Source organism: Panicum hallii, chromosome 2 (assembly GCF_002211085.1).
Source record: "Panicum hallii strain FIL2 chromosome 2, PHallii_v3.1, whole genome shotgun sequence".
Lineage (NCBI taxonomy): Eukaryota > Viridiplantae > Streptophyta > Magnoliopsida > Poales > Poaceae > Panicum > Panicum hallii.
The window spans coordinates 37,112,567-37,174,720 of record NC_038043.1 but is presented as its reverse complement, the minus strand read 5'-3'; the positions used below and the strand labels follow the sequence as shown (position 1 = coordinate 37,174,720).

General features: G+C 44.1%; 2 protein-coding genes across 2 annotated transcripts; one reads left to right on the top strand and one right to left on the bottom strand.

Annotated features, from left to right (window-relative positions):
- Nucleotides 1–2,178: 2,178 nt before the first annotated feature.
- On the bottom strand, nucleotides 2,179–2,580 carry LOC112883323. Its single transcript, XM_025948603.1, has one exon. It carries the CDS (start codon nucleotides 2,394–2,396, stop codon nucleotides 2,277–2,279), a length of 120 nt encoding a protein of 39 aa, XP_025804388.1. The 5' UTR covers nucleotides 2,397–2,580; the 3' UTR covers nucleotides 2,179–2,276.
- Nucleotides 2,581–5,189: 2,609 nt separating this feature from the next.
- LOC112883195 lies at nucleotides 5,190–5,522 on the top strand. The gene has a single exon (XM_025948458.1). The coding sequence runs from the start codon at nucleotides 5,272–5,274 to the stop codon at nucleotides 5,389–5,391; it is 120 nt and encodes a 39-aa protein (XP_025804243.1). The 5' UTR covers nucleotides 5,190–5,271; the 3' UTR covers nucleotides 5,392–5,522.
- The last annotated feature ends 56,632 nt before the right edge of the window (nucleotides 5,523–62,154 follow it).

Genomic DNA, 62,154 nt, shown 5'->3' with positions numbered 1-62,154 from the left:
TTGGAGGACAAGGGAGGCAGATGGGGAGGCTCAACAGAGCCTTCAGGGAGAAGAGGGCTAGATTTTACATTTTCCGCCGCTGCGTAGTCATGTTGCTCCGCTGGAGTGATTAGATGTTGATCTCCACGGGATGTTTTTTGGGCACTGCCATTTTGGTAGGGTTTAGAGTTTAGGCATAGTTGCCCTGTATAGCTGGCCATGTACTGGTTCTAGTGGAATTTTTTTTTTCTTGCTTGCCTGTTGTTTCAGGCAAGGGTGAGAGATCCAGCTCTGTAGTCTGAGATTGCCATATTTTGTACAACTGGAAGAAGGTGGATATGGCAGTTTTTTATTAAGGCGATGATAATTATCAATCTCTCTTCAAAAGTTGTATTATTTGAGAATGAATGATGAACTTTAGCTATGAAGCTATACTTCTTAACAGTTTGAACTGACTCATATCAGATGCTTTGTGCTTTGAACATTTTACATAAAGTCGAGATCAGTTTGTGTGGTCATATATGCCCGTTTCCCTTCCTCCATGCTTCCAGGCCGTTGCTATTGATTCATATTTTGAATAATACCTTAGTGAAGATAGTTAAGATCTTGTGCATATAGAAAGGAGAAATGAACTTTTTCCCTGTTTTTCATTTATTCCCCTGTATTTTCTCTTATTATGTGCAAATGGTGTTGACTAGGCACTAATTGAAGAACGAAAACTGTGTAAATTTGGATTGCTTGATCTAGCACGCACACATATATGGAATCCACTAAAAACGCATTACAATCTTTTTTAGTGGAAGCTGATTAAAACACTGCGTCTTTCTAAGTGGGAGCTGACTAAAACACAACAATGTCTTTTTTTTTGAGTGGGAGCCTAATCAGAGCAGAGATATTGGCTGAATCGTGTCAGATGTCAATTCAAATTCTTACTCACTGCAAGTGTGTTTGCTGCCAATTCTTGGTCACATGAAACTGCCCGGCTTCAGTGTGAGTGTGTGACATGGGGAATAAAGGGACTCATGGCCTGCACGTGCCTGATCGCCTTGGTACATGCGTGCGCGTGTGCGTGCGGTTTGTCCTCTTGTTAACTCGTTTGCTTCTGCTTGGTCACATCCGCTGCAGCTCTGCATATATCCTGTGTTGTTTTCTTCTGTTTCTGGCTCCTTAAGAAATGCAGGAGCAGCTGCTCTTCCCGGAAGACAAGGGCCCTGTATTCCTGATGAGTAATATTTTGCTCTCCATCTCAGGCTGCAGCAGGTTGATTACAAACTTTGTCCTATCTGTGGCTGCAATATCTTACTGTTTTGTGGCTGCTTAGGTATTTGTTAGAGCTGTGATGCGTACAATGCCCGCGTACATAAGGACAATCAAGGAGTGCTAATAGGCTTTGGTAGGCTGCAGCCTTTCTGCTAAGACATATATAGCCAGTGCAGATTCCATTTAGCAAGTACCAGTAGTATGCTTAGGCACTTGACTAATAATTGCCTTTTGGAAATTAATCTCTCTGACAGCCAAGTAAATTAGTTATTTTTCCTTACTAATGTAAATATGTAATGACAGGCAGCTGTCATGCTGTTTTGAGAAAAAAGTAATTAATTAGTTCCTTTGTGGACCTCCTGTCCATCCTTTGATATTGTGCAACCTTGAGCCTACTGCTTTATGATGGTTCAATCAAGTTAAAGTAATTTTAGTTTTCCATTTTCACAATTTTAGTTTTCCATTTTCCTGTCTGCTGGGCCAATGTTTATGTCTGTTTGTAGGAAAAATAGTGGTAGTACCAAGCATGATGGAAGAGCTACCGTATTAGCTTCCATTAACTTATTAGGGTTCGCTTTTCTAGGTGGCTGCAGTTCTTTTGTTCATAACTGAAAAATACAGAGTTATAATATTCATAAGCCATAAAAAGCCCCTTGAATATTAGAGAAAAAATGCAAGAGTTCCAGTGCACTGAAGAACAATTTGATTAACTCTGTTTGAATTCACCGAACCATTTCTAAGTACACATCTAGCTACAATACATAGCATGTACAAAAAATGGTAAACCACCATATCCCACTGCTATCTGGATAGCAGAAGGTAAAAAGTGTGGAGAAAAAAGAGAACAGAAGTTGCAAGTAATGAAACAAATGATAGAATGTCTCAGCCTGCCGAGCTTTGCTTAGTGCAAACTGGCACAGCCTTGAGAGTGCCTTCCTAGTTCTACTCCTGAGTCCTGACTAACAGTTGCCTAGCTATAAGTGTAACCTCCCCATGGACCCTTGACAGATTCCAAGGAGGGAAACACTGGACGGAGTTCAGTCGTGCCAGCAGAGGAGCATGACGATGCACCGGCGGATGATGTAGAGCCTGGCTCTGTGCTCTTTCAGCGCTCTGGCCACCTTCCCCTTCTGCTTGCTCTGGCTCACAGTCCTCATGGCTACAAGTTAACTTGATGAACTGGTGAGCAGTGATCAGAGCAGGCGGACACTTTGCTCTCTGATGATTTTGGCTAGAGCTTGCTGTGGTGCAGAACTGGGAAGGACGCTGGGGCTTTATAGAGAGGAGGCAAGCATGTAGCTCCCCTCCTCCCATGCATGCAACCTTGCTAATATTTCTTTTGCCTCCTTTATCTAATCTCAGGGGACAAATCTCTGAACCTGAATGTAGCTTATTATTCTTGTCGGCGACAAAAAGCTTGATCTCATTGACAGATAGGATTGTTTCAGATAACAGACAGCTCATCGTGCCTCTGCTCCCAGCATACGTGTCCAAATCTGCAGATTCAGCGGTTAAGCATGGTTGCAATGAAGGTTCAAGGTATCCGTCAGTGCTTCATGCGGCTGGTATCTAAATTTATCCCCTTAGTGTCTTGCTTTTCTTCTCCATGTTACACTTGGAAGGCTCACACCACTGTAAACTGTCTGCTTGATCTACTTGTGAGAGTAGTCGTGATCTTCTTGCATTTCCCATATCTTCTTGGAGTTGGCAGTAGTAACTAGTAACAATGCATACTACTGTACTTTATCCTGTTGTTGGTAGATTGTGCCGGCAAGGAGTTGGGAAACGTTCTTAGAGATGTAATATTCGAGTATCTTTGAGATTTCCTCATGTCGTCTCGATCCGTTCGGAAGCTGCTAGGAAGGATGGAATGAGTATCCGGATCATCCGTGCCGCCGGCGTATCTTTTGACTGGAAAGTACTTTTGAGTGTACTTGTTTTGGATGATTAATTAAGCCATAATCTTTTGTGGGTCTTGGGTTTAGGGTGCTTGTCTGTGGAGTCGTGGGCATTTTAGCCGTTTGATGTTGTATTATTTATTAGTGTATTTTCATGCCTTTTGCGTAATTGCCAGTCAAAAGCAAGACATGTACTTGATATATGTATTGGGTTTTCCTGCCTCTTGCCACTTGATAAGTTCTCCATATGTTAATTTTTGTGATTATCTTTGTTAAGGTCCTACCATGAATGATAATATTCTGGTTATGATTTTTTTTGTTTAGCATATGGATGTATTATGTTTGCTGGGCTTCAATACAGAACTTGATTCTATGGATTATGATTGGTGACAATAGGTGCATGCAACACTGGCTGACTTTGTGTTGAATCTTTTGGCTGAATGCTAGTCAAGCATGTGACATACCATGTCTCAATGCTGGTCATGTAGCACACAAGCACTGTCTCATGTTAACCAGCATTTAGGTCCTGGTCAATGGGTTGAATCTTAACCATGTGAGCATCTTTGGTTGCTTTCCTTATTTTCCCATCACTTGGCCTCCGGATTAAGATAATTGTGCATATTCAACACATGCTAAGTAAGCTTTTATGTATCATGGCGAGCTTATTTGCAAAAGGGAAGGAAAAGCATATGACCTGTAATTATCTGATTTCTGTTACCTGTACTTCCAGGTATGTACAATTGTATTACTCCTTGATTTACCTGTAGCTGTTAATAACATGTCCTAATTGACTCTTCCATTTTGTACACCATTTTGCTTTGTGCCAGTGTTGAAGATCTGCAAATGCTGTACTGGATCACGGTTACCGTTTGGTCTTGGACTTGCAGTTCAGTGCTTTTGATTCGTTGCCTAGTGCACCACTAGCGCTTTGGTTAATAATGTTCACTTTGTTAGTTTTGCTCTGTCTGCAGTGGCCCAATGCTAAGCTGTTGCTAGTCTAGTTTAGGGGCCTCTAATATGCCGTTTCAACCTGTTGAAAGGTTACGCTGATTAGATTAATTGATGAAGTTACTTTAGCTCTCTCTGCAATCAGTTCATCAATATCGCCTAGCGCCAACCAAAATGTTGTTGTTCTTGTGGAATGAGAACATGCAGTGCCAAGAGTCGGCTAAATCTGATAATGGCAATTTTCTATAGTGGATGTGATGTCCATGTTTACCATTTTATGTTACCTGGTTGACAGATGCATGCACTAGTATTCCTTGAATTGTGTTGACATGGATGATGCATCTCTGAATTCCTAACTAAGTGTTGTCTCCTCACAATTCCCCAATCTGTTGTTTTCAACATATGAAAATATGAAATGGAAATACAAACTCGCTCTACCTCTGCCTGGGGTGTGGGAGAAATTCTATTATATTCGTCAGGAACGTCCAAGCATGGATCTGATTGGAGTTGTTGTAGCCGATATGAACAATGCACATGACATATCTGCAGGTAAGGAGCAGAAACAAATTCTGTTATCGAGTCCATTCTCCAGTTGTTTTTCCATCTTCCAGCCTACTCCTACAGCCTGTCAATGAGTGCCCGTTTAGCAGTGTAAAGGGTTAACTGCATCCCTGAGCAACCCCAGCAGCAGCTTTTCAGGTAACCTTGAATGCTTGAGGGCCATGAACAGACCGCCTTGGTTCCATTAAACAATCCGTGAATCAATCTTGCTGCAGGCAAGCATGGATGGCCACTTGATCCTGTCCGCGGCGCGGCGCACGGTCCTCAATCATGGCGCGCTGCTCCTCAGCACCCATCAAGGGTCCATCCATGACCACATTACAATGCATGTAAGTATCCTATCTGCCCCTAAACCCTTATCCTAAGCAATAGAAAAAGAGCTGGAGCATGCACTTAGACTCAGAAGTGTCCCCTCTAAGGCACAAAAGTGTTGACTGCATGTGGGGTGGCTGGTGGGTGTATGTGGAAGTCTTGAGATCCCTGGCACTGTCTATATAAAGAAGCGCTGAATCACTGCCCAGCATCTCCACCCCATCACTAGCATCATCCCAAGGAGAGCACAGCTCAGCTCAGGAACTTAAACCTTTGCACAATTGCTTCGCTGAACCCCTAGGTGTTGGCAAACATGGAGAAAGGGAAGAAGCAGCAGCAGAGGGGGAAGCTGCAGAGGGTGCTGAGGGAGCAGAAGGCCAGGCTCTACATCATCCGCCGATGCGTCGTCATGCTCCTCTGCTGGAGTGACTGATCTTAAGGCTGAAGGCGCAATGCGACTTTCTGATCTTCTTTTTTCATCTTTTCCACCTTGCCATGTTTGTTGGGTGGATCTCATGATATGAAGGCTCTTTGTTTTCTTGCCTCTTGTGGAAGGCAAGGCTACGTGCATAGTGTTGTAAAGATGGAGAATGCTAGATGTTAATACAGACTAACAGATTCTTTTTTTTCTCTGGAATTTGAATCTGTCTGGCTTCTGAACTTTGAGATTACTTCAAACAATGATTCAGAAATCAGAATCGGTATATCCATTTAGCAACAATTTGTGTGCTTCTTCTGTATGCTACTTCTGATGTACAAAGCAAACATGGTGGACTGCATTGGTTCATTAAAAAAGAAGTGCACCTAAGGTTGCTTCAGATTGAATAATTAAAGTGCTGGCTTGCTTTACTACGGTTAACTGGGACAGACCACACAACCATAGTTTGATACACCACTTCCAAATTTTTCCAGTAAAGGACAACTGTTGCCTGTATTGAGTACTGTCAGTACAAGTACCGATAACTATTATATGCCAATTCCAATGTAGGAATTTGTCGTTTTGTTATTCATCAGTGAATGTATTTCCATTCATCAGCTCACCTGTCTAATTTCGAATATTTTTATAATTTCGCATATTGAGAGTTTGCATGTGAAAACTACAGAGTAGTTTATCGTGAAAAGTATTATTGCAGATTACAGGATTGCTATATCTTATTTGTATCATACAAACAAAGTTATGTTATAGGGTTGCCTCCGGGAGAGCTCTTGATTTTTTTTCTTTTGGGTAATAACTCCTAAATTTTGGGGCTTTCAAACATTAGCTCTAACCGTATATTTACATTTTGAAATATTTTTGACACCTTCTACACTCTTAGAAGCATTTGCCTTCAAATTTACTGCATTTTTCCTTATAGAGTATAAATAGTTCTTATATTAACATTCCTATAAGATTTTGCTACTCATAGCATTATTCATGTTTTTGTTACTGCTTTATCAGTGGAAGCTAGCGAGGTGAAAATTCCTTGGGAAGCTAGCATTAGGTAGCCGGTAGGCACCCCTCTGTAAGTTGACTTTACATTGAAGGTATTTCTCCTTTTGGGGCAGGTGTAATTTCTCTTCGTCTTGCGTATTTCTGTTCTCCGTGAAATGAAGTAGTGTTCATGCAGTTCTTTTTCTTAAAGCTAAAAGACCTTGTTCGTTGAAAAATATTCAGATTTTTTTTACAAAAAAAAAACAGATTTTAATATAAGTGTAGAACACCTCAGCAGATGAGGGATACATTCTAGATTCACTTTCATAGTATTCAGCGGTTGCATGTTCAAGGAATCGTCAATTTTGATCTTCGATGTGCATGTTGCACCTACCATATCTCCATGCCATGATGCTCCCACCACGCGCTATTTAAAACACAGACTGTTTTGAACTTGATAGATCAATAGAAGAATATGAGTTGCACTGATATATATTTTTTGAATGGTATGGGCTTCAGTGAACCCTTTGTACAATGTTGTAGCTAAGATCCTTTCTGAAATACCCTATAATATTAAGTAATACCATGTAAATATTAAGTAATGGAAAATAGTACAATAGTTTGCTTTATGTATCAAGCGCATATCAGGACCACTGCTTTTTTCTCTTTTTTAGAAAACAGACATATGCTGATATATAGCTTGCCGTGCATTTTGAAATTTTAAGTAGCTTTTGGTAAACGTGAATACAGCAAATCATGTTTCCTCTGAACTTTGTTCGAGATATTCCAACTTGATCCTCCCAATCTATATTTTTCACCGATACTCCATCCAAACACTTCCCACTCTGGGAGAGTGGACCATTGGACACTCGTAAATTGCACCTGATCCCCAATTAGAAACCAAGTTCCTGTTACAAGAAAACCTTTGACATTGATCCAGTCCAATGATCAGCCTGAAAACATTGTATCCACTGTTTAGTGCTTCATTAATCGCCTCTGGCTACAAACCAAACCAACCAGTTCCCAATGCATGCAAGATTAAGAGACCAGCACCGTGGGCTCAGTGCTCCTTGTCACCTCCATATCCCCATTGTTGTTGCCTTGCTGTGCAGCTAGCAGCATTCTTGCATGAACCATGTATGTGGTCCATGCATGCACTGGGCATGAATTCTGCTCCATTTTTTTAGCTTTTAACCCTCTGAAGAACTCTGAAAACATAGCAGCTGCAGAATCAGAAACATATGCCACATCTTGTGTATTCTTGTGTCTGGTATAGCAGTAGCATCTGTCATTCTTCATTCCTGGGTTCTGTCCCATCTTCTTTGTCTTTATCGTTTCCTCTGTCTTACAGACAGCTGAATGCAAAATCCTCTTACCGGTGCCTCAATTTTCACATTTTAGAGTCTTTTTGTCTCTTTCGTCACCAAGAATGTGCTTTATTTAATGAATGCGAAATCTTCTTACTGGTGCTTCAATTATTCATTTATTTGTGCTATTTTTTGTCAGACCCTTTTATACCAATAATGTGCTTTTACTTTCAAAAAGAACTCTAACATTAAATATTGGTTTATACGTCGAGGAGGCAAAATTCCTAATGATCACTGATTATAAGATCATTCTGCTGCACCCTTGCAACTGTACATCCTGTGGCAACTGAACATGCAAGCCCTGAAAACACTACATTCTTTTCTTTTGAGGAGAATACATCTTTTGTTTTCTTTCACTTCTTTGATCAAACAATATAGTTTATCTTTTCATAAGTCCCACAGATGCGTTTGATGTCTGAATATGGGGTAACTAGCTGCATCCTTGAAGCAGCACATGACATCCTGAGGACAAGCAAACAGTTACTTTTGTGTCTGGTTGATAACAGGAGAGCTACAAAAGGCAGTCAAATGATTCCGTGTTGGTACAGGCAGACTAAGCACTTGTTAAGCACCGGTTTTGGGAACGATGAATATGCTTTATTGGATATCTAAACAAAGTCATTTTGTGAACATCTCTGAAGAACATGGCTAGGTTCATGCTTTTTTGTCTGACAAATCTATATTTGCAAGTGGAACTGAAGTAACAATAAATGTATGCCAACTTTGCTTACAGCTTTGGCAGACAATGTGATTACCTCTTGTCGGTTAAGCATAACTGCATTGGGTAGTGATGCAAAGTTCTACTTTCTGTACTGCAATCTTTTTTTTTGCCTTTTATAGTGTTGTTGGTTTTAGCTCATAATCCACTAGTAGATCGGCGATAAGTCTGGGTCGTATCTCATACTACACCAAACAATTGCAATTTCATACTAGCATTATTGAATAATAGTATACAAGTATCAGAGTCATTTGTGGTGGTTGACCTGACAAATATGTACATTTGTCATGCACTTTTACTGAGCATCATTGGTCACCACCTATTAATGACCGGAATCGTACAATCAATTATCGAATGCGATGAGCCTGACTTTCTTTTCTTTTCTTTCTTCAGAACTTCTATATTCAGGATCGCCCTTGCTCTGACGTACTTTCTTTTTGGAAGGGTGTCTTTTCTTTTTACTCCCCTTTTTTACTTCACGAAATGACCAACCGCATAAGCATCTTACTCATACATTTAGGTAGCCATCATGATTAATTTCTTATATGCTTTCGTTCTCCATATCTCATACGAACAGCAGCTGCTCTCCTAGATTGTGTTTAAGATTCGTTTCATCAATCCAATCATACATCAGAACCAAAAAGGTGAGCAGGATCTAACCATTCCTTCAACGGAGGTTCATTTCTCATTTTTTTTCAAATGCTTTTGTTTAGAGCTTGCCTTTGCTTGTCTGCTTGGTTGCAGCTGATGTCAGCTTGAAATAGTGATAGTTAACATAATGCTCTGACTTTCTATACATACTTGTTTATTACGCATTGTCTTAGCTTCAGATCTTAGCTCTTACCCACCGTATTGACTTTGCAACAAATATTCACTTACCCACAAACATTTACAATCTCGCATTGCTTGGATCACCTGGGATAACATGTGGCGAGAGGCAAGTGACGCTCTGAATTAGTTTATGGCACTCTGCATTTCTATCAGAACATTAGGTTCTCAACTAGATTGCTGTTAAGATTCTTTTCATCAATCCAAACGTACAACAGAACCAAAAAAGATGAGAAGCAGCACGCATCCAAGCATTCCTTCGAAATAAAGTCCAAATGCAGGTCCATTGCACACATATCCATAGTTTATCAAGGTCATATGGTCAAATGATCTTGTTTGAAGCTTACATGTCTGCCGGGCAAACCTTTTGGGAGCAGGGTTTGAGTTGACATCAACTGGAGTGCAATTAATAATTGCTGACTTCGCATAACAAAGTGCGCAATGTTTAACTTCACCTGTTTGATCGGTCACTTAACAGTTTGTTTGGACATTTTTCTCAAAAAAAAACAGTTTGTTTGGACATAAAGTAGTCTCATTTCCTGTATCTCCTACTCACATCTTCGTCAATGATATGCACATTAGTATTTACTAGCTTATCAACCCGTGCTCCCGCACGGCCTAGTTAGAAATAGCAAATAATTATAATTATCTATCTTACGCTCTCTTTCAACTATTAAATACTCTAACACAATACTCTAAAGATACACATTTATCATTATCTAATTGTAATAATTGTGATAGGTTTAGTTAGTAGCTATTTTTTTTTTCATTTTTGCATCACACCTCCATATGTCTTTGATATGTATTTAATTGAACACTTTGTTTGAGCCATGTGAACAACATGAAAATTGATATTCTTATCTCTTCCCTCTTACATGAATATGTGGTAACACACATTATGGGTAGTATTTTTATATAAATAATAATATAAATAATATATTAATAATGATAGAAATAGTAATTTAGAATTTTATATCGATGCACTTTAAGATTTTGTTATAATTATATAATTTAGATTCAGATTTAAGGGTTACTTTAACTTTTAATAATGATATTATTGATAATTTATATGCAAATTTAGAGCGTTATTTGATAATATTTTTATAATGATATAGGTGGGTAGTTTATATGAAGATTAGGGGGTTACTTTAGATTATTTTTTATAATGGTAGAGGTGGGTAATTTAGATACAAGTTTAGGAGGTTACTTTAGTCTATTTTTATAATAGCAGAGGTGGGTAATTTATTAGGAAAGATAACAGATCCGATGGATATTATGGTTTGAGTTGCCGAATTGATGGCCGGATGTTTCTGATTTTTATGAGAATTTATAGAATTTTTCTATTCTTTTAACTGTTCACTTAGGATTCTAGGTAGCTTCACTTGGAGTCAAGTAATAGTAAGATAAGCCACGGTGAGAGGCTGTGGCAACGCAACGACAGCGAGGCCATGGGTGCATTGGTGGCCACAGAGTGCCACGTGCTTGAGGGGACGCGGTGTGAAGTTGATGATGCTGGTGTTGCAATGGAACAAGGGTGGCGCAAAGCTACTACGAGATCATGGCGAGATGCATGGTGATGATCCAAGGTGTCACGTGAACAGGTGCATCGGCAAAATTCCTTATGATCATTGAGTAAAAGACCATTCTTCTGCACCACTGAAGCAATACACCCTGGGGACAGGCACAAAGCAAGCACCAAACATGCAACATGTTACATGTCGATGATGCCACCGAACATGCAACATCTTAAACAAAATCTAGGAGAATGGTGAAACGTATAGCTAATCCGTTGCTCATTTTTGTCAAACGCCTTTATTTAGAGTTTGGTTGTCTGCCGGGCCTGCGTTTTGGGAGAAGGGTTTCAGTTGACTTTTACAAGAACTCGTAGTAATTAATAACAAACGCTCTGACTTTCTACAGACATTCTGTTTAGCGTTCAATGTCTTTACTTCATTCTAGTTCTTAACCTCTGTATTGACTTGGGAACCAAAATTTTACATATCTACATCTGCTAGTAAGTATATAATGTTTGCGTTTGCTAACTTGCCAGTAGAAAAATTCCATTCCACATGAGCATAACAATTAAAGAATAGTCGCTATAGTTGCATGATCGATTAATAAAAATATATGCATTCACCATGAATTTTAACTGAATATCAATACATTGCACTACGGGTTGTGAAATGCGATATGCTTGGTGATCAGTTATCAGTTGCTGACTGTATATTACCATTCCACAATCAGTTTTAGTTTAAAACCGATTGTTCAAATTTGTACATATATCTTTTATGTGTATATAAAAAATTATTTTTAAATTTGAATGATGTTAGCATACACGGTTTTAGCTTTAAACCTACTATACAAGTGTGATTGCTACCAACTGTAGGTAGCTATAACCAAGAACCAACAGTGCTAACATATAATTACAATCGATCGCCAACAGTGGTGATCCTATTTATGCCTTCAATCCAGCACCATCGGTTTGAGAACCGACGTGGCATGAAGATGCTTTAGAACCGTTCACTAGCACACTGAATGTCCATTGTATATGCAACTGATGAACTGAACCTATATTCTCAGCATCATATATTCTGTTGTGCTTTACTTTTCTTTATGAATATCTACATTTCTTCGATTTATCTTTCCAGGTTGAAGTATACTGTCTTAAGCACCTGTGATGACCAACCCCCATGAGCACTTTGCATACATTTAGGCATTACTTGGAAGACCTGGGATGTCATGTGGGGAGTGCCGCCATGGATTAGTTTATCAATATATTACAACACTCTGCATTTCTATCAGAACATTAACTTCTCTAGTAGATTGTGTTTAAGATTCTTTTCATCAATCCAAATGTACAACGGAACCAAAAAAGATGAGCACTTGCACACATCCAACTATTCCTTCAAAATGTTCAAATGCAGGTTCATTGCACATATACTTCGTATACCTATCTCATTTAGTCAACTAGTTTTGTTAAGAACTTGCTTGTCTGCTGGGAGTAGGATCGGAGTTGAGTTGACATAAAAAAGGAGTGGCAATTAACAATTGCTCTGAGTTTACAATATGCAATGTTTAATTTTAGCCTCATTTCTTAGTTGTTAGCCTTCTTGTTTGATCAACAGGGTAGCTTATTTGATCCAACACGTTGTTTAGAGTTTTCTTGTCTGTGTTTGCTTGCCTAGCCTGTCTATGGGGAGGATGGGTTCAGTAGCTTATTTAGTCAAATGGCTGACTTTGCTTGGTACATCACAAAACAAAACTGTAGCCTTTGACTTGGCTCTATTGACATTGGCTTACTTGAGTACCTTGCATTGGAGACTGAGAATTCTATTTTACACATGAAAAACAAAATTATTGCCCATATTAGCTTTGAACTTTATATCAGTGCCGTTGACACCAATAATATGATAATTCAATTTACATGACACAAGATGAGATTTTCTTTCTGTACAAACCAATGATACAATAGTTATCAGACATCAACCTCTAGGTTTGTGGGACCCCTTATCTCTCATTGTGGGCAGCCCCTGAACCTATATAAAGGGAGCTGAGCGTTCTTTCTATCTCTCTCTCAACTCTCGCAAATTCACACGTTGCACCTACACTCTTGCACTTGCAAGTGCCCCATTGTAAGCACTTGAGCATTCGAAAGCAAGGAACACGAGCTCGATCCTAGACTGGACGTAGGGCATTTGCCCAAAATAGTATAAACCCCTGTTTTTGAGTGCTAGCCACCGAGCTCCGAAGAAGCGTGGTGTATATTCACTAGCCGGTGTACGAAACACTGACAGTTGGCGCGCTAGGTAGGGAAAGTCACACATTCTCATCACTACGTGATCGTTTGATGTCATGTCCAGTGGCGGCGCTCTCGGTGGTTCCATCCGTTTCAGGAGCCTCGAGTTCGCTGATGCTGGAGGGGGTGAGCTCAAGCTCATCCCAAGATTTCGCCCCCCCCCCCCCCCCCCCCGCCCCCCACCACCAGGTTTTCCGCTTCGGAAGCCTAGACTTCGTGACCGATCGCCTCGGCCACCTGCAGCTCCATGGCGGGGACTCCACTCCACCACGGGCGCCGCCAGGGAGTCCCGCCTCCTGGGGGAGCGACTCCCCGGCTTTAGCCTCTTACACCCTCGCGCGTCTGATCGACACTCACCTTGATCTGAACCCCAAGCCCGAGGGTCACTGACACACCTTCTACACGCTTGCCAACATCCAATCCCAGCTCTTGGGAGAGGAGCCGATGCCCCCGGAGAGCACGGATTGAGGAACGTGACCAAGCTCTTCGAGCTGGAGCTGGCGGGGCGTGAGCGCCCACCACCGCCACCCAGCTCCGAGTTTGGCGAAGCGGCAGACTACGCTCCGCATCCATCCACGACCTCCTATGGGCGTCGTCGAGCAGCTCTAGCTCTGAGTCTGACTGCACTGGGTGCAGCCATCCCTTTTGTGAGTGCAACATGGTGCACGTCATGGAGGAAGGGCTGCAGGTCATGGAGGTGGAACCCCCCCCCCCCATGCTGTAGGAGCAGGAGGCCTACGAGCTCGAAATGACCGAGTAGGCTAAGGCCCGCAAATCCAACCTCGATAGAAACCAAACGCAGATCGACAGTGAGCGCACCAAGCTCAAGTGCCTGCAGACCACTCCCCCATCGCGATTGGAGCCCACGGCAGGGCCCGGCGCATTCATGATCAAATCTTGCACGACAAGACTGGTACGATGTACTTTCCTCATGCAAACCCAAACATCACCGCTGCTGCGATGATAATGCGCACCACCCCCATGCCAGAGGATGTCAAGGACCAGCGCGTTCACAGGGAGCTCTGCATCTTGTTGGAGGCTACCGCCATGAGCAGGCGCAAAAATTCCATCGAACCGCCCGTGGCAAGAGTCCGGCAGGCATCAGATCCATAACTGTCAGACCTGGGTCCATGGGACTACGCACATGGTATAGACTTTCTAGAATAAGGGATGAGGCATGTTCCATACCTTATCTCTATTATAACTACTCGGGTGTGAGTAGGACTAGTCGGAACAGAAGGAAACTATCCGAGTAGTACTCACAGGTAGGACTCCTAAGCTCGTATCTAGCTAGGATCTCTGTAACCCTGCCCCCCTCCAACTATATAAGGGTGGGCAGTGAACCCCTCCAAACCAATCCACATTTAAGACAATACAAATCACCATACAGCATGTAGGGTAATACGCTCATTGCGGCCTAAACCTGTCTAAATCTTTATGTTCCTTACACCTTCGGGGGAGATCATATCCACGCCGGTACAGTAGTAGGCCATGAAATCGACTAGAGCTTGAGAATTGATTGCTGTGCTTGGCATAAAGTCGATTGACAAAGCCCCCAGTTCCACTGCCCACTTAGATATACGGCCCGTGGTGTCTTGATTGTGTAGATATCGGCCAATGGGAAATCCGTAATCACGGTGATCTGGTACTCGTCGAAGTAATGGCGTAGCTTCCTTGATGTGATCAAGATGCCATAAAGAAGTTTCTGAACTGCCGGGTACCGTACCTTAGACTCCGAGAGTACCTCGCTGACGAAGTATACGGGCCTCTGCACTCCAAACGCATGGCCCTCCTCGCTGCGCTCGATGACGATGACACTGCTAATAACATGAGTTGTCACCGCAATATAAAGTAGAAGGTTTTCACCTGGCAGTGGTGCTGTGAGGTTCGGGGGTGACTGCAGGTGTTGTTTTAGATCCTGCAGGGCCCACTCGGCTTCTTTTGTCCATTAGAACTTGTCCTGGCGCTTCAAGAGTTTGAAAAAAGGTAGTCCTCTCTCCCCGAGTTGGGAGATGAACTTGTTGAGAGCTATCATGCATCCTGTTAGTTTCTGCACATCCTTGACTGTGGCAGGAGCCTCCATGTCAGTGATGGCTGAGATCTTTTTAGGATTAGCTTCAATACCCCGGTTGCTGACAATGAACCCGAGCAATTTCTCTAACGGTACTCTGAAGATGCACTTTGTCGGGTTGAGCTTCCATCGGAACTTCCTTAAGCTATTGAACGTTTCTTCCAAATCCACAATCAGGCCCTCGGGATTTCTGGACTTAATGACCACATCATCCACGTAGGTCTCAATGTTCCGATGTAGCTGATTGGTGAAGCACATTTGGATTGCGCGCTGATAGGTTGCACCTGCATTTTTCAACCCGAAAGACATAGTTTTGTAGGCGTATATTTCGAACGGGGTGATAAACGCGGTCTTGATTTGGTCTTCTTCCTTGAGCGCAATCCGGTGATACCCCGAATAGCAATCAAGGAAGCAGAGGAGCACACAACCTGCCGTCGAGTCGATGACTTGATCAATGAGAGGTAGCCCAAAGTGGTCCTTCGGGCAGTGCTTGTTGAGATCAGTGTAGTCGACACACATTCTCCATTCATTATTCTTTTTCTTTACAAGAACAGGATTAGCTACCCACTCTGGATGGATTACTTCTTTAATAAATCCAGCCACGAGAAGTTTAGCTATTTCCTTTTTTATTGCCTCTCTTTTGTCGGGAGCAAACCGGCGAAGGCGTTGCTTCTTCGGCACGGCTTGTGGGTATACATTAAGGATATGCTCGATCAGTCTCTTGGGCACCCCTGGCATATCCGACGGTTTCCACGCGAATATGTCTCGGTTAGCCCTCAGGAAGCTGACGAGCATGAATTCCTATTTCTCACCTAAGCCCGCACCAATGATGGCGGTCTTAGACGAGTCACCCTCCAGGAGCTGGATCGTCTTGAGAGCCACGTCGCCTGTCGACTTGATGCTTGACTGGCTCGCCTTCTTTGTTGGGATTTCCATCCCAACTTGGGAGAGTTGTTGCGCGGCCGCGAGTACTTCTCCTGAAGCATCTGGCACACGCGTAGTCGAAGCATAATGGATGGCCTTCTAGTTGCAGTCGTATGACTTCTTCAAGTTGCCTCGGAGAGTGAGTACCCCACTGCGACCTGGCATCTTGAGAAGTAGATACACGTAGTGTGGCACTGCCATAAACTTGGGAAGCGCTGGCATCCCCAGTATGGCATGGTATGAAGATTTGAAGTTGGTGACTTCGAACTTGATGAACTCGGTGCGGTAATTCTCCCTCGTACCGAAAGTGACTGGGAGAACCACCATGCCAAGTGGATGTGCAGCATTGCCTGGGACGATGCCGTAGAAAGGAGATTTGCTCAGGACGAGCATGTCCGTCAAGTCTAAGCCCATCTTCTTCAACGTGCTGGTGAAGATAAGGTTGAGACCGCTCCCGCCATCGATGAGTACTCGTGTGAGCTTGACTTCTGCTACCACCGGGTCCAAAACCAGAGGGAATTTGCCTGGCTCGGAGAAACTGGTCCACTGATCGTCACATGAGAAAGAGATGGGGACCTCCGACTATCTGAGTGGTCGTGGTACCGCCAGCTCAACGGACATGATCTTCCGCAGTAGCAGCTTTTGTTCCCTCTTGGAACAGATTTCTTCATCGCAGCCGAAGATGACGTCGATGGTTTTTGAAGCATCCTGGAACTTGGCATTGTCCGACTTGGTTTCTTGGTCGTCGTCCTCGGGTTCTTTGCCTGTTGACTTATTCTTCTTGTTGTTGCCAGGATTGTTGAACGTTCTTCAAAGTTGATAGCAGTCGATCGCCGCATGTCTGGAATTTGGGCACCATGGGCACTTCTTCTGCAAGAGCTTTTCGAATTGCTCCTGCATCGTCGTCTTCTTGCCGCGCGGGGGATGGTCCACAGCCACGACGAGGTCATCTAGCTTGCGTTTTCGGGAAGGACCCGAGTAGTCCCGCTGGCCTTTGTCTGGACGGTTGTCATTTGCGCGCTTCAGATTGAGGTCGTTGCACCTCGGGAATCGCTCGTGCATCTTCTCTTCTTGTTCGGACCAGTCGTGCATCATGTCACGTAGTCCGGCGATAGTTTTCGGCCTGTTCCGCCCAAAATCTCTGTAGATACCTGGGTCGGTGAGGCCATTGTAGAAGCAGTCGATGATGTCCTCCTCGGAGATGTTTGTAATGGTAGCCCGCACGTCGAAGAAATGGTGTGTGTATGACTGTAGGAGTTTCATTTCGTTCCTGCTTGCATTGGGCGAGGTCGTGTCGAGTACCTGCACAGGCAATCGCCCCCTGGAAGTTGTCGATGAAGACTTTCTTGAGGCCTTCCCAAGAGTCGATGGAGTTGTTGCTGAGGCTCTCCAGCCATGTGAGCGGCGCAGGTTCCAAAGCCATTAGGAAGTAGACGACTTTGGTGGTGTTGGAACCTCCTGTGACTTCAATGGCGGTGGAGTAGCAACGAAGCCACTACTGAGGGGCTTGCTTGCCGTCATACTTGGTGATGCCGATTGGCTTAAAGCCCTCAGGGTACTTGTAGCTGTTGAACCGTGCAGTGAAAGCTGGGAAGCGATCACTGCAATCAGAATCCTCATGTTCGACTGCTTCCCGCTCTCTGCACCTTGAATCAATTATGGATCGGACATCGCGTCCCTCATTGAGTTTCCGGCGCAGGTCTGTGTGAGGATTTGGATGGTTAGCTTGTCGAGGGTTGCCCGCTGGAGGTGGCTACTGCCTCCTGCCAGTGGCTTGGCTTCCGCGAGTCATGTCATTGTTGTTGCTCCACTGAGGTCGAGGACGGCCACCTGCCGTTCGACTATGAGCCTGGATGCGGCTCTCACCTACATGTTCATCTCCGACGGCCGACGCCGGGTTCTGCTGATCAAGCTGGATCCATGCCCTTTGCGTGTAGCGAAGTGCTTGGCACAGGTTTGGATCATTGCTGCGCTCGAGGATGGCAGTTACCCTGGTGATGTTGGCCACGGGGGGCCTGAAGCCCCTCTCGCTCACAACCGTGAATTCTGCATCCAGTTCTCGCTGCATAGATCGCATGCGCTCATTGACCCTCCTTCGCCGGACTGCGCGAGCTCTGTTCCTGGCCTGTCGTGCCTCACGGTCAGTGTCATTCTCGTCACTGGCGTTGGCTGTGTCCTCGTCTTCAGATATTCTGTCGAGTGCTCCGATGGGTATGAGGGCATCGTCTTCTCCCTCTTCTGCCATTAGCACTTGGTGTGATGCAAGTTCGTCAGAGGTTGTCTCGACTAGCTCATTTGATCCTTCCGCTATAGTGGCTAATGGCCTTCCTTCCTAAAAAGGCAAAGGCTCAATGTGTGCCACAAGTCGGTCTTCATGTCCGAGTAGATCAGACAGTTCCATCCCCTTCCAATGTACAAAACGTCCTTCCGGGGTGGTGGTGATCATCAGCCCGTTGTCGCCCAGGTGACCCGCAGCCCCCCGACACGCGGTGGCTCCAGGTTTCCTGACCTGGAGTAAGGAATCCAAATCCTTTTCCAATGTGGAGAGGGATTCAGAAACATTGGCCTCCGCCTCGGTTTCCTTGGCGGAACCATTGAACAACAGTTCGTCGAGATTGTCGGCGAATTCGTCAAGCCTTGCCGCGAGCGTCTTCAGCTTCATGATGTCGTCGACGGTGTGTCGACGGAAGTCACCTGCGCCGTCTGTGATGCAGACCCACGAGCCAAAGACCAAAGTCATGCCTTCGGGAAGCACGGGTCTGGTGAACGTGAATGATGCCATCGAGTTCGCCGGTGGATCTTTGATGCACCCCCCTACCTGGCACGCCAGGTGTCGGTGTTTTACCGGCTGCCCACCAAGGGGTATACCCAAGGTGGTAGTTTTTGGGTTGGGTGGCGCCGAGATCAGGAACTCGAAGGTGCAAGTAACACAAGATTTAGACAGGTTTGGGCCGCAATATGCGTAATACCCTACGCCCTGTTTGGTGGTTTTGTATTGCCTTGGATGTTGATGTGTTTTGATAGGGTCCCTACCCGCCCTTATATATCTGGGAGGACAGGGTTACATGAATCCTAGTCTGATACTAGCTTAGGAATCGTACTCGGATAAAACTCGAGTAGCTTCCTTCTGTATCGACTAGTTCTACTCTGCATGCGGGTAGAATACAATACATATAAGGTATTGGACATGTTCTATCCCCTATTCCTATATGGACTCCGTAATGTACACAGCCCCGTGGCCCCGGGTCTGACAGGAGGGTCTGTTTCATAAGGATGAAAAACAGGCTTAGGTGAAATCAACAAGGATACAAACTTCACCTCCTCGGGTAGGTCATGGTTAAGATAATGCTTTTCCATCGGAATTTCTGAGCAAGGGGAAGGAGTGGTGAAAGCAGTTTTTCCAAATTCATTATAGAGGCTCCCTTGTGATGACTTTTATTGGAGAAGCTTTTCTAAAGGGAAGCCTATGAGGAGATCAAAATCGAGGATGGGATAGATGTGAAAGTCTAGCTGAACCTTGATTTTGTCTATCTTGATCGGCACTGCCCTTGCAATCCCTCTACATTCAAAGATAAGTCCCGAGGGACTTTTGTAGAGTCTATTGGTTGGGACTAGAGGCATGCTTCCTATGAACCCTATGAACGTGTTCGTGAGAAACTTGGACATGATGCAAGCCTTGGTAGCAAGATTGTGAATGGCTTCTACGGCAGTTCCTCTTATAGAACAACAGATGATCGTGGAAGGTGAGCTAATTCGAATTGCTTCAGAAGAGCGTCTTACTTCCTCCGAACTTTCCTCCTTCATGGCCTTCTTGAGAAAAGATTTGCTGGGAGAAGAAAGGGATGTCGTAGGTCTCCTCTCACAGAGGTAAATCGAGGTGTCTCTAAGGATTTCATAAGGATCATCCTCGAATGGGAAAGAGAACATTGAAGGTTGAATTTCTTCTTACTTCGATGTTCGTGGTTCGAGAGAGGTTTCAACAGCTAAGGATGAGATGTGAAAGGGCTCAAGATTGGCTATTGAAGATCCTCGTAGCTTGACTCATGGTCCTGGAGGGGTTTAGTTTCTAAGATGGGGGAAGTGTTCTCTAGGATGCGATCAAGGATATCGTTCCCTTCTATTATAGTTTTATGTGCGAACGAACCTCCGGCAGTTATGTCGAGATATAGGGCAGATTCCTTGTCAAGACCCAAATAAAAGTCTAGTAACAACACATAGTTGGGTAAACACAAGTCTAGGCTAGAGTGTACTAAATCAGAGAACCTAGCCCAGGCTGCACCTATTGACTCCTTCTCGCACTGCTAAAAGCCGAGAATCTTCTTTTGTAGGGAGGTGATACGAGATATGGGGAAGAACGCAAGACAAAACTTGTCTCATAGTCTTTCCCAATCCCCATTCACATTTCCTATGGTATAAGCGTACCATTGCTTCGCCCTCTCTATGAGAGAGAAGGGAAACAATCTCCACTTTACCGTTTCCAGTGTCATGCCTAGGATTACCAAGCACGAACACAGTTGCTCGAACTCTCGTAGGTGGTGGTAAGGATTTTCATTATCATGCCCTGAGAAGGATTGCTCCCAAACCATGGCTATAAAGCCATGGCGGAGTTCATAGCCAGATGTGGTGATTGGTTTTGAGGAAGGTGGTGGCTCAAAGAACTCGCCCTTCGGAACAGAAAGTTTTTGGATAGAGATAGGCTCCATGGTAAAAAAGGAAGGGGATAAAAGAAAAGATAGGTAACAGAAAAATATAAACAAAAGAGAAAGGTAAAAGAAAGGGTACATGGGCAAACTAGGTTCGAAAATAACTACAGCAACCGTTCCCCAGCAACGGTGCCAGAAATACTTGTTGACATTTCTTAACGTCGCTACCAGGTTTATGTTCTCCGGCAACGGCGGCAGAAATGCTTATTGACATTTCTTAACATCGCTACCAGGTTTGTGTTCCCCGGCAACAGCGCCAGAAATGGTTGTTGGTATTTCTTAACGTTCATAGAAGAATCCGCAAGCGTACGGAGATACCGTTGTAGCACTTCACCCCGAGAGTATTCAGGGTATCGTAATTTCTCAAGGAATGGAGGTGGTCTTCTTAACAAGTTTTACCCTTGGAGAAAAGAAGATAGAATGGCCTGGGTAGTGTGGTTTATCTAAGGATAAGGGTCAAGGAAAGATAAATTGAGGCTACTATTCGTTTACATCAGGCATCGATCTGACCCTGGTCTGTCAAGTACCTCTGGCTATTAGCACTACTCCGAACCCGGATGTGGGGGACTTCACTAACCACGAAGCAGCTTCGTAGCGGACGAAACAGGGCTGTCACCACCTGCCGTCTACCCCTGCAATACCGTGGGGCTCGCAGCAAACAAAGGTAATCTAGGGCCTAAACACCACGTTTATGCCGTCGACTACTACTCTAGCGTCGATCAGGGTTATCCCATCTTTATCAGGGGCCCTCTATGTAATATTCAGGTATTTAGAATTTTAAACATTAGATTTTAGTGTTAAGTGTGCATGTTTGATCCTTGTGTATGTGTGCCAAATTTAACTGCAAAGGGAGAAAGGGCATTTATGTAATATTGAAAAATATGGGCCCTTTAGTGTTAATTAGGTAAGAATGGGAGTTAGCATAAAAACCTAAGAAAAATGTAACACTAGGTGTCAAATTTGTATCCCCATAGGAAAGAAATTGCAAAAGATAGGTTAAATTCTAAGAAAAATGGGTCTTTGTGTGAAAATATGGACCTAAATGTGATTAATGCAAACATATGGGTCCTTTTATGCAAGATAATCGAAGTATAAGAGTAACTTATAAAGTTTACTTAGGACTAAAATGTAAGAATGCAAGTCATCATGACAATCCATGAAAACTTGCAAATGTGTCCAAAATGACATGAAATCCACCTTAGTAAGGACAAAAGTAATTCAAATACAACCTTTGCTCAAAATTTAATATGTAAAGCTACAAGCTTTGGGTTTTTGAACTTGAGCCCTAAAACAATGTTGTAGAGTTTGAAAAGCTCTCCAACTTTTATTTTGGGCATTTTCTCATCAAACCTCTAGATCAGTGGGAAATCTTTCTTTACCAAGAGGTCTCTGAAATTCTTGGAATTTCCAAACAGATCCTCCTGACCCCCTCCTCTCTTCTTCCTCCTCGAGCACGTGCTCCTCTGCTCCGCTCCTCCTGCCACCGGTGCAGTACGTCGCCCCTGGCCGCCGCCGTGCTACCGCCGCCGCTCCACCTACTGCTTGGTCGACCTCCACGCATCCCTCTTTCCCTGCCCCGGTCCTAGTTCCTCTCTCCGCTGTCCCCGTTTGCTCGCGCCACGGCTGCCCGGACCCCTGCTCGGCCGCCACCTCACCGTCGCTGTGGATAGCCCACTGTGGAGCCCCAGAACCCTATCTCTCACGCGCACCAGCACCACAAGGGCTCCTACACCCCGTTCCTCAGGTTCTTCTACCAATTTCCGAACGCTAGACCCAAACTCCACTGCCGCCCCCTCTTCTTCCACTCCGGCGACGCCTGCTCGTCGTGGACAGCCACAGTCAACCGTCCACCGCTTTCACTGACCCCCTAATCAGCTTCCCCGACCTCTGCTCAAGCTCCCCAGCCCCCAGCCGCCCTCCAATTTTGGCCGGAGCATGGTTGCCGACGATCACCGTCCGCCGCCGCCTTCTGCTCATCGTGGACAGGCTGCCTCGGCCAACCCCGCACCACGACAACCTCTCAGCTAGTTCCCTTTGTGACCCCGTGAAGTGCTGCGACCCTTCAATTGATCCCTTAGTGCACCACACCGGCTCCTCGACGTGTGCCATCGATCTCCACCCGCCGCCGCCCCTGCCCGCCGTGGAGCACCTGCTTCAAACCTTCTCGACCCCAATTGGTCTCACCTCTAGCTTCGCCACATCGCCCAGAAGCTCCTCAACTTCTTCCTCGCCGCCCCGACCACCGGAGCATCACCCCCGATGTTCACCTCCGCCGCCGGCCGCCTGTCTCTGTTACGCCGCCGCTACAGACCGCCCCCACCCGATCCTAAGCAGCCACAGGTGCGCAAGGACCTCGTGGTGCTTCCCCACCCTTCCACCCTCACCGCCGGCGATCGCCGTCGCCGGATTTAGCCGGTCAACCATCGCGTCCCTCTCTGACCAAGGCCGAGGACCACGATTTAAAAGATGCAAAAGCCTAGGGGGCTATCTGCAAGGCTTAAGACTCAGGTGAATAGTGCAGTAGGGACCCCTTTATGTTAATTGTGCTGTCAACTTTGAAATTCTATATCAATTCAAAGAAAAATCATAAAAATGCAAACTAAAATTTGTTGGAATCCTCATTTTAAGATATACAACTTTCCTTATAGGTCTACTTTCAGTTCTGAGTATTCTGTACTCTAATTTAAATGCTAAGTTTAATTAGTTGTAGGCTAAGAAAATACATAGTAAATGGTAGAAAAATGGTAAAAATGTGAAACCAATTGTGTTCATCTTGTTTTGACATGTAGTACTTAGGAAAAATATTTAACCTACTGTTTATATAATACTTTTGTAATGTTTAGGTTTAAACTTAAATAAAGCTTAAATGTTTTAATGCATTTAATGTGTGTAGTTCTAAATGCTCAAAAATCATGAAATTATTTTGAAATATTGTAATTAAGTAGTATAACTCACACACCAAAAAGCTAGGGTAAAGTCTTACATATGTATATAGACCTAGATACTACCTAAATAAAATAAGTCCATGGTTAAATAATAACCTAAGGTTAGTATAAATAATTAGCATAGCAAATAGATAAAGTTATTGATAATTAGTTTAATCTTTTAAAACTAACCCAACCTGCTACCTAATGCCATTAGTGAAATAATTAGGATAATCAACCCTGTTACTTAATGTAACTAACTAAAGTGGTTAATACCCGATAAATGACTGCCCAGTAGAGAAGTAAATGATATGTGTAGTAAGTAAATTATATTTTCGTTGGATTGCAACTTTATCATGAAATAAAATAAAGTATATGCATCCTTTAAGTTATAACTTTGCATATCATGTAGACTCGACTATTCTCGCTGACGGAGACTACGAGCTGATTCCGGATCAAGAAGTAGAAGTTTCTGAAGACCCCGGAAACACCGTCGGAAACCTAACTGAAGCTCCGAACCAAAGTTCGGAAAACTTTAACACTACTGCCCCCAACCCTACTCAAGAAGGCAAGCCCCGGACATAACCCACTACTTTATTTACACTGCAATCTATATCTATTTATATATTTCTATGCATTAAGTTCTTAGGAATTGCTTGGAACCCTAGTTGCATAATTCCAGGAACCGATGTACTGAACACTAGAACTTGAGTCCGAATAGCTACTATGCTAATAGGACCGGTAGAAGTTGAGTGATTGCCTGTCACTCGCGAGCTTTATAGGAGTTGTAATGTTTACATTTCTGCAGTCACTATAAGGATGACGGACGGGAGTTTTGTGAGGTATCATGGTTGAGATGATGCCCCGTCTGTGTTGGAGAACTTGCTAAGGCCGCAGTATGTGGTAGCGGTGGTTAAGCGTTTGAAAGTACTAGCCACATGCTGATGAGGACATCAACTACAATACAAGAACATCCACATCAGCAGCACTAGAAGCATTCCAGGCGCCATCTATACCACCGGGCGCACCTCCACTCCAGGCCCAGGCACCATCCCCTACACTTGGGCCAATTACTCGGGCCCGTGCGAGGGAATTGAACTACATCATGCTATTGAAGAACGAAGGCCCAGAAGAATAGCAGTTGGCCCAACAGGAGGCCGAACCTTCACAACCCTAGGCGTGAACAGTACCCGCGGTACTGTAGCGCGCCGCCCCTCCTGGCCGCCAGGGGCTGCGTCCCCTATTTAGATAGACTCCTCTTTTATTTTCAGACTTGAGTTTTGTTTTACATCTAGCTTTAGCTACTCTCGAACACGCGCAAATACGCGCTGTCCTCATGTGATTCAGAACTCCACCTTCTAGTGATATTGTGATTGCTCGCATCTTTTTCTTGTTCGTTCTTCGATTGCATACAGGAAACGATCTTTGTGATCAGGCTGATCTTGCATCAACAAGGTCGGTAACCACAGGGAGTTGGTTCAGCGATTGCATTGGCGCTTCGGGCTCGCTCGTCGTAGTCGGATCGTGAGGGTCATCTTCCACCAGATCGAAATTATCTCCACTCACCGAAAGATCGGGTGTGGCAGAACCGCCTGAGTTATTCCGGCTCAAGTGCGCTAATGATCGCCGTACAACTGCAATCAGGTTAACGCGCTTCAAACGGAACAATCCCTTGTCCTGTCGGGTCTCCGCCCGATACAACCACGGTTCAACAGGATCGAAGCAGCTTTACCTCGCACGAAGGTGAGTTCATATCACAGAATAGCTCATCAACTTTTAATTTACAGCCATACATACATTATTACAAACCGAGTTCAAAGAAAAGTAAATTTATACAAATGGTGTTTAAACTGACAAGCATAACAGCTTGTCCACACTTACAACAGAAGGAAAAGTTCACGCGACTACACACGTCGCGAAGGCGGACACCAAGCTTAGCCCTAGGCCTGGTGTCACTCCGGAGGGTCACTGCCGGCCGGGGACGGGTCCCACTCCACGGACCAGCCAAAAGGAACGGACGTTGGCCACACAAGGTTGTCCGTGGGATTCTCGAAGGTCATACCTGAAACAGATATTGGCAAGGCTGAGTATTCTAATACTCAGCAAGGCTTACCCGGGGTTTAGGTATACTTTAACCCATAACTAGACTCATGAAGGCTTTATACAGGTTCTGAGTTTATTTTCAGCTGAAAAGCAACTAAGAGTATAACTTACTTTCAAGTTTTAGCTTTCAGATTCTAGCTTGATTAGCCATTCTAGGTAAGCGCCTATACTAAACAAGCAAGATAGAGATTGTCATCCATCAAGATTATTCCATCAACAATTTCACTTTTTACTCGATGTGGCAGAAGGAATAAGCAGTCTCAATCCTCGTGAGAGGCGGACGATCCGAATCGAAATTTTAAACCTTGCAAGGTAAACCTAACTCACACGCTTGGAAGATCCAACGATCGTTCTGAAGCAACCGTTTGCCTTTCATTCCGGGTCGTGGATCAGGTCCACCACAAGCGACTGTAGGACCGTACGCACACCCAATGCATGCAGGACATACGTCTGTAGCGTGACTACAAAACCCGTATTCCTGTCTGCCATGCAGAAAGTACTCCCGCACGTCGGTGCGTGGGAGAACCAAAATATGAGTGGTGGGAGGTATGTCCACTTGCCGGGCCGATTGGTTACTAGGCTTACCGCTTACCATATTTCGCGGCATGTGGCTAGTACTTTCAAACGCTTAGCCACCACTACCACATGCTGCGACCTTATCCACTTTTAACAAAACAGACAGGGTAAACCTTCAGGTCATGATACAGCACATGACCCTATCCGTCATCCTTATAATGGTAGCAGAATTGTAAACATGCAACTCCTATATCGCGCGAGTGAGAGGAAATCACTCGACTTTTACCAGTTCTATTTAGATGAGCATCTAAGCGATAAGGACTCGGGTTCAATACATTGGATTCCTAAGAGATCATGCAACTAGAGTTTCATCTCAACTCCTAGACTTAATGCATTAGTATAGATAAATAGACATAGATTGCCGTGTAAATAAAATAGTGGGATATGTCCGGGGCTTGCCTTCTTGAGTGGAGTTGGGGGCAGGAGTGTTAGAGGCTTCCGAATTTGGGTTCGGGGCTTCAGTTAGTCCCTCGACGACTTGTGTTGGGTCTTCTGGAAAGCCTTGGTCTTGTCCTAAGACCAACTCGTAGTCCCCGTCGTCGAGCGTCGTTGATTCTATATGAGATGCAATAGATTAGGTAAGGTAAACTTTAAATTTAGGATTTTACATTTCGAATGTTATAATTCATCAAATTAACACGCAAAAGTTCATAAAATAAAGAGAGTTTAGGTTTGAAACACAATTTATAAAAGAATTACAAAAACATTGCTAAATTATTGCAACCAAGAGCTAAAATATTTAAATTTAAACTTGAATTTAAATCAAAATTAATTTCAAAACTTTAAGTCAAAGATCATAAGGTTTTGGAAATTTAATTATACACTACACATTAAATAATATCACATTAGAGAATGACAATAGATCTCAATTAGAAAGGGTTATACAATAGGTTTAGTTAATATTTCAAATTCAAAATGCCCAAATCAAAAGAAGCTAAGTTTAAAACAAAATTTGAGTTTGAAAATTTTAACACAAGGTTACATATAGCTTATAGAACATTCATGCCAAAAATTCATAAGCAACAAAGTAAGAAATATAAAGGTTAAGCATAAACTACTCCTTAATCTTAGGTTTAAAATAGAGGTAAAAATATTTTGTTTCAAACCAAACTTTATTAACAAAAGTTATAGAGTTTGAAATCTAGTTTCTAACAAAACTAGTTTTACCATTTCTGAATTTTTCTGTGAATTGCTATGAATTTTGCAAGACAGGGAATACGTCCACATGAAATAACAGCCACTCCTTTACAAACCAGTCCCTACGTTTAGCAGATAACCCCCTGGAAAGAAATCAATCAACGCAATTGAGTCCAATGGCCATGGCCGGCGGTGGGGGGCTCGGGTCCAGCCAAATTCCGGCCACAGGGCTCGCCGGCGGTGAGGGGCAAGGGGAGGGAGAGCACGAGGGAACCTTAAGCTACCCACCGGTGGTCTTGGAGGGGCTCGAGGTGGCCGGAGGAAGGCTGCCCACGGGAGGCCGAGCCGGCGGCCGGAGGTGAGCGGCGGCGGTGTAGCTCCGGTGTCCGGGGGAGGGAAAGGCCGGGCTGGGGAGATGCAGTGGAGGATGGGAGAGCTGATGGCGCTACTGGTTTGGGGAGGGAGAGGGTAGAGGGGAGAGTCCCACTATGGACCGAGCTTGGCGGCGTTAATGGAGGAGGCGGCGAGGTTCTGGGCGCGCGCGAGGAGGTCCGGACGGCTTTTATAGGCGATTGAAGAGAGAAGAGGGAGCACGGGTGAGCGGAGCCTCAGTTGAGCGGCTACGGGGAAGGAACCGATGATCGCGGCAGCGGCAGAGGCATCGACGGTGGTGCTTGCAGACCCGCAGGCGGCGTGGCGCGTAGGCAAGGCGCCAGCAGGGGGGGCTAGAGCGGTGAAGGGGCCGTGAGATGACGCGTGGGCGAGGGCGAAGCTGGAGGTGGACGCCGGCGACCAGGGGTGGTTCATTGCACCGGCGGCAGGGCGCCAGAAGGCAGAGTAGAGGGGGCAGGGGCGCCAGGAAGAAGAAGGGGGAAAGAATAGAGCCGGGGATTGTTTTGCAATATCAGAGAAAAATAGGGACCTCACTGAAAAGAACTTGCAACTTTTAAACCAGTGCTCAAATGGAGATGGTCCAAAAAGCAAAAGTGCATAGTTTTTCAAACTCTACAACTTCTCTTTAAGGTTAAACTACAGTTGAGCAACAGTTTTGAAGATACTATGAACTTAGTAATATTTTCAAACTTTATGTAAATCCTATAGATAAAATTACTTTTACACATATACCCAGGGGTAAATTCTCATTTTTTTGCAGTTTAACCCCAGTTACTATCTTTTGCAAAACAACCCTCATACTTTTAAACTTTTCCCTCTATTTCCACCCATTTTGCATAAAAGGACCTCTAGTTAAATTTAATTACATAAATATCACTTTTTCCTTAACATTGCACATATTAAGCACACCTTTGCCATACTTTCGACATAAAAGCATCCAAACTCTAGGGTGTGACCAAGCTAATTACCTGAGTGTCACAGCCTTCCCCCCTAAAAAGAATCTCGTCCCGAGATTCCGGAATAGAAAGGAATGGAATAGTCAAACTCGGAGGTTGGCTGAGAAGAAGTCAGGAAAGTTATGTTGAAGATAGGATTCGGTTTCCCATGTTGCTTCTTCTTCTGTATGATGGTTCCATTGAATCTTGTACATTCCGATGGTTTTTCTTCTGGTGCTTCTTTCTTTAGTGTCTAGTATCCTGATCGGATGATCGATATAGGTCAGATCTGGTTCGATTTCAATAGCTTGGGATTCGATGATTTCAGTAGGGATCTTGACACACTTCTTGAGTTGGGATACATGGAAGATGTTATGAATGGCCGCTAATTGAGGAGGAAGTTGAAGATGATAAGCTACAGGTCCACAGACTTCAAGGACTTCCAAGGGTCCAATGTACCGAGGAGCAAGTTTTCCTTTTACACCGAACCTTTGAACACCTCGGGTAGGAGAAACTCAAAGATATACGAAGTCTCCAACTTGAAACCGTAACGGGCTTCTGCATATATCAGCATAGCTTTTCTGTCGAGATTGTGCCGTCTTGAGATTTGTCTGTATAATTCTTATTTTCTCTTCTGCCTCATTGACAAGGTCGGGTCCAAAGACTTTACGCTCGCCGGTTTGTGACCAATTCAAAGGAGTTCTACAACGGCGACCATACAATGCTTCAAATGGGGCCATCTTGAGACTGGCCTGATAACTGTTATTGTATGAGAATTCTGCCAGAGGTAGGCATTTGTCCCAATTCTTGCCGTACTAAGGAACACAGGCTCTAAGCATGTCTTCCAGAATCTGATTTACCCGTTCAGTTTGTCCATCCGTTTGGGGATGATATGCAGAGCTTCGGATTAACTTAGTCCCAAGGGCATTTTGGAGTTGCTCCCAGAACCAAGAAACGAATTGTGCTCCGCGATCGGAGATGATCGTCTTAGGTATACCATGAAGGCGAACAATTTGATCCAAGTAAATCTCAGCATACTTCTTGGCATTACACGTAGTGTGTACAGGAAGGAAATGTGCCGTTTTGGTTAATCGATCAACAATTACCCAAATAGAGTCATATTTCCGAGAAGTATTAGGTAGTCCAACAATAAAATCCATACTGATATCTTCCCATTTCCAAGAGGGAATAGTTAAAGATTGGAGGGTACCAGCAGTCTTCAGATGACTGGCTTTGACTCTTTGACAGATATCACATTCTGAGACATATTTGGCAATTTCTCGTCTCATACGGGTCCACCAAAAATTTTGTTTTAAATCTTGATACATCTTGGTACTGCCCGGATGTATAGAAAATTTGGATAGGTGGGCTTCGTCCATGATTCGCTTCCGGAGTTTATGGTCCTTAGGTATCACAAGACATTTGTTGAAACTCCTTCGGAATCCATCTGGAAACATTTGTACTTTTTCTCTCCCTGTATCAGCTTCTGCTTAATAATTCCAACTCCCTCACTACGCTGCTGAGCTAGAACAATGTCATCCCTAAGCGTGGCTTCAACCGAGAGATGGTTTAAGTCACCTTGGGGAATGATTTCTAAATTAAGCTTTCCCATTTCCCAACAAAGAGTTTTGTTGAAAGCTTCGACAGATAGGCAGGAACAACGTGCCTTACGACTGAGGGCATCTGCAATGACATTAGCCTTGCCCGGATGATAATGCACTTCCAAGTCATAATCTTTGATCAGTTCTAGCCAGCGTCTTTGCCTCATATTCAAATCTGCTTGGGTAAAGATATATTTGAGGCTTTTGTGGTCGGTATAGATATGACACTTTGCACCCATTAGATGATGTCTCCAAATTTTCAAGGCATGGATGACAGCTGCTAATTCGAGATCATGGGTAGGATAGTTCTGTTCATGAACCCTGAGTGCCCGCGATGCATATGCAATTACTCGGTGATTTTGCATAAGGACACAACCAAGTCCAGTTCCAGATGCATCGCAAAAGATATCAAAGGGTTTTGACACATCAGGTTGAGCCAAGACTGGAGCAGTGGTAAGACAATCTCTGAGAACATGGAATGCATCATCACATTTTTGATCCCAAGAAAATTTGACACCTTTCTTTAACAGCTCGGTCATAGGTTTGGCTATTCTGGAGAAATCTGGAATAAACCGACGATAATAGCCTGCTAGACCAAGAAAACTACGGATCTGATGGACTGAGGTTGGGGGTTTCCAATCCATCACTTCCTGTACTTTACCGGGATCGATGGATATTCCGTCACTAGAAATGGTATGGCCCAAGAATTTTACGGTATCCAACCAAAATTCACACTTGGAGAATTTGGCGTATAGGTGGTGGTCTCTTAATCGTTGAAGGATGACATGGAGATGCTTGGCATGATCTTCTAGAGTTTTAGAATAGATCAAAATGTCAACGATGAAGACCACAACAAACTTGTCAAGTTCTTGCATGAAGACAGAATTCATGAGGTACATGAAATAGGCTGGAGCATTAGTGAGACCAAATGACATGACAAGATACTCGTATAAGCCATATTGAGTGGAAAAAGCTGTTTTTGGGACATCACTGGGCCGAATCTTAATTTGGTGATAGCCAGAACGAAGATCAATTTTAGAGAATACCTTAGCTCCGGCCAGTTGATCAAACAGAATGTCAATGCGGGGTAAGGGATATTTATTTTTAATAGTCACCGCATTGAGAAGACGGTAATCAACACATAGCCTTAAGCTATTGTCTTTCTTTTTCACAAACAGGGCTGGACAACACTAGGGTGATGCACTGGGATGAATGAAACCTTTGTCTAAGAGATCCTGGAGTTGGATTTTCAATTCAGCCAACTCGTTAGGAGGCATGCGATAAGACTTCTTGGAGATAGGGGCTGTACCAGGTTGGAGTTCTATGATGAACTCGATATCTCTGTCTGGGGGCATTCCAGGTAAGTCATCCGGAAAAACATCTGGGTATTCACAGACAACTGGAATATCCTCTAGCTTGACCCCAGATGTAGCATAGGTGCAAGAGTTGAGGGACTTTGGTTGTGGAAGATAGAGAATGGTAGGTTCGTGTTCGAGTGAATCTATCTCCACAGTGCGAGAAGAGATGTCTAAAGACACATGGTGCTGCGCCATCCAGTTCATTCCCAAAAGGACATCCATTCCCTTTAGGTCTAACAAAAGTAAGTCTGCTTTTATCACCTGACTACCCAAGAGAAGTGGTACTTTCATACAGATTTGATTTGATAAGGTTTTTCCACCAAGAGTGATTATCCTATAATCTTCTTTAGCAGGATAAATATCCAAACCTACTTTACTTCCACATTCTTTACTGATAAAACTATGGGTGGCACCGGAATCAAAAAGAACAATAACGGGGTGATGGTTGATAGAAAATGTACCCATCATTATCGGTGTCCCTTCAGGAAGTTCGGAGAGCATGGTAAGATTCACCCTCCCTTGACGGACCTGCACCACTTGCCTCTTACCCTTCCCCTGGTGGTTGGGATTAGATGCCTGCCCTTGGAAAGATTTCCTAGGTTGAGGGCAATCCTTGATGAAATGGGACGGGCTTCCGCAGTTGAAACAACGATAATTGCTGTTTCCTGGAGTAGCTGGCGGAAAGCTCGGCCGTGGATCTTGCCGTGGTGGCTGTTGGTTTTGCGGCAGCGGTGGTCGGTTGAATTGTGCCTGTTGGGGAGGTCGGGCTACCCATCTGCCAGGTATATTGCCTCGAAGCGGAGCTCGAGGGGTGTTACTCGGGACCAGCCAATACCTTGGTGACTGTGAAGTTGCAGGCCCTGTAGGTGCCTTCCGTTTTTTTTCTGCTCTGTGGGCGGCAATGCAATCCTCTTGAGTAATGGCCATATTGACCAATTCATTGAAATTGTTGGCCTTTACCAAATTCAGCCATTCCTTCAGTTTGGTGTTTAGGCCTCGGCGAAAGCGATCACATTTGCGGGCGTCGGTGTCTGCATGAGACCCTGCATACTGGCACAGGTGATTGAAAACCTATGCATACTGCGTAACAGTGCGGGTACCCTGGGTCAAGCTCAAAAATTCATTGAGCTTCCGCTCAATGAGTCCTGCTGGTATATGGTGTGCTCGGAACGCAGTCCGAAACTCGTCCCAGGTGACGACGTGATCGGTGGGTTGCATCGTATGAAACTGGTCCCACCAGAGACGGGCAATGCCTCGGAGTTGCTGAGCTGCAAAGAGCACCTTGTTCTCCTCTGAACATGGAGCTAGTAGTAAGGCGAACTTAGACTCAATAGTTCGCAACCAGGCGTCTGCGTCCAAAGGCTCATCGGCCTTATGGAATAATGGAGGTTGAGTGCTGAGAAAGTCCTGGTAACTGGCCGACAAGGGTTCACCTCGGCCTCGAGGTTGCTGCTGGAAATGGCCCATTTGAGCTTGCACAAGCTGATTAAGAAGTTCAGTTTGCCGGGCCATAACCTCGGCCAGGTTTGGAGGTGGCGGTGGTGGTTGCTGAGAACTACCAGGCTGACCTGCCTGGAATCCTTCCGGGGTTCCTCGAGTAGCTCCAACCATCTGAAATAAAGGAGATATCCATTATCAACCATAATCTTACTTCAATTTCAGATAATATGCAATTACCAAATGGAAATGTAATGCATATGCTCCATTCAATCCACTTATAACAGATACAAGGATATTGAGCCAGATAACCAAAACACAGGATTTAGATTACTATACAGATACTGATATCCTTACATCTCGTATCAACACACTCAAACTATTACAAACCTTTGCCTAAAAACACATGCGACACATACAACAAGTGGCTCTATAACTAGATAACCTACACACCACTTATGTTACATTTTTATACACTAGTTACATCTAAACCATCACCCACTCAGCCACAACTAAAAGTCATCAAAGTTTCCTACTGATGACTGACTACCAGAAGAGGAATGATGGGGGCTGATGACAAGATCCCCGTGCTCAGAATCAAGTTCGGAGACCCCTTCAATCTCCTCTGGATCTTCTTCTTACGCCTTAGGTGCTACCGGTGCAACGGGAGGAATCGGGGGCTGCTGCAACTCCTCAATCTGAGCTTGAGCATCATCAACCGCAAGGATCAGTTCTTGGACTTGTGTCTGTAGAAATTTAATAACAGTATCACGCTGAGTGATTATATGATCACTCTCATTGATCTGATCTTCCCGATGGTGGATAGTCTTGTTTTGAGTAGCAATAATCCCATCCTTCTCAATCACCACAGCTCGAAGTTGATCCACCTGGGTGATATGTCTAGCAGCTTCCCCATGGAGACTTCGCGCAGCATGAATCAGATGGCCTATTTCACGACGTAACAATGAGTGATAATGGTACTGCACACTCGTGAAACGCCTCATCCCTCGTAGAACTTCTTCTGGTGAACCTTCCAGTCTATGACTCTCAGGAATTACCCTGAGGTCCCATTCTGACTCACCAGGATCCGTTGTAGCAAACAAACCAATGGGTTGTCCTACGACTTCATCAGGGTGTTGACTACAAAAGGCATAAATGGCTTCTAGTGCCGCTGCTTTGATACTATCCACAATTCGGTAGCCTATCATGCTGATCTCAATAGGCTGCCATTGTGAATGAAACGGATGCTGAGGAATAGTCATCCTGACATGGGCTCTATGAATCCCTTCTTCCAAATGTTCGACAGCATCATACTGAGGAGGTTCTGTATAATGGAAGGTCTGCAAAGACTCCCAAAGTAAACGGGAAAACCCTCCCAATGAAGGGCATTAGTGTGAAGATGCCCTTCCGGATCCCAGAAGACATTAGAAGGTGTTGCCATCTGCGACAAGAATGCAAATGGTGAAACTTTTTATCTTGTTAGGAGAGTACAAGATAAGCAGAATAAGATAGTCAATTCTGATAACAGCAGGGACTGAAAATCAGATGAAAAACTAAGGTTCTATATAAGATACCCAATCTAAAACTATCATTAGAACTCCATTAGCCCATTCCAAAGACAAACAACATATCCTTCATATATGAAAATTCTTTTTTTAACAGATTATGCATGCACGTACTACTCGTCCTCACAACCAAAATAACTGCCGAACATGTTCGGTCTTACGTAGTTAATTCCGGTGGCATAACCATACGTCTCTCACTATATATAACTAATCGATAAACCCTACGCATCCTAATAGCATGAGCGTGGTCAGTGTACCTGCAGAAGAATACACATATACATATATATATATATATATCTCATGAACCTTTCATGGCAGCACGACATGAAAGCGTCCCCAAACATTACTGCTCACTATAGAAATAGCATCTGTACAATTACCGCTGTACAGACAATGTTAACATACGTCATCGAAACAACGTATTCACGGGGGGTACCGCAAAATGCGGGGGTATGAACAGCGATCGCCATACCCTGCGCCGAACCATATACTCCTAATATAATCAACCTAAGTTGGTATATTGGCAGCATCTCAAGTAGGCCACTGCTTGAGAAACAGCATTCGGTTCGCATCACCGACAGGAAGGCCAAGCTCCCTCAGTTGGCTGAGGATCCTTACCTTCTTACCTCAAGATCGTAGATGTCGTTACGGAAAGTAAGGTTGAGTTATACAAGAATTTAAGTTTTGACAGAAAGTAGTGCTGCAAGTCAGAACTATCTATACATATATAGATACTAATAGCCACCTGATATTCCCATATAAGTCCCTAGGGCTTTACGTTCTAAGCATCAACCTTAACGAATCCAACGTACTTTGTAAACTCATTTGTTGGCAAACTTTTATCCAGAAAACACTTTTTAAGAGCTTTTCCAGATGTAAAGTAAACCTACAGCTCTGATACCAGCTGTGGCAGAACCGCCTGAGTTATTCCAGCTCAAGTGCGCTAATGATCACCGTACAACTGCAATAAGGTTAACGCGCTTCAAACGGAACAATCCCTTAGCCTGTCGGGTCTCCGCCCGATACAACCACGGTTCAACAGGATCGAAGCAGGTTTACCTCGCACGAAGGCGAGTTCACATCACAGAATAGCTCATCAACTTTTAATTTACAACCATACATACATTATTACAAACCGAGTTCAAAGAAAAGTAAATTTATACAAACGGTGTTTAAACTGACAAGCATAACAGCTTGTCCACACTTACAACGGAAGGAAAAGTTCACGCGACTACACACGTCGTGAAGGCGGACACCAAGCTTAGCCCTAGGTCTGGTGTCACTCCGGAGGGTCACTGCCGGCCGGGGACGGGTCCCACTCCACGGACCAGCCAAAAGGAACGGACGTTGGCCACACAAGGTTGTCCGTGAGATTCTCGAAGGTCATACCTGAAACAGATGTTGGCAAGGCTGAGTATTCTAATACTCAGCAAGGCTTACCCGGGGTTTAGGTATACTTTAACCCATAACTAGACTCATGAAGGCTTTATACAGGTTCTGAGTTTATTTTCAGCTGAAAAGCAACTAAGAGTATAACTTACTTTCAAGTTTTAGCTTTCAGATTCTAGCTTGATTAGCCATTCTAGGTAAGCGCCTATACTAAACAAGCAAGATAGAGATTGTCATCCATCAAGATTATTCCATCAACAATTTCACTTTTTACTCGATGTGGCAGAAGGAATAAGCAGTCTCAATCCTCGTGAGAGGCGGACAATCCGAATCGAAATTTTAAACCTTGCAATGTAAACCTAACTCACACGCTTGGAAGATCCAACGATCGTTCCGAAGCAACCGTTTGCCTTTCATTCCGGGTCATGGATCAGGTCCACCACAAGCGACTGTAGGACCGTACGCACACCCAATGCGTGCAGGACATACGTCTGTAGCGCAACTACAAAACCCGTATTCCTGTCTGCCATGCAGAACGTACTCCCGCACGTCGGTGCGTGGGAGAACCAAAATACGAGTGGTGGGAGGTATGTCCACTTGCCGGCCGATTGGCTACTAAGCTTACCGCTTACCATATTTCGCGGCATGTGGCTAGTACTTTCAAACGCTTAGCCACCACTACCACATGCTGCGACCTTATCCACTTTTAACAAAACAGACAGGGTAAATCTTCAGGTCATGATACAGCACATGACCCTGTCCGTCATCCTTATAATGGTAGCAGAATTGTAAACATGCAACTCCTATATCGCGCGAGTGATAGGAAATCACTCGACTTTTACCGGTCCTATTTAGCAGAGCATCTAAGCGATAAGGACTCGGATTCAATACATTGGATTCCTAAGAGATCATGCAACTAGGGTTTTATCTCAACTCCTAGACTTAATGCATTAGTATAGATAAATAGACATAGATTGCCATGTAAATAAAATAGTGGGATATGTCCGGGGCTTGCCTTCTTGAGTGGAGTTGGGGGCAGGAGTGTCAGAGGCTTCCGAATTTGGGTTCGGGGCTTCAGTTAGTCCCTCGACGACTTGTGTTGGGTCTTCTGGAAAGTCTTGGTCTTGTCCTAAGACCAACTCGTAGTCCCCGTCGTCGAGCGTCGTTGATTCTATATGAGATGCAATAGATTAGGTAAGGTAAACTTTAAATTTAGGATTTTACATTTCGAATGTTATAATTCATCAAATTAACACACAAAATGTCACACCTGGTTTTTAAAGACAAAACCGAATGCATAACTATATGTATGCCAGGATCAAGTTCCATACATATAGTGACTTCATCAGTGAATAATCAGCAATAGTATCACGAAAAGAGAATTAAAAGACTATAAAGATTATCAGAGTTATACAGCTTATCCTGGAAACGAAGACTCCAAACTTCACAGGCAATTGACCGAGGGTTGCGCAGGCCTAGAACTCAGCATCATCTTCAAAAGACTTCACATCACTTTCTCCTCTGAGCAGCAATTATAACAAGCGTGAGTACACTTATGGTTGGGACTCAGCAAGTGTTGGGAATTATATGACATGAAGGCCAAAATCAAGGAAAGGCTGACTGGCTTACTGCGATAAGCAATTTTAGTTGGTCAAGTTTTATTAGCACCTGTTTACTAAGGTATAAGTTCATACCAAAACCCATATTAAAAGAGATAGAAGAGATATAGCATAAGCATAACCACAACCATAAACATGGTCCACAACAACCATAACCATAACCATGGTCCACGATTTAATTCATCTTCAAGTTCAATTATCATGTGAGGGTCCAAGCCGCTCTTAACCGTGAGCACGGCTGATATATCAGTTTTCACTCTGCAGAGGTTGTACACTTTACCCACAACTCGTGTCTCCCGATTTGCCCGAGGTAGCTAGCCTCTTAAACACTTCCGAGGTGAGTGGCAAGGGATTCACTACGAGGCCTTTACAAAGATTCCCTAACTTATGATAATCCGCTAAGGTTTCAGGCCGCAGTGGTCATAACCCTCCCTAATGAGGAAACGCCTTAGCCAAGGACCACATATATCAATATGCCTCAAGAGGACCGGGCTATACCCCATCAACGCACTCCCCTCTTGCCCTTTCGGTAAGATCATCACAAGCTAGAGTTTCTAATTAATTAGCCAAGACCAGAGCCATATAGTATTGTGGTTGCACTGTTTTCCTGGGTGGTTCTCCATGTTCTGATTAAACATATAATCTTGTGATTAACAACACAAAGAGCATGAACATGGATAGAACAGGTGTAACATCATCATTGTTGTCATCATGATTATATATTATTCCCAAACCAGAACCAGTTGAAGCAACTAAGCAATAGCTACCCAACAATAAAGATAAAACCCAGGTTGACAAGGAATGGTCATAAAGACTAGGCATATCCTTAATTAGGATCCATCAAAATTAAGACACATGCATGCATAAAGAAAAAGTTATATTTATTGTGATTATTAGGACAAAAGCATGATCAAGGAAACACTTGCCTTTCTTTTAGAGAATAGCTGCTCAGAGTCTTCAACTCTTGTTCTTGAAACTCTAGATCTTCAAAGCTCTTGGATCGCGCTTCTTCTAACGTCACACAAGCAACAGGCCGAAAACATACAAGCAAGCAAACAAACAAGAACGACTAAGAACAGATACATCAAACAAAAAGAAAGCTTTAAAGGAGCGAACTAAAGGATAAGGCTCGTTGCTACGATCATGAGAAAGAAAGAAACGCGGAAAACGGAGCTAGGGTTGAAAAGAAACAGCTATCGGAAGACTTATATTATGAAAGAAATAAAAGAACTATAGGCTTTCATTTATTTTAATTTAGAAAACCAATGAAAAAGATATTCAAAAGAGAATATCCCTAATTATAATTAACTCATATTATATTTGCATTTATAAAGACGAAGTAGAACTTAGTCAAATTTTATATACAATTCTCTATGTACAAATTATCTGAATTAAGCAATTAATTAGAAAAGAAAACTTGTGAGAACATCTAAATGCATAACTTTGTGATTCGCGTTGAACTAAATAAATTAAATTACAAACACATTTGAGTTGATATTAATCAAATTAACATTAATTATGAAAACCGGAGAAAAGACTTAATTGGATTTTATTTCGAAAAACTAGATGAGAGGATATTATTCAAATTAAATTGATTATTTAATTTTAAAAACAGGAATTACGGCACAACAATGCTACTAAACGATAGCTTAGGGTTTTAGAAGACTAACGCAAAAAGAACGGATCAAAACGGATCTAAAACGCGGAAACTACGCATAAAACAGCGCTGCAGGGACCTATATGCAATTAACTATAGACTTCAAGGGTTAGCTGAAAAGAAATACAAGACACAGAAAATAGTGCTTGCAAAATAGGAAAAGATTAGGGTTAGATCTGAAAAGATTCCATGGTGGGGCTGGATTGAAAAGATGGAAAAGATCTAGGGGTTTCTGCAATTTTCGTTAGACACAGAAAATTACACGATAATTACAGGATTCTTCAGGGACTAAATTGCGAAAAGCTTGGAATCAGGCAGCAATGGTGGCGGCGGGTACTGTTCCTCAAATTCCCGTTGATTTAGGGCACGAGAGGTCGCGAGAAGTGGGGGAAAAGAAAGAGGACGACGAGGGGATTCGATTCCATACCTAACTTACCACGGGGGCGCATCGTAGAGATCGAATTTCGCGGAGGAAGTTGTGCCGGCGGGTCTGTTCTGTTCCAAGCGGTTCTGCTCCTGTTCGTTCTATCCTGGGCAGCAGCAGCAGGAGGAAGGCAAGGGGAAGGGCAGCGCAGGGGGCCGGGGCGGGCGGCCTGAAGGGGGCGCGGCGCACAGGAGCAGGGGCGACGCAGCTGCGCTGTTCCTGGTGGTGCACTGGGCGATGCAGGGATGCGAGGAGGAAGACGCGCTGCAGGGGCATGGCGGCTCGGTGCAGAAGAAGAAGGGCGCGATGGCTGCGGTCCTCCAGATGGTGCGCACGGCACATGGGCGGCGTCCAGGGCAGCAGAGGCTCGGGCTGGCGGAACGCGGCGTCCTGGCGGCGTTCGATGCGAGCAGGAGAGGAACGGGAGGGGGCCTGGGCGCTCGGTGATGCAGGAAAACAGGGAGGAGGCGACGGCGGCATGGTAGGGTACAGGCTTGAGGGTTTTGCTCGCCCTTTATAGGGTTTTCGATACCCTAGCGTGATGCACACGCCTCCACACACGCGGCGTGCAGAGACTTTCTGGACTCAAACAACTGCAGGGGAGGCTGAGCCTAGTCAGGTCCACAAGAGGAGTCAGGAGGCACGAGGCTTAGGGGTTTTGCGAGCAGGGACGAGGCGATGCAATAGCGGGGAACGTAGGGCTCGGGCGCTCGTCGTTTATAGGAGACAATCGGAACCCTGGCTTGGCGTGTTGCACACGCTCAGAATGGCGGTACGTCAGACTGGGACTCATTCCTGAGTCCAGATTGCCCATGGGAGAGATGAGATAGGGCTAACCAGCGGGTTCCACAATTTAGCGAGCAAAGAGAGGATAGAGGAGGTAACGGAAAAAGAAAATGAGATTGACCAAGCGAGTTCGGTTACGTGCTGAAACAGGTTCAGGTGAGGGCCAAACGCGAAAACAAGCTGACAGAGCCAGTTGAACGTGAACGAGCTGTTCGAGAATGCGAAAAAGAGAAAAGAGAGATCAGGCCAAGTCGCTGGGGCTGACGGTGAGCGAACATCGTCGGAAAAACACTGAAGACGAGCCACGCGGTGTCGTTTTCGAGCATGACTTGATCGGGAAAAACGGTTAGAGGATCGGGAGCTCGATGGGACATCTTAAAGATTCAGAGAGGACAAGGTTAAAAGGATGTACAACAAGATACAGCTCGGTCCGACTACGATGAGAATCAAAATAGAAATATTTTCCAGAACACATTTTCAAGTTTAAAAATAAATCTAGAAAAGTCCAGATAAATATTTCAAACCAAGAAAAATATATCCGGAAGAATCCCAAAATTTTCGAGAAAAAACTCGGGAGGTAATTTGGGTCACGAGAATTCCAAATAAAATATTTGGGACTCATGAAAAAGAATTTTAGAGCTTTCCAAATAATAAAATAAATGGTTCTAGCTCTCGGATAAATAAAATAAATGCTAGAAAAATCTTTAAAATTCTCGGAAAAATCCTATTGATAGATGAACATATTGTAAAAGATAGTCAAATCCTAAAAATTAAATATTTTAGGGTGTGACACCAAAGTTCATAAAATAAAGAGAGTTTAGGTTTGAAACACGATTTATAAAAGAATTACAAAAACATTGCTAAATTATTGCAACCAAGAGCTAAAATATTTAAATTTAAACTTGAATTTAAATCAAAATTAATTTCAAAACTTTAAGTCAAAGATCATAAGGTTTTGGAAATTTAATTATACACTACACATTAAATAACACATTGAAAATTTTAACACAAGGTTACATATAGCTTATAGAACATTCATGCTAAAAATTCATAAGCAACAAAGTAAGAAATATAAAGGTTAAGCATAAACTACTCCTTAATCTTAGGTTTAAAATAGAGGTAAAAATATTTTGTTTCAAACCAAACTTTATTAACAAAAGTTATAGAGTTTGAAATCTAGTTTCTAACAAAACTAGTTTTACCATTTCTGAATTTTTCTGTTAATTGCTATGAATTTTGCAAGACAGGGAATACATCCACATGAAATAACAGCCACTCCTTTACAAACCAGTCCCTACGTTTAGCAGATAACCCCCTGGAAAGAAATCAATCAACGCAATTGAGTCCAATGGCCATGGCCGGCGGTGGGGGGCTCGGGTCCGGCCAAATTCCGGCCACAGGGCTCGCCGGCGGTGAGGGGCAAGGGGAGGGAGAGCACGAGGGAACCTTAAGCTACCCACCGGTGGTCTTGGAGGGGCTCGAGGTGGCCGGAGGAAGGCTGCCCACGGGAGGCCGAGCCGGCGGCCGGAGGTGAGCGGCGGCGGTGTAGCTCCGGTGTCCGGGGGAGGGAAAGGCCGGGCTGGGGAGATGCAGTGGAGGATGGGGGAGCTGATGGCGCTACTGGTTTGGGGAGGGAGAGGGCGGAGGGGAGAGTCCCACTATGGACCGAGCTTGGCGGCGTTAATGGAGGAGGCGGCGAGGTTCTGGGCGCGCGCGAGGAGGTCCGGACGGCTTTTATAGGCGATTGAAGAGAGAAGAGGGAGCATGGGTGAGCGGAGCCTCAGTTGAGCGGCTACGGGGAAGGAACCGATGATCGCGGCAGCGGCAGAGGCATCGACGGTGGTGCTTGCAGACCCGCAGGCGGCGTGGCGCGTAGGCAAGGCGCCAGCAGGGGGGGCTAGAGCGGTGAAGGGGCCGTGAGATGACGCGTGGGCGAGGGCGAAGCTGGAGGTGGACGCCGGCGACCAGGGGTGGTTCATTGCACCGGCGGCAGGGCGCCAGAAGGCAGAGTAGAGGGGGCAGGGGCGCCAGGAAGAAGAAGGGGGAAAGAATAGAGCCGGGGACTGTTTTGCAATATCAGAGAAAAATAGGGACCTCACTGAAAAGAACTTGCAACTTTTAAACCAGTGCTCAAATGGAGATGGTCCAAAAAGCAAAAGTGCATAGTTTTTCAACTGTAGTTGAGCAACAGTTTTGAAGATACTATGAACTTAGTAATATTTTCAAACTTTATGTAAATCCTATAGATAAAATTACTTTTACACATATACCCAAGGGTAAATTCTCATTTTTTTTGCAGTTTAACCCCAGTTACTATCTTTTGCAAAACAACCCTCATACTTTTAAACTTTTCCCTCTATTTCCACCCATTTTGCATAAAAGGACCTCTAGTTAAATTTAATTACATAAATATCACTTTTTCCTTAACATTGCACATATTAAGCACACCTTTGCCATACTTTGAACATAAAAGCATCCAAACTCTAGGGCGTGACCAAGCTAATTACCTGAGTGTCACATCGGGCACTCTGACTCTATCACATGCCGCGAAATATGGTAAGCGGTAAGCCTAGTAACCAATCGGCCCGAGTGGACATACCTCCCGCCACTCGTATTTGGTTTTTACTGTTACTCGATTCGACGTGTGGGAATACGTGTTGCAGGGCAACCAGGAGTATGGTCATGTAGTCGTGCTACAGGCATACATCCTGCACATTGGATGTGCATATGGTCCTGCAGTCGCTTGTGGTGGACCTGATCCATGAGTCGGAATGAAAGGCAAACGGTCGCTTCGGAATGATCTTAGGATGTTCCAAGCGTGTGAGTTAGGTTACCTTGCAAGGCTCAAATTCGATTTAGGAATCATCCGTTTCTCGCGGAGATTGAGACTGCTTGATCCCTTTACCATATAGAGTAATAAGAGCAATGTTATGGTTATCAAAGATGATGTTTGGCTAAAGTTTTTACCATGCTTGAGTAGTTATAGGTGCTTACCTAGAATGGATAATCAACTAGAATCTGAAAGCTAAAAGTTGAAACTAAGGATCTACTCTTTGTTGCTTTTCAGCTGAAACTAAACCCAGAACCACTACAAGCCTTCATAAGTCTAGTTACATGGCTAAGTATACCATGAGACGGGTAAGCCTTGCTGAGTATTAGTATACTCAGCCTTGCTAGTTATATGTTTTTTAGGTAATGTCTTTGAAGACCCTACTCTTCCCCTGTCTTGGCCCTGTGCTCTTTCAGATGGTTAGTCCGTGGAATGGGATCCGTCCCCGGCCAACACTGATGATACCGAGTGATGTCGCACCGGGCTTAGCATGACATCCGTCTTAACGACGTGTTGTAAATCGTTGCGTTTGTTTTCCGCTGCCAAAAACCTTAACTTTAACAGTTTGTAATAATTTTACCAGATGTGGAACTTAGTACTACTTTTGTAAACTCTTGTAATATAATTCCCTATGATGTAAAATATGATGGTGACTGTATCTCTGGACTCACCTTCGTGTGAGGTAACCTTATTCGATCCTGGAAGTTAGGTGGTTTCATCGGGACTCTACCCGACAGGCCAAGGGGTTACACCATTTGAAGTATGTTGGAGCCCTTGAGAGAGGACTTGCGTATTTGAGTCGGTGTAATTCAGATTGGTTCTGCCACAGCTGGTATCAGAGCTATAAGGTTACTCTGGAGATAGATTTTACCTTAAAAATATTTTCAGTATAAAAGTTTGACCAACAAAATATTTGGCAAAACTACATTGGTTTTGATAAGGATCGTGCTTAGTACGTAAAGCCCTAGGGTAATGTTTATTAAAGGAATTATAGGTGGCTATAGTATATATATACATAACTCTAACTACTAGCATTACTTTTCCGTTAAAACTTAAATTTATGCACAACCCAACTTTATATTCTGTAATGACACCTTCGATAGTGAGGTAAGGAGGTAAGGATCCTCAGCTAACTGGGGAGTTAGCCTTCCCGTCGGTGATGCGAACCGAACGCTGTTTCTCAAGCAGTGGTCTACTTGAGATGCTGCCAATATATCAACTTAGGTTGGTTATATTGGAAGTATATGGTTCGGCGCAGGGTATGGCGATCGCTGTTCATACCCCCGCATTTTGCGGTACCCCCCGTGAATACGTTGTTCCGATAATGTATGATAACGTTGTCTGTACGGCGGTAATTGTACAGATGCTGTTTCTATAGTGAACAGTAATGATTGGGAATGCTTTCATGACATGCTGGCATGAAAGGTTCATTGGATATATGTATTGTGGTTTTCTACAGGTACGCTAACCACGATTCGATAGGTTTGAATGGTTAGGAATTGTCGACTAGTTACTATAGGGAGAGACGTATCTATATGATGCCACCGTAACTAACCACGTAAGTCCAAAGATATTTGGCAGTTTTTTTGGTTTGTGAGGACGTTAGTGCGTGCATGCATCTTTAAATTAATTATAAAGTAAACCCATATTTATGTTGTGATGGGGATGTTTATGGTGTAGTGATCCAAAAAGTGCAGTTTAGAAATGATCACACAGCCATAAGGTTTAGTATCTTGGTATCCTTGTTTCATCCACCAAATCTATTGTAACCCTCCGATCTTCAGTCCTTGTTGTGACCAGAATTTTGTTCCATTTACCTTGTGAGTTCTTAGTTGGATGTCTATCTCGATGCATACCAGCAATTTTTAGAAGTCTGATTCGCATCTTTCCGCCACAAGTTACTATCTATAAACTCAAGTTTCCATTCAGCTATTTATCGATCTCTCAAATCTGTTGTGCTATCTTCATATGTTTCCTCTCTGTGCGGTATATTCTAAAAATGGAAGCAAGGATAATCTGATGTGATGGACATCTTCCATGTTTTTCAGATGGTTGGTGCTACGTGTGGAACTCTTGAAGGTTTCAGGCCAGACCAGGCTAGCGGTTCCCAACAACCGCCACCACCACCTCCAAATCTAGCCGAGGTTATGGCTCGGCAGACCGAACTTCTTAATCTGCTAGTGCAGGCACAGCAGAACCAACAACGTCAGCAATCACGAGGAGGTCGTGATGAACCTCAGATGGCAAACTACCAAGATTTCCTCAGTACCCAGCCCCCACTATTCAGTAAAGCGGAGGAGCCCCTTGATGCTGATGCTTGGCTCCGCACCATTGAATCCAAGTTTGCTCTTCTTACGATTCCATGTGCGGACTCTAGCAAGGCTCACTTTGCTGCTCAACAACTACGCGGAGCTGCCCGTATCTGGTGGGATAATTATTGTGCCATGCAAGCTGATGGCCATGTTATCTCCTCGGAAGAATTTTGGAATGCTTTTAGAGCACACCATATACCCGAAGGACTGATGGAACGGAAATTGAATGAGTTCTTGGCACTTACTCAAGGCACCCGCACCATACTACAATATGCACACACTTTTAATTACCTGTGTCAGTATGTGGGTTATTATGCTGATAATGATGCCAAGAAGCAAGATCATTTTCGTCAGGGCTTAAGCACTAAGCTCAAAGAACATCACAACCTTATAAAGGCAAATACCTTCAGTGAGCTGGTTAACATGGCCCTGACTCAGGAGGATTGCATCACGGCACAACGTGCCGAAAAGAAGCGAAGGGTTTCCACTGGACCCGTGAGTGTTCAACCTTCGCGGTATCGATTCGTTCAGAATGCACCGCCTAGAGCGCCACAGCGGAATGCTCCGTTTGGCAAACTGGTTTTCAGGCCGCCTCAATAGCAAGGAGGGAATAGACCTCCCGTACCTCCGCAACAGCCACAACAATCTGGCCTACGGCCAAATGCCCAACAAGTCCAATAGAGAAGCAGCACTTATCACTGTTTCAATTGCAGAAGTGCGGATGACTTTATCAGAGATTGTCCACAGCCCAAGAAACCGAATCAAGGGCAGAGTTCCAATCAGAATAACCAGAACAAGGGCAAGAGGCCGATGATGCAAGTCTGGCAAGGGCAAATTAACTTCACTACCCTTGCAGAACTTCCGGATGGAGCTCCCGTCATGTCGGGTACATTCTCTATTCACCATGAACCAGTTATTACATTATTTGATTCTGGAGCAACTCATAGTTTCATTAGCAACAACTGTGGTACCCGAATAGGACTCGATCTTTGTCCTACTAAGGGGTCATATATAATTTCTACCCCTGGAGGAAAGCTTATATCTGACCAAATGGTTAAAAAGGTGCTAATTCAGTTAGGTAGCAAAGAAATCCGAACTGATTTGGTTCTGTTAAACTTAGAGGGTATTGATGTTATACTTGGGACAAATTGGATGACAGAACATAGAGTACTACTAGACATCTCTTCCCGAGTTATTGAGATTAACTCACCACATCAAGGAGCCACTACCCTCTATCTGCCTCAGCAAGAATATCTTCATTCTTGTGCCTATGCTATCACAGACATTAAAGTAAAAAGATATTTCTGTAGTCTGTGAATATCCTGATATCTTTCCAGATGACTTGCCTGGAATGCCACCAGACAGAGATGTCGAGTTTATTATTGAACTTCAACCTGGCACTGCTCCTATTTCAAAGAGGCCGTATCGTATGCCCCCAAATGAGTTGGTCGAGCTAAAAATCCAACTCCAAGATCTTCTTGACAAAGGTTTCATACGTCCAAGTGCTTCACCATGGGGCTGTCCTGCTCTCTTCGTAAAGAAAAAGGACAATAGCTTAAGACTGTGTCGATTATCGTCTACTCAATGCGGTCACTATCAAAAATAAGTACCCTCTTCCCCGCATTGATATCTTATTCGATCAACTAGCTGGAGCTAAGGTCTTTTCTAAGATTGACTTATGCTCTGGTTATCATCAGATAAAAATCAGGACTTGTGACATTCCAAAAATGGCTTTCTCGACCAGATATAGACTTTATGAATATCTGGTTATGTCATTTGGGCTTACTAACGCACCGGCATATTTCATGTATCTCATGAATTCAGTCTTTATGCCGGAACTCGATAAATTTGTTGTGGTCTTCATTGATGATATTCTGATATATTCCAAGACTAAAGAAGACCATGCTAATTATATACGTGTCGTTCTTCAACGACTACGTGATCATCGCCTTTACGCCAAATTCTCGAAATGTGAATTCTGGCTGGATAGTGTGAAATTTTTAGGACATACTATCTCCAGTGAAGGCATATCGGTTGATCCAACCAAAGTCCAGGTGGTTATGGATTGGAAGCCTCCAACTTCAGTCCATCAAATTTGAAGTTTCCTTGGATTGGCGGGATACTATCGCCGGTTCATTCAAGATTTCTCCAAAATAGCCAAACCCATGACTGAGCTACTTAAGAAAGAGGTTAAGTTCCGTTGGGACGATAAGTGTGAAGAAGCCTTTCACACACTGAGAAAACTTCTAACAACTGCTCCAGTTCTAGCTCAGCCAGATAATACCCAGCCTTTTGATGTCTATTGCGATGCTTCCGGAACTGGACTTGGTTGTATTCTTATGCAAAACAACCAAGTCATTGCTTATGCATCCCGAGCACTTCGGACTCATGAGCAAAACTATCCAACACATGATCTTGAATTGGCAGCAGTTATCCACGCTATCAAGATCTGGAGACATCATCTTATGGGTGCTAAGTGTAACATCTACACTGACCACAAGAGCCTCAAGTATATCTTCACCCAAGCTGACCTAAATATGAGGCAAAGGCGTTGGTTAGAACTGATCAAGGACTACGATATTGAGGTGCACTACCATCCTGGCAAGGCCAATGTGGTTGCGGATGCACTTAGCCGCAAGGCATATTGTCATTGCTTATCCATAGAAACTTTTAATGATACTCTCTGCAATCAGATGAGAAAACTCAATCTAGAAATCGTTCCTCAAGGTAGTCTGAATCTATTATTTATCGAGTCTGCTCTTCGAGATAAGATCATCATGTCGCAATTACATGATGAAGGTGCCAAAATTGTCAAACTGAAACTATCTCAGAGAGAAGCAAAATATAAGTGTTTCCACACTGATCATCAAGGAGTTCTATGGTTCAACAACCTTATTGTTGTACCTAAAGATCATCAGCTTCGCAAGCAAATCCCTGATGAGGCACATCTATCTAAGTTCTCTATTCATCTAGGTAGCACTAAAATGTACCAAGATCTTCAATAAAAATTTTGGTGGACCAGGATGAAAAGAGAAATTGCTAAATAAGTATCCGAATGTGATACGTGCCAGAGAGTTAAAGCCAGTCACCTAAATGCATCTGGTACACTTCAACCACTATCCATTCCGTCATGGAAATGGGAGGATATTAGTATGGATTTCATTGTCGGTCTCCCTAACACGTCCCAAAAACATGATTCCATATGGGTGATTATTGATAGACTTACCAAAACTGCTCACTTCCTTCCGGTACATACCACTTATTCAACTAAGAAGTATGCTGAAGTCTATCTTGATCAAATTGTTCGGTTGCATGGTATCCCTAAGACCATCATTTCTGATCGAGGGACCCAATTCATTGCACGCTTCTGGGAACAATTGCAGGCTGCCCTTGGAACCAAACTCATTTGAAGCTCTGCATATCATCCCCAAACTGATGGATAGACTGAGCAAGTCAACCAAATTCTGGAAGACATGCTCCGAGCTTGTATTATTCACTATGGTACAAGCTGGGACAAATATCTTGCCTTGGCTGAGTTTTCTTATAACAATAGCTACCAGTCCAGTCTTCAAATGGCTCCCTTTGAAGTGTTATACGGTCGAAGATGTCAAACTCCTTTAAGTTGGTCTGAGACCGGCGAACGCAAAATTTTTGGACCCGACCTAGTTATCGAAGCTGAAGATAAAGTCAAGGTCATTCAAGCCAATCTCAAAACAGCCCAATCCAGACAGAAAAGCTATGCAGATCAAAGAAGAAAACCTCTGCAATTCCAAAAAGGAGATTTTGTCTATCTCCGAGTATCTCCTACCAAAGGTGTTCAGCGTTTTGGCATAAAAGGAAAGTTAGCACCCCAATATGTTGGGCCCTTCGAAATTCTTAAAGTCTATGGCCCAGTGGCTTACAAAATTCATCTCCCATCTCAATTGGCTGCTATTCACGATGTCTTCCATGTCTCTCAACTCAAGAAATGTATCAAAGTACCTACTGAAATCGTTGAAGCACAAGCCATTGAGATTGAACCTGATCTAACTTACACCGAATACCCTATCCAAATCTTGGACACCAAAGAGAGAGTCACTAGAAGAAAGAAGATTAAAATGTATAAGATCTTATGGAATCATCACACCAAAGAAGAAGCAACCTGGGAAACGGAATCTTATCTTCAACGAAATTTCCCGAACTTCCTTCAATCCAGTTTCTAAATCTAATCGTCCGAATCCATTCTGCCTCAGAATCTCGGGATGAGATTCTTTTTATGGGGGAAGGCTGTAACATTCAGGTATTTAGAATTTTAAACATTAGATTTTAGTGTTAAGTGTGCATGTTTGATCCTTGTGTATGTGTGCCAAATTTAACTTCAAAGGGAGAAAGGGCATTTATGTAATTTTGAAAAATATGGGCCCTTTAGTGTTAATTGGGTAAGAATGGGAGTTAGCATCAAAACCAAAGAAAAATGTAACACTAGGTGTCAAATTTGTATCCCCATAGGAAAGAAATTGCAAAAGATAGGTTAAATTCTAAGAAAAATGGGTCTTTGTGTGAAAACAGGGACCTAAATGTGATTAATGCAAAAATATGGGTCCTTTTATGCAAGATAATCAAAGTATAAGAGTAACTTCTAAAGTTTACTTAGGACTAAAATGTAAGAATATAAGTCATCATGACAATCCATGAAAACTTGCAAATGTGTCCAAAATGACATGAAATCCACCTTAGTAAGGACAAAAGTAATTCAAATACAACCTTTGCTCGCGCCATGGCTGCCCGGACCCACTGCGGAGCCCCAGAACACTATCTCTCGCGCACACCAGCACTACAAGGGCTCCTACACCCCGTTCCTCGGGTTCTTCTGCCAATTCCTGAACGCCAAACCCAAACTCCACTGCCGCCCCCTCTTCTTCCACTCCGGCGACGCCTGCTTGTCATGGATAGCCACAGTCAACTGCCCACCGCTTTCACCGACCCCCTAATCAGCTTCCCCGACCTCTGCTCGAGCTCCCCAGCCCCTAGCCGCCCTCCAATTTTGGCCGGAGCATGGTTGCCGATGATCACCATCCGCCGCCGCCTTCTGCTCACCGTGGACAGGCTGCCTCGGCCAACCCCGCACCACGACAACCTCTCAGCTAATTCCCTTGTGACCCCGTGAATCGCTGCGACCCTTCAATTGATCCCTTAGTGCACCACACCAGCTCCCTGACGTGTGCCGTCGATCTCCACCCGCCGCCGCCCCTGCCCGCCGTGGAGCACCTGCTTCAAACCTTCTCGACCCCAATTGGTCTCACCTCTAGCTTCGCCACATCGCCCAGAAGCTCCTCAACTTCTTCCTCGCCGCCCCGACCACCAGAGCATCGCCCCCGACGTTCACCTCCACCGCCGGCTGCCTGTCTCTGTCGCGCCGCCGCTACAGACCGCCCCCACCCGATCCCGAGCAGCCACAGGTGCGCAAGGAAGTTAGGTGGTTTCATCGGGACTCTACCCGACAGGCCAAGGGGTTACACCGTTTGAAGTATGTTGGAGCCCTTGAGAGAGGACTTGCGTATTTGAGTCGGTGTAATTCAGGTTGGTTCTACCACACTCTACTAGAGTATCCACTACAGGAACGGACGATGAACCTGCAAATGAATAAATAACGTAAGGATAACTTTACCAAGGGCTTACGAATAGATGAACTCGAATACTTACTCAAATGGATCGTATCTGTCGAGGTACAAGGTCGGAGAGAGGCTGACAAGTCCGGCTCTCCTCCACACTTCCTCCTCACACACTCTCTATCCTAATGATACAAGTGGGTGGAGTCCCTCTACTTCTTCTCCAAATTGTTGTCTTGAATGGGGGGGCTCTCCTCCTCCTTATATAGGTGCTTAGAGGCGGATCCTAGAGGGAATATTCAGAGAATCACCCGGAACCGATGTAGTGAGGATAAGATCAATCTTCCCGCCAAGATTGAGCAAGATCCTGTCCAAGTTCAACCGAACCTAGGGTTCGGCCGACCCCTGAGTGGGCTCTCCTGGCACCGCCTTTGGCTGTGGGACTAGTAGGTGGACCCTTGGCTTGATTCTTGGTGATTCGTGCCTTGACGCGCCAGTTTGGTTTGATTTGTGGGCCCTTGGATCCGTGTGCTTTGCTCTGATTTGTCGGAGGTGTGTTTCTTTAGCCTTTGAGTGTGTTTTAGGCACACTTTCCTCCATATACAGGTGTGGTCTTCTGCAAACAGTGATTCACCAAAACTTGTGGAAATGGTTAGAGATAAACTCCTATATCTAGTTTGGTGTTTGTTTTGACACTATTCTTTACACGAGTTGACGGTCAGATTTGGCACTTAAGGACCGTCAACAATAGAGAGAAAAGAAATAATGTTCCTCCATATAACAGGACCAGACTTCATTCGCAGAATCGAGGATGATGTTATAACTTAACGCTGATGAAAATCTAATATCAGCTTTAATAATATCCTCTTGTCCGTGTGTAACTCCAGGACTTATCTTGGACTATTCTCATTATTCCCAAGAAAATGTCGACAGCATGCTCATAAGGCTGCCAACTTCACTCAAAACGCACATTCTAGGGTTCACTTTCTCGATCTATGCCTCATGATCGAAACGAACTCAAAGCTTTTAAGCTTTCCAATGTCCCAACTAATCATTGTTAGAGAATTTTATGGGAATTGCTCCCCCAGATTCGAAGAAATTTACATAATTCCAAATCCTAACATATTCTCGAGCGACATAGATTATGCTAAGCATATGGTAAATAATTCATTGGGTTCTTATCAATGTACTAATAACCAAAACTTTTCTAATGAGAACTCATACTCATGTGCACAATTAATTATATCCTTAAGAAACAAGTACTAAAACTTAGGTATTATTACTCAATACCTTCTCATAATGCTTATGTACCACTATCTTAGTGTCATCAACTTTCTCTTAGTCATCAATATCGTTTTGCGTTATTTGTCATGAGCATAGACTCAGATCCCTTTGTTATTTTTTCTTTTAGAGTCACATTTTGTATGTGAACCCATAGTGGTTCGCTGTTTTGACTCTATCAGAAATAGCTAATGGGTGAGGAGGCAACAACAAATAATCTTAATCTTAGGGTATTATTATGCGGGATAAATATTACTTCTAAAGTTTCTACTTTCCTTAGCGGTACTTCTTATACAACACCCTTTAGCTATAAGTGGAATAAAATCTTATCAATAGTGGGAAGAAATGTTCCCTTTGGAAATGCCACTATTCGATGATCTCTCATAATGCTTATATTCCACTTTATCTTATAATTATGTCGGCAATAAAAATTCATCTTAGACTTAGCCAACTTATTTATTTGAACACACATTTTTCTTCTCTAAAGTAGATCATTATCCACTTTTACTCCTGGAGCAACAACTTAGGGAGTGCACTCAAAAGTCCTAATCAATGCCAGATGATCTTAGACAATTTTTCCTAGCATGACACAGAAACTTTACTTGAATCAGTTTGCTCATTAGTCATTCAACATATGAGAAAATCATTGGATTATCTTCATCATTCTAAATTTGTGAAGCCTTATCTAATGAGAGTTAAATTTGTGTGTATGAATAATAATCTCATTCATATTGCTTACAGGGTCCTGAAATAGCCAAAAACTTATGGCTAAACGGGGATATTACATAAACATCATGTAACAATTCTACTTCGCATCACCGTTGGGCAGAAAACGAAGAAGAAATAATGAACAATGGTCTCACTCATGAACTACCTATGAAAAGGACTAGTTCACTAATTGGGGTGACAAATGATTACAAATAACTTTGCTCAGTATGTAACCACGAGCTATCATAAATTCATGGGAATGACATTAGATCTCCAATTAGAACTTCTCGTTGGTTCCATCCCAATTAGAGAAATTTAAAATACACCTTACCATTACTTATTTCAAACATACCTTACCATTACTTATAAAGGTGCTACTAGAAAATCCCAAGAATGACATAATTATATCTCTAACCAAAATTTCTATAACTAAAATTTCTACTTAGTCCCATTTTGGTTAGGACAAACTTAATCATAACAGAGTCTTAATGCGGAAGCTTAAAATTAGAATATTTGGATTCTAATAATGCGTAAAATTAAAAACTCACTTAATGTAGCCTCTTTCTTAACTTTCACTTATACCAAGACAAGCAGCTTAATATCAAAAGGATTTTGCACCACCGTTGGGCAGGAGCAAAATAAAACTATTAAATCAATAACTCTTGAATAAATTTTGCATCACCGTTGGGTAGAAGCAAAATAGCTTAGCATAATAAACGCAACAAATAACTTAATTTTGCATCACCGTTGGGCACAAGCAAAATAACTTAAATTAAACTAAACATCTCATGGCAAATAATTAATAACAACGTTGGTCATAAATTAATCAAATACCAAAAATAAAACTAAATAATTCCGAATAAATTTCACGTTGGTTCCATTTACTCAGAATTATATGTCATAAATTTTCAGTGTATTTATGCTCAAAATGAATTTACTTAGTGCTCATACAAAAATAGAAACAAAATACACTGAAAAAACAACTTAGAAATGATTAAAACTAAATAAAAGAGGAAATTTTGAGGGCCTTAAACTGAATTGAACTAGCAGCCCAAAAACCAACGGCGGGTGGCCCGGTCGCGCCCCCACCTCTCCCGTACCCACCTGGGCTAGCGGCCCAGCAGCCGATGGTTGGGCTACCAAAGCAGCCCAGCCACACCAACCGCTCGCTCCCACCCGCCCCGCCTTGATCTCTTTCGTCCGCCCGATCAGACGGCTGAGCGCCCTTATCGGGGGTATAAAGGCACCGCCAACCCCAAAAAACCTAACCCTAGTTCTTTTCTCCCTCTCCTCAGCCGCCTCACGCCAGCAACCTCTTGGGCGGCCCGGCCGCTGGCCACCAACTCACCTCCAGCGCTCCGATGTCTTGCTGGCCCGCTGCCGCCACCTCATGGCCCGCCGCTGGGCGCCGCCGTCGCTGTCGGCGATGCGCCGGCAGGAGTGCCGCTGCCACGGCCTTTGGGCTGCGCGCAGGCGCGTCCGACCGGAGCTCTGCCGATGGCCTTTGTGCCGCCACTGGCCTTGCATTACGCAGCTATAGTGCGCCGCCACCGTGGGGCAGGTGCACTGTAGCGCGGCCATGTTGCCACCGCGCGGCCTCTGCGCCTAGCGTGTGCGGTTCGACGCGCCACCGACCGATCTTTATGTGGCCACCGGAGGGCCGCCGCGGTGTGCCGTCTCCGCCGCCTTCACGGCGGCCATAGAGTCGGCCCACCTCCACGGTTCGCCGACGTCGCGCCCTCTCAGCCGATGCGCCCCCATGTGGCCTTATGGTGCGCCGCCATGAGGGCGCCCGGCTAGTACGCCTTTGTTTTTTTGTTTCTAGTGACAGATTTTTGGATCCGATGGGACTTTTGGGTTCTTTCAGGTGGGATCTTATGGATCTAAATGTTTTCTTCTCAATCCTTTTCTTCTTACTCTCGGAACTAATTTTTTTCATGTGTGATCACTTAGAACTAATGTATCTAAAAGAACATGAATAAACCGAGCTTCATTGCACAGATCTAATGCACACTAACGAGTAAGAACTGACCTTAGGGTTCATGATTAGACTAACCTGGCTCTTGATGCCAAATGTTAGAAAAATAACATCACTGAATTTTTAGGATCTCATAGTCTAATGACATGAACAGCTAAGAAATGCAACTAATCAAAACTTAATCACTTACATGTAGATCAGTAGATCCCTTTAGGGACGCTGACGACCCGTGCCTGCTCGATTCAGGCATTACGTAGACGTACACAGAGCGAAGAACACCGTCGGCGGAGGCCTTCAGTGCCACTCGCGATCTGATCTGATCTGATCAGAGAGTTTAGGCAGAGGCCATGCTTTTCACCTCTTCCAGAGAAGTGGTGGCTGCCCTTTCTTATAGCTCGTGGTGGCCTGGGAAGTGGCCGTTAGCAGTTGGACGGCCCATTGATCATGGGCAAAACTTAGTCCCACGTGACCCTATTCTCATGGGCAGTTAGCCCATTTAGGATTAGTTCTCTTTGACTAAGCCAAGATAATTCCAACAGATGGACCCCGTCACGCCGGTGGCCTTTGACAGCCAGTACTTCAGGGACCTGCAGGGCGGGAGACTTTTTTTAAAAAAGGGGATAAAAAAAATAAATTCGAAAAAGGGGAGCCGGATGGGAGATTTTAGGAAAATGGGTACCTCCCGCCCTTTGAACGGGCGGAAAGGGGCCTCCCGCCTTGGGCGGGAGGCTCCAAAAAAATTTCCAGGGGCCTCTTCGCGAATAAGAAAAGTTTCTTATTCGCGAAGAGATCCCTGAAGCCGGCCTCCCGCCCGGCCAGTGGGCGGGACGCTTCCCGCCCGGCCAGCGGGCGGGAGGTCCACTGTTATGTTTTCTATTTTTCTTTGAATTTATGTTTCATATTTTCTGTTTTTCTTTAAATTTATGTTTCAGAAACTATTTGAAATTCAGACTTTTTTCAAATACAAGACTTATTCGCCATACTCTTATGTATGCATATAAAATTTTAATTTAATTTTACGAAGAAGATTACGGTATCTAAAACTCGTACGAAGATAGTTAAACGATAACGTTTTGCAACGTAGAATCTAAATATTACGATAGTACAATACATGAAGCCATTAAAAATAAAATAATATGATAACAAACATTACAAATATTACAAATACATGAATCCAAATATTATATCTTCAGTCAATGCGGCAAATATTACGAATACGCATCCAGGTCCGATTGCTTCGTCCAATTCACGTTCTTCGTCTTGCAGCTGTTCAACAATAAAGGGTATGTTCTCCCCCTCATCAGCCACGTATTGAGGTGTTGTGGTCCCACCTGCCTCAATGTTTGCCTCCTCAACTTCTTCATTGATATTTTCATCCCCCGGAGCAGCTTCAATGTTTATCAAAGGGTTCTGTTGCACACTGACAAGGAGTACCAGTGGCCATTGCCAATGACTTGCATTTTGCAGATAATTTAACCAGTCCTCGTTGCTTGCAAGTGGCATCAGCTCCCAGATCAAAGCGTGAGTGGTACGATTTATGACGCATTGAACACTCACAGTGTGTGTCTCCTGATTAATCCTTAATCCCCTCATTACCCAGTTGCATAGAGATTCAAATGTCCTCTCGTGCGGTCTGGTAATTCCTCTGACCACACAGTTGAATTCACTTAAATCTACCCTATTTGGCCCATAAATCACATTTCCTTCTCCATAATATATACTGAAAATACCCTTCTCGGAAGACATATCTGAAAATACCGCACAGTTGAATAAACTAGTTATACTACATATTAATACACAACGACGACCCTAAGTTTCAGCGATTCTCATATTATATTTTACAAATTCTAAACTATTCAGAATATCAATTATACTAAAAACAGATAAAAATACTAAAAACTATTCAAAACATAACTACTCTAAGAAATATTTCCTAGATTCTAGTTATTTTCAACTAATTATACGGCTAGAATGAGAATATACCTCCAAATCGATGTGTGAACAGGGCTTCGCCGCTTCCTCTTCTCTCTTCCTCTCCTCTCTTTCTTTTTTTCTGATTTTTACTGAATAAAATGAGATTTTTGGGGCTGGTTCGGCCTTATATAGCCGTGGGGGGGCTTCCCGCCCGACCAAAGGGCTGGATGCCCCTCAGGATAACATCCCGCCCTTTGGATGGGCGGGATGCCCCCGCCGGCCCCTGCAGGGACCTCTTCGCAAATAAAAAAGTCGCGAAGAGGCCCTCCGGGCACCTCCCGCCCGCTGGATGGGCGGGAGGTCCCCGACCCCACGCCTCCCGCCCAATCATCGGGCGGGATGTACCCATTTTTCAAAATTTTCCCCACCGGCACCCCTTTTCCTAATTTCATTTTTTTATCCCTTTTTTTTAAAAAAAAGTCCAGGGTGGGAAGGGCCTGGCCTCGGACCAGGTGCTCTACACGGACCCGAGGTCCAGGCCCACCGTCGACGCCTGGGCCCAGAGCGCCGCAGCGTTAAACCGGGCCTTCGTGACGGCCATCACCAAGCTGGTTCGCGTCAGGGTCAAGACGGGGCCCAAGGGAACATATGCCGCAACTGCGCAGTGCTCAACTGACTACTATTATTCAATTGCCGAGCTAGTTTGTAACATAACTCAAGTTTCTTCAGACCTGTTGTTTAGAGGAAACAAAAACAAAGGAGAATATAAGAAACTGCAAAATTATTCAAATCTGTACTTATTGGGAACTCTAAATGCATACAGATTATAGCTGGCAGCAGGGCTGTGATGATGACAATCTATATAAAAAAATTATCAGTGAGCGGGACGCGATTTGTTGACAGTTTTGAGGCTGAAGCAGTTGTCGTGCACATCAGTTTTGAGGCTTACATGCATGCAGACGATCATCTGTAATGCAGGGAATGCCCCATTCTGCTCTGGCCGGTACATGGGTAGTGACACATCTATCCCTGATATGAGACGAGAAGAAAAATAAAAACAAATGAACACAGACATGCAGACTGACCAAGCGATGCAGATTAGACCAACACCTTTCTATATCTCAGCTTTTTCAGTCTGGCCGGTCATGCTATAAATTAAAATTGCACGTTGTCATGGACTCATGGCACGCATTCATGACCAACTATTGTCTGAAACACAATTGCGTTGTGCTTACTCAAAAGGGTCCAACGAACGTTAGTTAGTCGCTCTCGATCGATCTGACATGCACATTGCAAGAGAATTACTGTACTGTCCTTTGGGTAATCTCAAAATAAAGCCCTCTCGTAGCTTTGCGTTATTTTATTTTGTTCACATCTATCTAGTGGCCGGATCGGATGACCCAACACCGGCAGGATTAGTAGGCATAGGCGCTGCATGCAGCAGACTCATCATCAATTCATCCATATATACCGAACCGAATCTGGCACAAGCAAGCAAGCAAGCGCGCACATAATATATATATATATATATATATGCACACCCACCAAGACTGACCTAATTTATGTACTTGTCATGTCACTTAGCTTGAAGTGGCTAAGCATTCTTGCTCGCTCGCTCTAGGGTATATATAAAACAGTGTGTGGCCCATCAACTTTTCTAGTAGCTATTAGGCTGATTATTAACTACTGACCGACTTTTTTCTCCTGCTTCAGAAGAATCATGTAAAATAGTTCAAAAAAGTTCCCTATTTTGAACTCAAATGGTGATTTTACCCTTATTTTTTTCAACTGTGCGATTTTACCCTCGTTGTTTTTGAAAACGAAGCGTCCATAAAATTCAGAGCAATAGGAAAAGACCATAGTACCCTTAACTCTCCTTTCTCATCGCCAAAGGCTGTGTTCCAGAGACCTTGGAACCCTAGCGTAGGGTGCAGCATGCGAGGGGGCGAGCTGCAGCAGTAGCTGTCAGCAGGTGGTGGCGCGCGGCTCCCCACGTAGGAGCTCGCGGCGGCCCAGGTGTGGGTGCGGGCGCACGTCGGCACGGCCGCCCAGGCGCTGCGACAACCTGGTTCTGCTGTGTCATGTTGCTGCCAAAATTTTAAAAATTTATCAAATTTCGGTTATGTTTGAAAGTTGTATAATTTTGATTTGAATTTGCTTGAGAAAATTCTTTTTAGAACTGTCAAAATATCGTCCAGTTCTTCTATTCAAAATAAGGGTAAAATCACAAAGTTCACATGATAGTAGGGGCAAATCCGCAAGGGCAATTTAGTCTTTGCCTAGCAATTTTAACACCGTTAACTGGTCTTCACAGAATAGGGACAATCGCTTCGTTTTTAAAAAGCGGGGGTAAAATAGCACAGTTGAAAAAATAGGGGGTAAAATCACCATTTCACTGCGAAACAGAGGTAAGAACGCCAAACCCCTTCAAAAAATAGTACTCGATGAAACAAGGACATTTGTGAGATTTTGGAAACCTGTATATATATGCAGATGCAGATCCTATTACTTCACTACTACTGTACTTTGAATAATCTTAGAAGGCCGCGCAGACCTGATGATCAGATAGCTTTTCCATTAGCAGCTGATCCAGTGGGGAGATCTCCAACACGAGTAGCAGTTGCAAATTAAAGCTGACCAAGACTCACTGACCTACTAATGTGGGGTGCTTTAACATTTCCATGGCACCTGATGCAGCGGCTGGACTAGTGGCTAGGAGTTGTTCTTTGAGGATGGCGATGATCGATTCCATGTACATGCCTGCCGCTTTTTTTTTTCGAAAACGCACGAGAGCTGCTCTTCTTTGCATTAGAGAGAGAAATGGTAGTCCCCTTACATTAATCTTGTCTCATACAGGGACCAAATATGAGACTCGGTTTACAACTCAGAAAAGAAAAGAGCTAACCACACAAAACTGAAACAAACTTGACCAAAAATACCCATAACCGAGGCTACTCTAAGGAGAAAGTCCTCTGCCGACCTCCAGTTTCTCCAACCTCTTGGCACCTGCCATGCACCACAAGTCATGCTCTGCCTTGATGTCTCTCATAATGGAGAAAACCGAAGGAGAGGCGCCATTAAAAACACAATCATTTCTATGCTTCCATATGACCCCGACTCCCAAAATGATTAAGGAATTTACTCCTTTCTTTTTCTCCTTCTGAACTTTCTTCATTGCTTTTCGCCACCAGTAAGCAAAATTTCTTTCATTCGACCTGGGAGCCGCTGAAACGAGATCCAATGCTTGGAACAAATAGAACCATACTTGCCTCGCGACTACACAGGTAGTCAACAAGTGCTGGGCAGTTTCTTCTTCTTGGTCACAAAGCGGGCATTTGTCCGGGTGCTCAAGGCCCCTCTTGGCCAAACGATCCGCTGTCCAACAGCGATTCTGAATTGCCAACCAAAGAAACAATTTACACTTGCCCGGCGCCCATGATTTCCACAACCGGCGCCATGGTTCATAGGTTACTGAACCATTGAAATACGACCTGTACGCCGATTTGGAGGAATATTGACTTGAACCATCGAGCAGCCAGATGTGTCGATCTTCTTGGTCACCATGGAGAGTGATGTTCATAATACAGTCCCAAAGTCTCAAAAATTCTCTGATCCCATGCCAAGATAACCCGCCTCCATTTCTAATGTCTTGCAGCCATTGCTCATCGGCAAGAGCATCGGCCACAGTCCTAATCCTTCGAATTCTCGGAGCAATGACAGCAAACACCGTCGGCGCCAAAGTTTCAATAGAGCAGCCACGTATCCACCGATCAGTCCAAAAGAGAGTATTGTTCCCGTTGCCTACTTCCGTGGTAACCGCAACCGCAAACAAAGCCAGGGTGTTAGGATGAGAAGGAAGCTCTAAATCAGTCCACGGCCTATCCATCCGTGTCTTCTTAAACCATTGCCACCGCATCTGTAAGGCCCAAGACATGACCTCCAAGTTTGGTATGGCCAAACCCCCAAGATCATGGGGGGGCGTGACTTTAGACCACGCCACCAAACAACATCCTCCATTCGCCTTCTCTTTTCCTTGCCAAAGAAAACCCCTCAGAACTTTTTCCACCACTTTGATGAACCATTTGGGAACGTTCATAGCTATGAGCAAGTACACCGGGATGGCAGCCAAGACAAACCTTACCAAAGACGCCCGACCAGCTTTGTTCAAGAGTCCTGCCTTCCAAACGGGAAGTTTATCCGCAATCTCCTCAATCCATGGCATAAGATCAGACTTTCGTAGCTTCTTATTGGACAAGGGAAGTCCCAAATAAGTGCATGGAAATTCTAAAACTGCACAAGGAAGTGTCTCATTGATCACAGTTGCAGGGACTTCTTCACACCGAATAGGCACAATATTACTCTTGTGCAAATTTGTTTCCAACCCAGAGGCTTCCCCAAATATAGTAAGGATGTCTCTCGTTAGTAGCAGCTCATCTTCTACCGGTTTAATGAATAACACAACATCATCAGCATAAAGTGATAGCCGCTGACCCGCAACCCGGGTGGATAGCGGCTGCAGCAACCCTTCTTCTTGTGCTTTCACAAATAAACTATTCAGAACATCCATGGCAAGAATGAACAACATAGGGGATAGAGGATCCCCCTGCCGCAGCCCTCGTTGATGTTGGATTAATTCTCCCGGCTCACCATTTAGAAGAATCCGAGTTGAAGAGGTGGAGAGCAAATTAGCGACCAAATTGCACCAAGTCGCGCCGAAACCCAAATGCCGCATGGCTTCCATCAAGAAGACCCAAGAAACCGAATCAAATGCTTTTGTGATGTCAAGTTTGAGGAATAGACTAGATACCTTCTGGCGATGCAAAGTTTTGACTGTCTGTTGCACTAACATAAAGTTGTCATGAA

Coding starts and splice junctions, on each gene's coding strand:
- LOC112883195 (XM_025948458.1), top strand. CDS start 5,272: ATGGAGAAAGGGAAGAAGCAGCAGCAGAGGGGGAAGCTGCAGAGGGTG.
- LOC112883323 (XM_025948603.1), bottom strand. CDS start 2,396: ATGAGGACTGTGAGCCAGAGCAAGCAGAAGGGGAAGGTGGCCAGAGCG.